Below are 72,089 nucleotides of genomic sequence, written 5' to 3' on the forward strand. Positions count from 1 at the left end.
TGTGTGCCCAACAGGTTTGCCATAAGAATGAAACAACTCAGGAGGTGTCAGAACCCATCCTAAGATGTGAAATGCTTATGTGAGGTGTCATTCATTCCATCTATGGAAACTTGACTCCTTTATCCCCTCAAGTTCAGGGTAACATTGTGCTAGACCAGAAAGTTTAAGACATGCTGCCAAGAGAGGGGTTACTTTGCCAAGGGTGCTGTCTGCAGGATGATCAACTTTCAACATGCAGCACTGCACTTGCTAACATAGCTCCAGGCGTTGGCAGAGGGGATGGACGTACCTTTCACCCATCAGGTCAAGGCTCTCTGTCGGGAGCATTTGGAGGAGAGGCAGTTTGGTGGAATGGTTAAGCACAAGAGGCATAAGATGGCTCTGGTTTCAGATTTCAGGTCTTACACCTGCCAGCTGTGTGACTTTGGGTAAATCACTTAACCTCTCTGAACCTCAGCTTCTTCCACACTTAAATGGGGGATAATCATTACTATCTCACAGTGTTATTAAGGATTAAAAGAGATAAAGCATATATTAAGTATTTTTCTCAATGCTTAGTACATAACAAGTGTTCAGTGATCAAATTCTAGCTCTTATTTATTTATTTTGGAGTCTGAGGGAAGGTTTGCCAAGTGATCTTTCAGGCACTGAGGCAGAGGGTGTATCAGTTAGAAGGGTGAGATGTGTTGCAAAGGCCCCCAGACTTGGGATCACCATGGCTGGGGTTGTCTGAGACCTACTGGGCTGTGTGACTTTAGATATGTCCCTTCCTCTAAATTTAAATTTTTCTCATTTGTAAAATGGGAAGCAGCCTTTATCTGTCTGCCTCACAGGATTGTAGTAAGGCTCAGATGAGTGAATTCATGAGAAAATGTCTTGTCAGTCTGAAAGTGCTGGGTGGCTGAAAAGAGGGAGATTTCGTGTGTGAGATCTGGGAACCGTCCCACCACCCTTGGCTGTTTCCTCTTTACCATACTGCAGCTCGCTGTGAGCCAGGCAGACTAGGCCAGATGGAATTTGGCTTGTCACAGCCCAAATACCACAGAAATAGACTGCCCTTGCCACCAAGTTCCACTGTTCTGGGACAGCATCACATGGGGCATCACCAACCACTGGCAATTCCTTAAAGCTCCTCCCACTGGCAGTTTATCTGAATAGCTGAGCCAAGACAGTCCAACATCTCAAGAACATATTACAATCTGACCTCTCCCCCTCCAAAAAAAAAAATCAGCCCCTCAATACTTAGAGCCCCATGAGGAAACAGAAAGGTGGGAGTTTGAAGGACATTTAATGAAAGGCTTACACACAGGAGAGTGGGTCAGGTTAGGGGGATGGATGAGGATGTTGAGACACCCAGAGACTTGCCTTAGCTGGAAGCAGTTACCCCTGGCTTGAATATACAAGGAGAGGAGTGTGGTTCCAGAACCTGGTAAGAGGTAGAGCCAGGGAGGGGGGCTAGAAGGAGCTGCAGTCATGGAAGAACATCTGGAACCATAACACTGAGTTGGGGAGTGGCTGGGAGAGGCAATGGGGAGAAGTACCTCCAACTCTTTCTTCTTGCTCTTTGACCTCTCCCAGTGCTTCCCTTTGACCAAACCTCCTGGGAAGCTAGAGGTCAGGGAGCCCACCGAAGCCATCCACATGGGTCACCCCCTGAGGCATAGAGCAGTGCAGAGAAGGGCAGAGTGGATCTGGCTGGGGGGGAGGGGGTAATCACAAGCGGAGATTAACCAGCCCACTTTCACATGCTCCTTCTTGGTTGCCCTGTTGGGCCCCAGACTCTTGGTGAAAGGCTTTATCTCCACTCCTCTGAAGCCATTTTCAGAGCAGCATTGTCTCCTGTGAGATCAGGACCCCTACCTAGAGGGCTGACACAGAAGGAAATGGAAAATTCTGAGGCAGGCCAGGATGTCAACGGCAAAATCTCAGAAGAGCTGGTGTCAGAATGGTTCAGCCATAGGCTGGGTGGTGAGCTCCATGAACAGTTCTTCCAGGAACAGTTCTTGCTTTCCTGTTTTCACGCAGCTGGAGGGGTAGCTGATTTTCTCAGCTACAGCCTAGCGGTTAGGAGCATGGATTTGGCACTAGACAGATCCGGCCTTTCCACTTCTGGCTGTTTAAGCTTGGACGTGTTTGTTAACCTCGCTGAGCTTCAGTTCTCTCATCCACAAAATAGGAATAAATCTACTTCATAGAGTTCATATGAATGAGAGGCTGAAAGCAAAGAATCTGACCAAGCAGGAGACTGTCAGGATAGGATAGCTAGAATATTCTCCTGTCACTGGCATATGTCCTTTCTCTGGTGGGGCTCCCATGGCTGGGGTGCGGCCCTTTCTCAGCCTCTGCCTCAGCATCCGTGCCTCCGTCAGATGCTCACTGCTGGCCATGAGCCCCAGGGAAGGGTCTGTCTGGCTCAGCCTGCACAGCGCCGGGCGGGAAAGGCTGGGGAATGCAAATGTGGCCTTATCTGAGTGTGTGCAGCTGCTCCCTTCCTTGAGTCCACCGCCAGGAACAAGGGCAGACTCTGGGCCCCCCAGGGTGCCCCAGGCTTCTTCTGGACCCTCTGAGTCTATCATATCAGCAACAATAATAATATCCAGCAATACCTCAGGCTTTCCTATTTGCAGTGCACTTTGATTTTTATGCTCTCATTGTACCCTCACTATGACTCAGATTACGATTACCCACCACATGGTACAGAAGGTGAAAACCAAGGCTTACAAGGGTCAGATTTGCCCAAGGTTACGTGGCTAATTGGCGGTGCAGTGGGGTATAGAACCCATGCAGTTTGACACCAAAATTTAAGGTTCATTGTATCAGTGGGGGTGCATCTGGCTGCAAGTAATAGAAAACTGTGACTTGATGTACTTAAGCAAGAAAGTCTTTTATAATGTCCCTAACAGGCATTTTGGAGGACATTTGGTTCTGTGGTTAGTCAGCATTTTGACAATGTCACCTAACCTGGATTCTTTTCATCTCTCAGCTCATGGGAATTGCCCTCAGCCTGGTTCCTCTCAGAGTCACAAAATGGCTGATGTGGTTCCGGGTATCACATCCGGATATAACATCCAGGGAAGATGAGAGGGCTTCTCTTGATGTGATGTCTCTTTTAGAGCTAGGAAACATTTCCCAGGAGCCATTGGCCACAAACTAAGCCTCATTCCCAAATGAATCTCTGGCAAGGGAGTAGGAATGGCTTAGACCAATTAGACTTTGCTTCTGAGTCAAGAGTGGGGAGAGAGAAGTGGCTATGATGGGCAACCATCTGTCTTCAGCCCTCATGCTTGTGATTACTATACTGTTAATTCTGGCCCTGTGGCTCATCCTTGGTCTATGCAAAGTAGGCTTCATGGTATAGAAGATATATCTGGCATTAGGATGCTAGGGTGTGGTCTCAGCCTGTCACTGACTTGGAGAATAACTCGAACAGGAAACTTTCCCTCTCTGGAGGATGTAAATTGTAGTGAGTGGGCACCCTATCTCTAGGGTCAGAAAGCTCTGGTTCCCAATTCTGGCCACTTGGCTCTGAGCAAGTTTTCCTGAGCTCCACCCTTTTTTACTAAAAGGTGCCTAAGAACGGTCTATGTCTCTAGACTATAGTGGGGATTATAGAGAAAACAGTGACAAAGCACCTGGCACAGTGCCTAGTACATAGTAGGTGCTCAATAAAGATGAGCTGGTATATGGAGATGTTAAGTTCCCTACCTCTTGAGAGTTAAGGAGTTTGTGAAATGTCCCTTTGAGACTCTACAGTCTATGAATCCTGTCTGACCCTGGGGACCCTGGCTTTGCATTTAACCCCTGTGGCCATCTTAGATCTCCTTGTTCCCCTGGAAGTGGAACTCCAGAGGGAAATTTTCCAGGTGGCCATAATGCTCAGCCCTGTCTCTACTAAACTATTCCACAGTCTATGAACCACGCAGAAAACCCAGCTGGCATTCCCTTCTGCCGGGTCAGTCTAGCTGAAGCTGGTGTCAAGGGGCCTGGGGACCACAGCCTTTCTCCACAGCAGCAGAGAGCTGGTGGCATTTCCTTTCCCCCTGAGGGGGCTGGGGACAGCAAGTGACACAGGAGTCAGCTGAGCTTGCCCTGTGGCTGGTGAGTGACTCATGTGGTTGTCATCCTGGAGCTGGCACAAAAGTGGCAGACTGGGAAGAGCATGTCATCAGCTGAAGCTTCCAGCACCACGGATCCAGGCAGGAAATGTCTGTGGCATGTCAGCTCCGCAAGGAAGCGCCATCGGTCAGCAGGCCAAAGTCCAGTTCACACCCCGGCTCTGAAGATTTGCCCTGCATGATCATACTCAGAACACCGTCTCACCCAGCCTCAGTCTTCCCACCTGGAGCAGTGGTTCAAAGTATGGGTTCTAGATGTCGCCACTAGAAATCACTCAAATCCCAGCCTTACCGCCTCCTGTGTGACCTTTGGCCTTAGACTTAACCCATCTGGGGGCTTCATCTTTAAAGCAGGGATGCAGACCCTGGGTAATCTCTCCAACTCCAAGGCCTTCACTTAATCATGCCCACAAAGTCCCTTTTGCCATACAAGGCGACACATCAGAGATCGTGGGGATTCGGACATGGGCATCTTGGCGGGGGGTGTCATTATTCTGCCTCTAATAATACTGTATGATTCCATTTATATGAACTTCCAAACTAGCTAATCTAACCTAATCAGGAAAGCGGTTGGCCTTGGACCGACATGTAGGGGGGCCTCTGATCTGGATGCTGGTCCCACAGCTGTGATCATGTTCCAAAAATTTGTCGACTTAGGCAGTTATAGGTGCACTTTTCTGAATATATGTTATACTTCAGTAAAATAATTTACTTAAAAGGAAAAAAATGCCTGCAATCCAAATGGTAACGATTTCATTAGGAGGTTGGGGGCTTAAATGTGGTATGATGTATTAAACGCTTCTTCTTAGGACAAGGGACGGAAGGCATAATAATATAATGATGAATATATTATATTACAATGACAAATGCTCATAAGGAACAGAGGGCATTATCAGCTGTGCAACTTGTTCATTCAGCATACGTGTGTGTGTGTGTGTGTGTGTGTGTGTGTGTGTGGAAAAATAGCTCATGCACAAAAAATTACATAGGATACATTTTCATAATTCAGAGCTTAACAGGCATTCAATTATTGAAGAAACTAAAGGGAAAAAAAGAAATTCTCTTCTTTAAAATGGTTTTATTTTATTTGTATATGTTTATATGGCAACAAAAGTGGTGAGAAACAGTTGAGTGAACATGTGGTTTTAAAAATGTTACATAATAAAAGAGAATACACACAGAAAAAGTAGAATAAGGCATGTGATGGAGGAAGTCCAGGTCCTTCAGTTATTTAAAGAAAATCCATAAATGTTGACACTCACGCAGTGAGGAATTGGGGCCAGTTATCATTGTGTGTTAAGTGACAGCACTTTACAAAACTACCTTCTCTGTCAGCTGTTATCTTCAAGACCGCCCTATAAGGGAGGGATTTTATTTTTTAAACATTTTTTTAATAATTAAAAAAAATGTTTATTTATTTATTTTGAGAGAGCAAGAGAGAGACCGAGAGACTGAGCATGAGTGGTTGGGGGGCACAGAGAGAGGGAGAGAGAGAGAATCCCAAGCAGGCTCCGTGCTGTCAGTGCAGAGCCAGACGTGGGGCTTGAACTCACAAACTGTGAGATCATGACCTGAGCCAAAATCAAGAGTCAGATGCCTAACCTACTGAGCCACCCAGAGGCCCCAGGGAGGGATTTTATTATGCCAGTTTTGCAGATGAGGAACTGGAGGTTCAGAGAGGTGAAGTCACTTACCTAAAGTCTTTCAGGTAAACACTCAGAGCACTGGTATTTGAATGTCTGGCTGACTCCCAAACCCCCTGCGCTTACCTGCCCTGCTGGCCTGGTCCTCTGAACTCTAGGTGTGCATCTCCCACACAGGCCTCCCACCTGGCTTCTGTTGTCAAGTAGAAATGTGGTAATTGGGAGTTGAAGGTGATTGAGAGTCTAAATTCTTCCCTTCTCAGCCCAGGCCGAGCTCCCACCAGATGCTCTTGATTTATCAAGGCTGCAGGCGTCCCCGCCTGTCTGGGCTGTGATTTCTCAGAATTTTGTGAGAACCTCTTGGGAGGGGCACCCGGGTGCCTGTCTGGGCTCAGCTGGCCGCTCTCTGTCCATGGAAAATCTGCTGTTTGACTTTCTGTTTGTGCTTGACAAGTAGGGGCAGACTCAGGTTCTCTCGTTTTTTTAAGCCAATGTGAGTGCTGGGAGTTTGGCAATGGGTTTCTGAGGTGTGGGGATCGGGTGCCGAGGGGCTTGTCGGGGAGAAGCCTCTCCTGCCTCCACAGCTGTTCAAAGGAGGGAGAACCTATGCTCATGGTAACCATGGCAGGTAACAGCTAGTATTCATCGCACCTTTCCCAAGTGCAGGTACTGAGGTCCAGAGTGTGGCTTTAGCATCAGGAATTTTAAAGCTTCCCAAGAAATCCTAATGGGCATCCAGAGTTGAAAACCACCGGTCTAGGGGAATGGCGCAAACAGGGGGCACATGCGGCCAGACAGAGGTGGGTGGGACCACAGAGTCTTATTCTGAAGGGGCTGGTTCCAAATTAGCCAGCTCCCTTCCCCTCCCTTTGTTAATTGCCATCAACATGAGGGTCATCTTCCTTCTCATTCTCATTGCAGCTCTGCCTTCATTTAGCACTTGCTGCACCCCACACGCGTGAGCTTTGAATGTATCATCTCATTTTATCCTCAAAAAGTCCCATGTTAGCCACTATTATCACCTCCCATTTTGTTGAAGAAAATAATTGAGTCTCAGAGAGGTTAAGTCGTGTGTCCAAGGTCACACAGCTGGTAGAGACAGGCTAAGAATTCAAATTCTGTCTTTCATTTCCCTTGTCCTTCCCAATTTTCTTTCTTATTTCCTTCAAGTTGCCTCCCTGCATTCCTTCTCATTTTCTTCCCTTCTTTCTCTCCTTCCCTTTGCTCTTCTCCTTTCCTGCCATTTTCTTTCCTGCATTCCCGTGAACTGCAAAAGCACAGTGGGAAGGACAAAGGAAATAAAGCCCATGTCCTCAAGACATTTTTAATCCTGCCGTGGAAGCCAGACCTTCATTTATTTGTTCCCTTATTCATTTATTCCACAGTTTTTATCCAGCCCTTACTATGTGGCAGACACTGTGCTACATGCTAGGGCACCAGGAATAAATAAACAGACAGAAATCACTGCCTCGCGGACCTCTCTAGCAGCATGTAGGCAGTCTTCTTGGGCTACCATAAAAAATACCATAGACTGTGTGGCTTAACCAACAGACTTTTCCTCAGTGTTCTGGAGGCTGGCAGTCTGAGATGAGGGTACCAGCAAGGTTGGTTTCTGGCTAAGGCTGTCTTCCTGGCTTGTGAATGACCACCATCTTGCTGGGTACTCACAGTGGGGTGGGGTAGAAAACCATCTCTACGGTCTCTATAAGGGACTTAATCCCATGTGGGCCCCACCCTCATGACCTCATCTGAACCTCCTAAAGGCCCCACCTCCAAATACCATCACATGGGGACGGTTAGGGCTTCAACATAGGAATTTTGGAGGGACCTAATTCAGTCCATAGCAACTATGTGGCAGTGGAAGACTGTATTACAAGAGCTGCCTCAGTACGACAGTGAGGACCAGACAAGGGCATACAGAGTTAACTGAAGGTGCTCAAAGAAAGGAAACCTGGGGAGAGAAGGGCTGTTGAGGCAGAGTGAAGTCAGACTGTTGAATAGGCTGTCTTTCTGCATTGTGGTCATGCATCTTTTTCTGTTCTTCACAATATCAGAAACTGGAGTCATGGCTACCATTGGGTACAAACTCTTAGATAGCCTACTACTTCCTTCTTCCTGGGGAGGGTTCTTGTGGTCATCAGAGTCAAATGTTCCTAGTCTTTTGAGGTCTAGGCCTGCATGGAAGACCTTGGACTTACTGGACCATTCAAGTTTTTTTTAAAATGTTTATTTTTCAGAGAGTGAGAGAGAGACAGAGTGTGAGCAGGGGAGGGGCAGAGAGAGAGGGAGACACAGAGCCTGAAGCAGGCTGCAGCCTCTGAGCTGTCAGCACAGAGCCTGACGCGGGACTCGAACCCACAAGCCGTGAGATCATGACCTGAGCCGAAGTTGGACACTGAACTGACTGAGAAGGCTGCAATGAGACCAAAAAGCATGCACCAGTGCCCATGTGTTCATTTTTGTGTGGGAGTATGTGGACATGTGAATATATCAATGGAGGAATGTACGAGTGATGTGGAACATTGTATGTGTGCCTTTGTGTGGTGATATCTTAGGGGAGTGTGTGTGTGTGTGTGTGTGCGCACTTATATATAAGTCCATGTGCGGATCTGTGTGTGAAAGTGTGTGTGGGCACACGTGTATATACAGATCGTGGAAGTGTTTGTGTCTGATGTCTGTGTCTAAATTTATGAGATGAAACATGAATGCCTATAGGTCCATGGGAACAAAAATCCCTGGCAATGAGAAAATATCTGAATTGTATTTATTCATATGAATTCATCAGCTGCTGCCACAATAATGCTGTGCAACAAACTACCCAAAACTCAATGCCTTACAACAACTTGCATCTATTCTAGGGATTGGAAAACTTTTTCAACGAGGGAAGGGACAGATGGTATATATTTTTGGCTTTGTTGACCACACAGTATCTGTTGCAACTGTTCAACTCTACCTTTGTAGGGCAAAAGCAGCATAGATAGTACATAAATGAATGAGTATGGCTGTGTTCTAATAAATCTTTATTTACAAAAACAGGCATAGGTCCAATCTGGTCCATGGGATAGTTTTCCAACCTCTAATACGGTCTGAGACTTATAGGTCTGTGGGTCAACCATGGTGTGGCTGATCTAGACTGGACTCAGCTGGGTAGCTCTATTTTAGGCTGTGGATCCAGCTGGGCTGAGCTACCAGTGCCTAAAGTTCATACCTGCTCCATGTTCATCCTAGGGCCAGGCTGGAGGGGCATGCTCTACTTCTGGCAGATCCCTGGGGATTCAGAGAGCAATCCAAGGGGCATGCTCTACTTCTGGCAGATCCCTGGAGATTCAGAGAACAATCCAAGGCTCACAAGCATATCTGAACCCTTCTGTGTCACATCTGCTAACATTCCATTGGCCAAAACAAATCATGTGGCCAAGTCCACCGTCGGTGGGTGGGGAAAGAAACTAAGTCCGTAGTAAGAGGAAGTTAAGCAACAGAGGGCATGGATGTTTGGTTTTAATACAAGGAGGGTGTGAAGAACTTCAAACACTGATTTAAGATACTGCAAAATGTATGAAGGCCATGTGTGAGACTGTGTGTGTGATGGTATGCATGTAGGAGGGTGTTTCATGTGTGAGGGGTCCTCGGGATGAATTTGTGGCTACATGTGTAAGAAATTATCTGGGGGGCATTTAGAAGATGGGATGTGTGTGAGAGATAGTGTATGTGCGTGAACCTTTATGGGTGTATGTATATGTGTGTGTCTAAGTGTATATGCTTGGCTGTGAAGGCATCTGTGGGTGCATATATGTGGGGTGGTGAGTATGTGTGTGGGTTATGTGTTGTGTGTGTGTCAGGGTGCATCTGGGTGTATGTGCATGGCTATGCAAAAAAATGTCTCTGCGTGTGTGTGGGCTGGTATGTGTGTGGGGTGTATGTGTTGGGGTGTGAGTGTGTCAGGGGTTCATGCGGGAGCATGCTGCCCAGGATGCATAGGCATACACTGGCTGAGGGGAGAGTAAAAGCAGAGAGCGGGGAGGGGAGGTGGTACACACTCCCTTTGCCCTGGCACAGACTCAAAACCATTCCCGTCTCTCAACGTGAGTTCTTTGTAGCTAAGATTAATTTTCTTATTTAGCATTTATGTGGCATTTTGGATCTGCAAAGTGCTTTACAATCAGTTTTATTAGTTGTGCTTGTGTGTTATATATAGCAGCAACCTCAGCTGCACCCAGAGAGTCTCTTCATAGATGTGAACCGAGCGAGGCAAACTTTACCCTCTTCCTCAAGCTTTGCCAATTTCCCAGGACAGTGTCTGCCCTCATGTGTTCAAGTGGGTGGTTGGTGATGCTGATGCTGTGGGGAGGGGCGCTCCTTTGGAGCTGCCTCCAAAGGCTTTCCCTTTTCCATGAGAAATCAGTGAATCTAATCACTAGGTACTTGCCTGGCTCAGCTCATTTATGTGCCTGGACCAGTGGAAGAGGACCTATTTGCAAGACTGGCTTAAACCTCCTTCCATTTCTTGCAATGCTCTTTGTGTTTGCTATCTGCACTTTGTCCCCTATGGCTACTGGCCCATCTTTATGTGAGTTTTCCTCCATCAAAGCAGACCTGAATCAAGGATACATGGGTGCAAACAACTTTTTAGGGAAGTAATCCCAGGAAGCATGTGTGAGAGAATGGACAAGTGAGGTGGGGAAGGGGGAAGAGCCAAGAAGTGTGTTATTGAGCAGATTAATGCTATGGGTCAGTGGAGCTTCATTCTACTGGGAAACCATGCTGCAGAACCACTCCCCCTGTGGAACTAAGGACTGGGATATTTATCCACTCCCACACTAGTTTGGTTAAGAGTTGCCCCTCTTCTCCCTGCGTGTTAACTCCCCTACACATCTGGGTTGAGACTACCTAAGGCCAAGCAAAGTCCTCTGCTGCTGGAGGAAATCTTCAAGTTGAGGACAGACAGACATAGATCCTCAAGGTAAGAAGCTTGTACATGGGAGAATACTTGGATATGGCTGCAGGTGAATTCAGGTGGGCCAATGGCGTATGGGACTGGGAATCGGGTGTCTGCTACACACCCCTGGACTCTTGTAAAACCTTTATTTCAAGGTCACTAGTGACCTTCAAGGTCATAAATTCCATTGGCAAGTTCTTGGCTTATTGTCCATATCTCCTCTACCAGTTGGCTGTCCTATGATTCTGCACTGTCCTGGTTTCTTTGTCTTCCCAACTCCTCACCTCTCTTCTGCTCCTTCTCTATTTCTCTTTTTCCTTCTCCCAAATGTGTACATCCCCCAGTATCTTTGTTGTTGTTTTTTTTCCTGGCCCATACTTAAGCTCACCCATGTCCTATGTGGCATGCCATATCAGAAGGCGTGGCCTCTACCTCTCTGTCCAAGTCCTGACCCTGTGTGTACAACCACCTCATCAAAATGTTCATTTGAGACTCACTTCAGCAACTCAAACTCAGCATTGCAAATCTAACTCATCATCTTTGACCTCCTGCTCAAATGAACTGCATTCTTTCTTCTCAAGCTCATTCCAGGACCAGCCACCTTGGTATCATCCTGGAGCTTGTGGATGCAAGAATCTCAAGTCCTGCCACAGACCAACTGAATCAGGATGTGCATTTTTAACAAGGCCCAGGTGACTTGTGTCACCATTAATGTTTGATAAGCATTGGTTTACACTATTGATTCTCTGGATTTCTATTAATGGGCCTAGCATTTTACCAATTACCCATCTGAAAACTGCAATTATTTGAATCCTAGGGATAAATATCCACTAGCTTTCTTGAAACCAGGATTTCTGTAGGACTGAGGTATCAGATAAACAAGTGATAATAATAATGTAACCTATATTAATACGTTCAGTTGAATAAGTCTGTGACAATACCATTACACATATAATTTCACTTCAATAAATATTTATGGAGCTCTGGCTCCATGGTAAACTGAAATGATGTAACATTGAACTACGTTTAGTCCTTATCCTCAAGGAGTTCATACCTCAGACAAAGGAGACAAAAATAGATGCCAAATGATAGAGGATGTCTTGGAAACCAAAAGAGGGGTCCTAACACAGCGTAGGGGTTGGAGAAGTCCTCTTGAAGAAGAAGGAAACTGATGGATGGGCAGACCCTTCCAGTGAAGGCAGGAAAAACAAATGAGGGAAATTCGGGTGTGTTTGGGGATTCTGCCCTATTCCTTGGTTTAGAAATTGGGGGATATTCACTTCATCTCTTCTGCCTCATTGTCCTCAACTTAAAAAATGGGAAAAACACATTCTGCCTTCTCAGAGTCATTATAAAAATTAAGTAAAAGTGAGCAGGCTCCACAACTGGTAACTACCTGGTCTTTATAAATATTGACTGAATATAAATTGTCAACAACCAGAGCTTGGACTTTAATTACAGAAAAAAAAAATAATCATAGTGTCTCCGGTAGAATGGTGTGGCACCCTCCACCCCAAAAGATATGTCCATGTCAAATTATTGGAACTGGTGAATATGACTTTCTTTGGAAAAAAGAGGGTCTGCAGGTGTAAATAAGGATCTTGAGACGAGATCATCCTGGATTTTCTGGGTGGGCTCTAGATCTAACCACAGGGTCCTTAGAAGCTACAGAATGGGGAAGACAGCCATGTGAAGATGGAGTGATACAGCCACAGCCAAGATCTGTTGCCACCAGGAGATGAAAGAGGCAAGGGAAGATTCTTCCCTAGAGCCTTTGGAGGATGGCCCTGTTTGCACCTTGATTCTGATTTCTGTGGCAATTTGTTACAACAATCATAGGCAACTAAAACGCATGGTTACCAATTTGTGAGCATTCTCTACATGCCAGGTGTGCATTCCTCCTCATCGATTCTTTGAAGTGATGCTATTATTCCTGTTTTCTGCGTAAGATGTTCTTTTTTCCCCCAATATATGAAATTTATTGTCAAATTGGTTTCCATACAACACCCAGTGCTCATCCCAAAAGGTGCCCTCCTCAGTACCCATCACCCACCCTCCTCTCCCTCCCACCCCCTATCAACCCTCAGTTTGTTCTCAGTTTTCAAGAGTCTCTTATTCTGCATAAGATGTTCTAAGGCTCATGCAGGTGAAGCAAGTCTTGCTAGCTCATTCCCTCACTAAACAGCGACTGACTTCTTAACTGCCCAGGCACTGTGGGCACTGGGAGCCAGAGTGGTGAGCAAAGTAAATGCCTTTGCTGAGGTCACAGGGCTTAATAACCATCTGCACTGGGTTGAATAGTTTCCCCTTCCCTCCCCAAATTCATGTTCACCTTGAACCTTGAAATGTGACCTTATTTGGAAATAGATTCTTTGCAGATAATCACCAAGTTATGATGAGGACATTCTGGATTAGGATGGGCCCTAATCCAATGACTATTGTCCTTGTGAGAGAAATTTGGACAGAGACACAGGGAGAATGCCATGTGACAGTGGACACAGAGATCAGAGTCTAGGAGCCAAGGAACAGCGAGGAGTGCTGGGAGACATCAGAAGCCAGGAAAAGGGAAGAATTCTCCCTAGAGCCTTTAGAGAGCATGGCCTTGCTGGCATCTTGATTTCAAACTCCTGGCCTCCAGAAGTGAGACAGTTTACTGTGAGACAGTAAATGTCTGTTGTTTGAAGCTGCCTGGTTTGTAGTACTTTGCTACAGCAGCCCTAGGAATTTCATATGCCACTCAGAAAATTATAATTGCATGCGTGGATGACACAACATAGGGAGCTGTGGTAGCCAGTGAAGAAGGTGGAGAAGGCTTCAACCCAAAAGAATGCTTGAGCTTGGCATCTGAAGGTGGGTTACGAGTTGAGTGTGCAAAGAGAAGGAAGATTTGGGCTAGAGGGAACAGAACATGTGCTGGTTCTGTGGCTTGAGGATGACCTAGGTAGGCACTGAAGGAGTGGACAGAAGGAAGGTCAGAGCTCAGAGGGGCACATAACCAGCAGTGGGGCAGTCGGGGCCACTGCCCTCCCCAGACTTCTGGCCTGAGACGTGTCTCCTAGGGGCTGTTGGGTCAGTATATCTTTCGGTCGATCTTCCCCACACTCCCCTCCCCTCTCCCCTTTACCACCACCCTGCTTGCTGGTGTCAGAGCATGAGTTTGGAGATCTCCATGTCCTTGAGTACAGCAGAGGATGGGGGTGGAGTGGGGAGGTGGGGAGGGGCACCCAGGAGGCACAAAGGCGCTTTGTGTGGTAGCTCCCAACAGCTTCAGGGTTCGGGAGCCGGCTGCGCAGTGAATGGGCTGCGGACAAAGGCATTGCTGCCTGAGTACCTGTAATTGGAGCATCCACGTGCAATGCAAGGGACAAAAGGGAGACGAATGGCCACGGCTTAGGCTGCCCGTTGCTATGGTTTCACCGCGGCTGCTGGGGAGGGCCGTTACCAGGCAACAGGAGAGGGACCAAGACAAAGGGAGCCAGTGTGAGGGAGAGGTTTGGGGCAGGTGTGAGTGTGTGGGGTGAGGTGGGGAGGAGACAGAGAGGAAGAGGGAGAGATGGGGGCAAACACTAGAGAAGGAGACTAGAGAGAGGATGAGACCAATAGAGATAAAAGAAAGACAAGATGGGGCGCCTGGGTGGCTCAGTCGGTTGAGCATCCAACTTCAGCTCAGGTCATAATCTCAGAGTTCGTGAGTTCAAGACCCGCATTGGGCTCTGTGCTGACAGGGTGGAGCCTGGAGCCTGCTTCGGATTCTGTGTCTCCCTCCCTCTCTGACCCTCCCCCCACTTGTGCTCTGTCTCTGTCTCAAAAATAAATAAATGTAAAAAAAAATTTTTAAAAAAGAGAGAGACAAGATGAAGTGGGGAAGGGAGAAACAGAGAGATGTAGCACAGAAAAAGAGACAGAGACATTAAAACAGAGGTAGAGACAGAGAAAAACAGAGATATTCATCCACCCATGAGCACCTGCTGTGTGCCAGGCCCTGTGCCCTCTGGAGATAGGACTGTTGGCAAGACAACCACCATCCTACCCTTAGAGCTCACAGATACAAAGGGAGAAATGGAAGCTTAAATGGAACCAGAGAGAGAGATGCTTCCTTCCCCCCTTGGAGTGGCTGGGGCTTATTCTCCAGCCTGGTGTTTCCTCAAAGCTGGTGACCTCTGGACAGGGCCATTGCACCCTTCATTCCCAGGAAGCTCCATTCCTAGGAGGCTGTTTGTACAAAGTGACTCGTGGTTGAATGACACTCAGTCTCTCCCTAGTAGCACTCCCTTTGATGTCCCATCATGATGCCCAAATCTTCTACCATTAGGATGACCTGGGACAAGTTATTTCACTTAATAATTATGTAGCTACGAAATGCTGTTACATACACTACTCCTTTGACCCTGTGTGGTAGACACCATCACTACTACCACTTACAGGAGAGGGAACAGAGGTCTGAAGGAATGAAATGCTTTTCTGGAAGTTTTGTGGTCACTCAGTGGCAAAGCCACTTAAGGTCTTCTGATTCCCAGCCCAATGTTCTTCCTTCTTCTTACATCTCCATCTGGACCAAGGCTTGTATGTTCACAAGGAACAGAAACCTACACAAAGGAACTCTAGTAAGGGGAGATTAATTGAATGGACAGTAAAGGTACTCCCGAGACCCAAAGGCAGAACTCAGAGCTGGTTCTCACAAGAGAATTCATCCAGGCACTGAACAGAGATCAGAAACCAAGAAGGCCATTCTTTTTCTTTCTCTATTTCTGAAACCATCTAGTAGCCCCCCTCTCTGATTTTCTCTGCACAGTCTCAATTTACAATTAAAAAGTGGCAAAAAAAAAAAGCTCAAGGAAATTCTTTCTTTTTCAATTAAAATTCTCAAGAGACAACCTTATTGGGTCACTTAAATCCCGTGTACATCCCTGGTGCAGACAACTGTGGGCAGCGGGGAGCTTCTAGCATATAACATGACTGGCTACTTGTGGATAACTTGTTCACAAGGGCTATCAAAACAAGGGGTATGGATAAAACAGGCACCCTTAATTATCTGCATAAACATACTCATTTCCATCACAGGGATACCAAGATTAACCTTGCCTGCCTTCTAGGGCCGTTGTACTTATGGAAGGAGTTTGAAAACTATCAAGTGTGGCAAAAGGGACAGTTGTTATTTAAGTTAAAGGGGGTATCTTTGAGGCAAAATACCCACCCCTCACCTCCTTGGCCAAGATCACAGCGCTGACCCAATGAGCAGCATGCAAAAAATTTTTATTGATTAGGGAGCAAAGGAGAATAGGAAGAATTCAGAGGATGGGTGGGCCAAGATGTGTACCATGGTGGAGTGAGGATGAGGAGTGAGATGCCATTCATTCATTAACTTATTCACTCACTTCTTTAATAAGCCCTGTAAGCCTACAGTGTGCCAGGTGGTGTGGGCTCAGTGGTGAAAATGTCATAGCCTCTGTTTTCCAAGGATGCACAGGAGGGTTGGGTGATGGGTACATAACCTACCAGTTACTAAATATCTTGAAATGTGCTGGAAGAGACAATGGGATCAGAAGGGGTGACTTAACTCAGCCAGAAGCACCAAGAAAGGCTAAGTACAGGTGAATCCAGAAGCGTGTTTGAAGTATGAGTAGGAGTCTGGAGAGGCCACCAGGGATAGTGTTAGAGTGGGTGGTAGGTAGAGACATTCTGGAAGAAATGTAGATGCATGAGTGAACATGGAGAAGGTTAAGAGTTTCCCATGTTAGGGGTGCACGGAGTGTGGTGGGGGTTGTAGGAACAATGACAAATAAAGCTGGAGATCATTAATGAGCTGAAATCGTTGGACTCTATTCTAAGGACACTGGGAAACCATTGGAAAATTTTAAGAGGACTGCCACTTCAGATTTGTTTTCCAGAAAGATCTTTCTGGCTGTTTGCAGAGTAGATTGAATGGGGAAGATGGAGGCAGGGAGGCCCCAAAGGAGGGTGTTTTCTATGAGGGGGTGGGGTGTTGGGCAATGCCTCTCAAATTTTAATGTTGTAGCATACTTCTCAGGGAATTTGGCTAAAAATACTGACTATGGAAGCCTGCCCACCAGAGATCAATGTAATCCGAGATGGGGCCCATGAATCTGCATTTCTAAACAGTACGCTGGGTGATAGTTAAAAATGATTCCCAAACCACTCTTTAAGACACTTTGGTCTCAGGAGCAGGAGGGTACAGACATGAATCAGGAAGTACCTTAGAAATGTCTTCCCAGTTACCACTTTAAAACCAAAGACCATTTTATGGCTGTCATGGATTTTCACAAGAGTGGTTATAATTGGTTCATCTTTATCATTTTAAATGGATATCATGCTGCCCACTCAACTACCAACATCTATTGCTTGTAAGCAGGGACAGCAGGATGAAACTTTGATGGTTCTTCATTCTCCCCATTTCTTCTATGCCTTCCCATAGCCTGGATGTGGTGGGGGTGGTGGGGGGAAAGCTCACTTATTGAATACTTGCTGAAATTTTGCAGTGTCATGGAACTGGCCTGACACTCCAGGTCCCCCTCTTAGAAGCTGTGTGAATTTGGGTGAGAGTCTTTACCTCTCTGAGCCTCAATTTCTTTTGTGACAAAGAGGCCAATTAGATCTTCCTTCATTGGGTATTAAAGTGAGGATTAAATGAAAGAACTGAATTAGTTGTTTTTACCATTACAAATTCATAGATCTTTAACATATGTGGTGTACTTAGCTCCATTACATTATTATTATTGATACTCAAATTATCTCATCTGTGGCTAGTGGGAGACTTGAGTCCTTTGGAAATGACCTTGATATATCAATAGCGTTCCTACACTCTGGTATGATAATACTGTCTGGTTCATCTCATATATTTTCTGCCCAAGGCCAGGAGTCAGCCATTTCTCCAAAGAGTTTGGATTTCTTTGAATAGGAAAATGGTATGTGAGACCATAGTCTAGGTGCTAGAAGTGCTCATTGCTCCTGGATTACTGTTTCTAGGCATTTTAAGAGGACAGTTAGGAAATGCATATTTTTGGAGGAAGAAACTACATCATGAATTCATACTGATATTTCTTTTTTTTTTTAATTTTTTTAATGTTTATTTTTTAGAGAGAGGGAGACAGAGTGTGGTGGGGAGGGGCAGAGAGAAAGGGAGACACAGAATCCAAAGCAGGCTCTAGGCTCTGAGCTGTCAGCACAGAGCCCAACATGGGGCTTGAACTCATGAACTGGGAGATCATGACCTGGGCCAAAGTCAGACACTTAACCAACTGAGCGATCCAGGTGCCCCCATACTTATATTTCTAATTCAAACTGGGGGCACACTGTTTTTTATTTTGTGTTTATATTTGTATCTCTTTTAAACTGAAAACGTTGATTCCTAATGACAAGAAGTTAGCTGTTAATTTGCTTTATTTTATAACACAAATATATTGTTTCAGAATTACAATAACAAGCCATGAGTATTCAAAAACTTTTATTTTGAGAAAATTACCAGGTAACATTTATTTGGGTGCTCACTCTTTGCCAGGCACTTAATCTCAAAATGAACCAGAGAGAGAGGTGTGATTATTATCCCCCCCTTTTTTTGATGAAATTGAGGCTCAAGAGGTCATAGAGTCAGAAGTCAGTAGGTGACGAAGGCAGTACTTGAACCCGCCATGTCTCTGGTTCCATCCTCTCCATTGCTTTGGGTTTCAGTTTTTTCCTTGCCTTTTGGAATGAATGATTTATCTACTCTCCAATTGCATTGGCCACTTGGGTATTTAATAGTCCTAAAGATGAGTTGACATTCATTATTTGGAAATGTACAGATGAGAGAGAGAGAGAGAAGCAAGCAGTTTACTAGTCCAATGTTATTGCTAGAATAGAAAGCTTCTTGACAAGCATGTTGGTTCATACTTTCAAAGTGACAGGTTATTGCTTCCAGTTTTATTAGCTGATGGGTTCTATTAAAAAGTGTTGGTAATTTCTCTTCTGCTGCCAGATCATTTTAAGTGGGGCAAACAAAGGGAGGGGTCATCAGGGCACCAGTCTCATCTGTAAAATGGTTGTACTGGGTCATGTTGTGTCCCCTCAAAATTCATGTCTACTTGGAAACCTCAGAATCTGACCATATCTGGAAATAGGGTCTTTGCAGATGTAATTAGCTCAGTAAGGTCATACCAGTGTAGATTGGGCCCTAAGTCCAGTGATTGGTGTCCTTAGAAGAAGAGGAGAGGAGATACGGTGAAGAAGACCAGTTGAATACAGAGCAGATGTTGGCGTGATGTGGCCACAAACCAAGGACTGCCAAGGAACACCTGGAACACCAGAAGATGGGAGAGACAAGTGAGGAATCTCCCCCAGTAGTTTTGAGGGAGTGTGGCCCTGCTGATGCCTTGATTTCAGATTTCCAGCCTTCAGAGCTGTGAAAGAATACATTTCTGTTTTGATCCACTGGTGTGTGGTAATTGGATTACAGCAGTCCTAGGTAATTGGGTACATACGGCACCTAACTCCCCACTGGGGAGGCAAGCAAGAGCTGGGAAGCCTGAGGAGGATCTGGAAGGTTGTTTAGGGTCATCCTGGTGAAACTGGAGGATGGGAGGGGACAAAGGAGATTCCTAGGCAGAGGGACAGCTGGGCAAGTCTAGGAGAAGAGAAGCAGCCTGCGGTAGGCAGGGAGTTGCATACTAGAACAGCATTTCTTGAATGATTCAAAGACAGCTGTGATAAGAGCTGGGAAGGTGGGAGGTCCCTCAGGGTCTTGCAGGCCACCAAAAATGTCAAGGGAGCCATTTGAGGCCTAAGAAGAGGAGAGACGCTGCAGTAACAAATTGTCAGCCTGAACAGGTCTGGAGGTTTTAGAGGGTGGACTGACTTCTCCCCAAAACTGGAATCCAGTCCAGCACCTTCAGGAGACATGACATTTCATCCCTGAGTGAGGCCCTGCCTCTGGGCCACCCCCAGGCAGGCCTTGCACGAAGGGCAGGGAGACGTTAATGGAGGCGAGAGTACCTCCAGCTCTTGGCCTGACTCTCTCAGACTCTGCCTGGAAGTCCATCTAGCCTGCAGCCTCTGACCTTTATTTTGTCATTTCAGAAGGTTCTGCTTTAATAAATCTTTCTAGCCAAGGAAGCCAAGGAGGGGCCTCCCCAGCAGAGGTCCCCACTGCTGCCCTGTTAGGAGGGATGGAGGGAGGCGTGGAGCTGGAGATAGTTGCCCAGTCTCCAAGGAGACCAAGGGATCTTCCTGAGTCTGCTTTAATTGGCATTTCCAAGACCTGCAAGACACAGCTGGGATAGTCCTGGAATTCCTTCTTCTCTGAGGAGGAGGAGAGAGACAGAGAGGGGACAGAGAGAGGGAGGGCTGGTCCAGTCCATTGGTCTGGCTTTCTGTCCATCACTTTTAGCTCTAACATTGCCCCTCCCTCAGCCATCTTCCCTTTTCTTTCCAGCTCCTTAGTGGTTGCCCCCCACCCATCTCCCTCTCAGGACTACCCAGACATTGGTCAAAGGAAATGAAAGGACCTGGAATTTTCATGACAGGTGACAAAGCTTCCCTCTTTGACCAAACTCTGTTCAAGCTCCTCTGAACTCTCTTCTCAGCTAGGCCCTGGATTTTAGACTTCTGTGTTCCTCTTCACATTTGGCAAGAATCCTGCTCTGTCAGGTTAGTCATCCTTGGTATTGGATCAGATCACCCTGACTGCCTCATCGGGTTCCTCATCCTCCACCATCCCCCAAGTGGTGTCTCATCATCCTGGCCTGCCTCCAGCAAGAATTCCGATTGGTCTGTCTAGCCAGAATTCCCCCTCTTAGTAGTTTTCCCTCCAGTGAGCTGCTCCTTGGCTAGGAAGTCCCACTTTTCCTTGTATTGACCCCAGTCTCTCTTCCCTACTGTAAAATCCCACTGCAGCAGTCCCTATACCTATGGCAATAGTTCCCCTGAATAAGGTCTGCTTTACCATTCTTTGGCAAATGTCAGGAGTAATTATTTCTTTAACACAGGTCAGGGATATTTGTTGAATAGATATTCTATAGTTCAATGGAACTTAGGCCAAGGAGGCTCTGGAGTCAGGATAGTTGGGTTTATATCCCAGCTCTGCCACTTTCTAGCTGTGTGGCCTTGGACGTGTGGCCAACCTCTCTGTGCCTCAGTGTTCTACTCTGTCAAGTGGGGATAAGTATTCACCTCCTGCAGCTGTTGTGATAAGAAAATGCCTGGGAAGTGCTTAGTGTCTTGCATATCTTAAATGCCAAATACATGTTAATTAGCCTTAACGAGGGCAACTATTTTTCTTTCTGGGAATAAAGATAAACAGACCTAGTCTTGAATTCCCACTCTGCTGCTTACTTGCTCAGTGACCCAGCCGTTAGCTAATTTGACTCTTCAAGCCTCAGTTTCTCATCTTTAAAATGGAAACAAGCATACCTGTCCAAGCTGTGCAGGTGAGGATGAGAGAAGATGTGTATAAATGCCTGGGTACTTACCAGGAGCTCAATGACTGGTTGGCCCCACCACTTACTGTGATTTGGGCAAATGCTTCCTCTCCTGCCTTAGTTTCCTCATCTAGAAAACGAGACAATAATAGTACCTATTTCATAAGCTCACTGTGAGGGTTATAGGATTTATTTTAAGCAAAACTCTCAGAATAGCATCTGGCACTGTTAAATATTATAATAATTATTTATTATTCTTCTTCCCTGTAGTAACAAAAGTTAACGGCTACCATTTACTAAGCACTTACTATGTGCCAGGCATTGTGCATGACTGCCCTATGACCTAGGAGCTCCTACCAGCCCCTCTTCACCAAAGAACAAACTAAGGCTTAGAGAGGTAAGATCACTTGCCCAAGGTCACCCCATCCCTGTAAGTGGCAGAGTTATTGTCACTATCATCCCAAGCACGAATACAGTGGTCTTGGATATGTGGGAACAGCCACCAGAAACCAACAGAATAGTCATCCTTATGGTTCTGTGCTCCACAGCCCCTCTGCCCACCCAACACCCCTGGGGAAAACTGGACTGCGGGTGAAGTCTGGTAGGGGTGATGGATGAGCAGAGACAGCTCCTGCTGCGGTGTAAACACACAGAAATATAGGTCAGTTCCGGCAGCCAAGCCCCCCTGCGTGTTTTACCCCAAAGCCAATCTTGTCAACTTGATCTTCTGCCCTGAACTTCAGCTGTCCTCGGGATGTTCTTGTGTTTCATGAATTATGCAGGCTTAACAAAATGTGTGCTCCACAGATTAAAGACTCTGTTCTCCTGACTGGAAGGCCTTTCTTTCCTCCATCAGAGTTTTTTTCCTTCCTCTTACTCTCACAGCCTGGTTTTTTTTTTTTTTTTTTTGGTTTTTTTTTTTTTTTTTTTTTTTTTTTTAGCTATCCTGTAGAGCACCTTCTGTCTTCTTGCCCTTAACAGTTCAACTTGTGATGCCCTGCTTTGTGCTAGTCTCACTACAGATTCTCTGTTATCAACTAGGAACACTTTTGGGAATCCCAAGGGGTCCTGGGTAAGTTTAGTGGATTAGAACTCAGCATGGCTGGCTCTGATAATATGGATCCAATCTTGTGGTAAATTGGCTCGTCTGTCAAAAAGAAAAGCCCTGATTTGTAGCATTTGCCAATTTCCATGGTGTAAATCCTCCCAACTGTGGTGGATTTCAAGGTAACCAGTGTAACCTCACTGGAAATGAATGTGGGAAGAGATGCCCAGAATCAGCTCTCACAAGATGGTGCAGGTAGGATCTGGCACACTGCTGGTTCAGTTCCCATGAATGGTGGAGGCAATTATTTGTGGTCTAGGTTTGGGTCCTGATCATGCCCCTTATGAGCTATATTAAGTTGGGCAATGCACTTAACTTACTTCTTGGAGCCCCAGGTTCCTCATCTGTGAATGGGTATGCTAATAGGAGTTTTGTCTGGAGTTGTGATGGGGGTAAATGGGTTGAAGTAGATAATAAAGTGGTTATAGTACTTCATCTGACACACAGAGTTCAGTGAATGGTACCTACAGTACATCAGATTGGGAAGGGCCTGTGTCAGTCAAGATAGGCTAGGTGTTGCCATAGTAACAGATAACCCCAAATGCCAGAGTCTTTTTTTTTTTATATGAAATTTATTGTCAGATTGGTTTCCATACACATACAGCAGTTCATACATATCAGATTGGTTTCCACACCCACTGCTCATCCCAAAAGGTGCCCTCCTCAATACCCATCACCCACCTTCCCCTCCCTCCCACCCCCCATCAACCCTCAGTTTGTTCTCAGTTTGCCAGAGTCTTAACATAGCCAAACTTTATTTCTCATTCATGTAGTGTGACAAAAGCATATTGGCCCAGAAGTCTTTGTTTATCCTAATTTTTCAGAAAAGCAGGTTAATGGAGGCCCATGTTGATATGTGCTCATGGGAACCACAGCGTGAAGAAGAAAAACATACTGAATTGCCTGCTCTCTTTTAAACCTCTTGCCCAGAAGTGGCACACATCACTTCCACTCATTTTATTAGCTGAAGCAAACAAATACTTAAATTCAAGAGAGTGGAGAAAAGTAATCCTACTATGGGCCTGGAAAGAGAACCCAAAGTTCTTGGTAAGTGGCCTTAAAGATTTGCATAATCTCCTAAATAATGATTTTCTCTAGTGGCTCTTACTTTTTTTTCTCCATTAAACAGCCAGTGTTAAAACTGAGCAGAGAATGTGTGGAAAGCCCAGTCCTCACGATTTACCAGATGGGTGACATTGGGCAAGTTACTGAACCTCTCTGGCTCCGGTAGCCTCATCTGTCAAGTGGGGAGAATAGATCCTTCATCTCTGAGAGTTGTAGGGAGGATTGCCTGTGTTAATATACACAGTCACTGTAAGCACTGTGTCAGGTAGAAACCGCCATTATTATTAATCTACCACAATCCTATCAGGTTGGTGCAATGATCACCTTTTTTTGCAGATGAAGACACCAAGTCTCCAAGGAGTGATTTCACTTATCCAGGGTCACACAGTTGGGAGTTAACAGCATCAGGGTTGGAGTTTATACCTGTCTGATCCCCAAAAGTGCACTTTTGAGGGTCCTGGCACTTTTCTGAGAGGGAGCCAGCAGCCCCTCCCCTACCTGTTGTATCTAGACCCAGAGGGATGTGGCTGGCTTGGTCTTGGGGTTCTTCTGCAGATCAGGACTGTGGTAGCTGAACAAAGCAAAAAAGGAAACCTCATTACAATGCCAACACATACACGTGGGGTTCCTGCCTCGCTTAAAGTAAATGTCTCAATTAACACAGAAGACCTTTTCCTTTCCATAGCTGCAGGCGAGTTCATCTTTTGGATCAATTAAATTGTTGACAGTCAGCATAGGAGGCCACATACAAATCAACAGCCAAGGTGCCTTTGGGTGCAGGTTTGCCTGTGCTGTGTGAGCCCGGCATGGGATGGAGTCAGGTTCGAATATTTTGATGCCATCCTCAGTAAGAAATACATTTTGTATCACACCCAGCACATGGCACATATGCACATACACATGCCCATGCGTGCACGCATGCTCGCACCCACAGAACTATGGTACTGGGATATTTTCCACTCTATTTCAACTCCAGAAAAAATTCTGGTTTCCCAACCTACTAAATTAATTTTATGGCACGATGAATAGGATGTAGCCCACATTTTGAAAAACGTTGAACTACACTGTGGTCACCCAAGTCGTGTGTTGGGACCCTTGGATGGTGCCCTTGATGTGTTGCCATGGGGTTGAGGACAGGTCTGTCCACAGGAGTGAGAGAGACCCCAGCACTAAATATCCATGTCATCCTATAGCAGTTCACAAGCTCTGCCTTCCTCTTTGACCCTCTCCCACCATTGCTCTCCTTACTAACCTCATGAGAGCTACATTGACCTCTTTGCTCTTTGTGCTACATCTAGCACATCTCCATCTCGAAGTCTTGGGACTCGGCTGATCCTACTTCTCTGAACTTCTCCCTCCTGGGCCTACCTTCTTTCAGCTCTATCAGAAAAACTTTCCCTGACCCACCCCCTGGAAATGGCAGCCCTCCACATTTTCCACTTTGTTTTTCTTATTAACACTTAATCGCCACTCAGTGTATATGTATTTATTGTCTACTTCTCTCCCTTCAAAAGTAAGTTGCATAAAGGCAGGGAATTTGTTTAGTTCACTGTTGTATCTCAGAGTCTAGAGAAGTGTCTGCTGCATAGTAAGTACTTTATAAGCTTTTTCCAAATAGCGCAATGCCCAGCACAAAACAAACACTTGGGAAATATTGGAGGTTATTTTATCTTCTAGGCTTCATTTTTTTGTATATCCCTCAAAAAAAAATTTAATAACAGCTATGTCGAGAAGTCACATAGCATACAAACTCACCCATCTAAAGTGTACAATTAAATAGTTACTAGTATATTCGGGGATGTGTGCAACCATACCACAGTCAATTGTAGAACATTTTTATCACCTCAAGAAATCTCACACTCTTTAACTATCACCTCCCCAACCTCCAACCTCCCCAGCCATGAGAAACCACTGTTCGGCTTTTTATCTCTATAGATTTGCCTATTCTGTTCATTTTATGTAAAAGGAATCATCTTTTCATGTGTCTGTGGGCCATCTGGATGTCTTTTTTGTAGAAATGTCTGTTCATGCCTTCTGACCATTTTTTAATTGGATTATTTATTTTTGGGGTGCTGAGATGTATCAGTTCTATGTTTTGGATACTAACCCTTTACCAGATATGTCATTTGTGAATATCTTCTCCCATTCCATAGGTTGCCTTTTAGTTTTGTTGATTGTCTCCTTCATTGTGCAGAAACTTTTTATTTGAGGTAGTCCCAATAGTTTATTTTTGCTTTTGTTTCTCCTGCCTCTGGAGACATATCTAGGAAGAAGTCGCTATGGCTGATGTCAAAGAGATTACTGCCTGTGCTGTCTTCTAGAATTTTTATAGTTTCAAATCTTACATTTAGGTCTTTAATCCATTTTGACTTTATTTTTGTGTATGGTATAAGAAAGGGATCCAGTTTCATTCTTTTGCATGTTGCTGTCCAGTTTTCCCAGCACCATTTGCTGAAGAGACTTTTTTCCTGTTGGATATTCTTTCCTGCTTTGTCAAAGACTAATTGACCATACAGTTGTGGGTTTGTTTCTGGGTTTTCTTTTCTGTTCTATTGATCTATGTGTCTGTTTTTCGTGCCAGTACCATCCTGTTTTGATCACTAAAGCTTTGTAATAGAACTTGAAATACGGAATTGTGATGCCTCCAGCTTTGCTTTTCTTTTTCAAGATTGCTGTGGCTATTCAGGGCTTTTTGTGGTTCCATACGAATTTTAGGATTGTTTGCTCTGTGTTTTTATATAAAAGTTTGTTTTCAGGTATATTATTTGATTTTTTTTTCCCATCGATTCTGTGATTTGTGACAGTCACTTAAACCACTGAGCCACCCACATGCCCCCAAGGTTTTGAATTTTGACGAAGTTCTATTTATTTAGTTTTTTGTTGTTGCTGCTTGTGCTTCTGACATCATATCTAAAAGTCCATTGCCAAATCCAAGGTTATAAAGATTTACTCTCTTTTCTTCTAAGAGTCTTATAGTTTTAGCTCTTAAATGATCCATCTTGAGTTAATTTTTTTAAATGTCTATTTATTGTTTAGAGAGAGAGAGAGAGAGAGAGAGAGAGAGACCAAGTAAGCATGAGCAGGAGAGGGGTAGAGAGAGAGAGGAAGACACAGAATCTGAAGCAGGCTCCAGGCTCCGAGCTGTCAGCACAGAGCCCGACACGGGGCTCGAACTCACAAATTGAGAGATCACGACCTGAGCCGAAGTCGGATGCTTAACCGACTGAGCCACCCAGACACCCCTTGAGTTAATTTCTGTGTATGGTGTGAGGTAACTCACATCTCATTCTTTTGCATGTGGCTACCTAGTCATCCAAGCACATTTGTTGTTTGCTTGTTTACCTGTTCAGTGACTGGCTGGATTATTTAACGAAGTCTATTCCCCTCCCTGTTGCAGTGCGAAGTCTCTGATCTTGATTCTCCGAGACGGCAGCCTGGAATAAGCCCAGAGTCACACTTGAATGACAGGGCTTTTGGCAGAACTCTCTTTGGTTGTTTCTTTCCCTGACCACACTAAATATTAAACTACCTCAGTCGTTCCATTTAAGGAATCTTCAACAGTGCCCTAGGGCATAAATTTCTTCACAAACTGATACAATAAAATCTGGGCTCTTTGGAAGAGATGCTTCCCGAGGACAGTGTTTGAGGTTTGTGATGACAAAATCCTCCCACTCGTCTTTTCCTTTTCTGTCTCTGGCAAACTAGCTGGCCTACAGTAGGTTAGCCTATATCTCCAATGAATCCATCAATAGCCCATTGAAGCCCAGCAGCCCTTCACCATCTGTACTGTTTCTTGAAAACACTCTTAGGCTTGAACTTCACACTCTGTTGTAAATGGACTTGGTTGCTTTGGGAAGGGATGAAGAGCCCCATTAGCTCTGGTCTACTTCTCTCCCCCAGATAAAACCTCTGAGACTGTAACTGTGATACTGGGGGTAGGCAATGGCATACTTCTCTCTGGGTGACACTCCTGCTTTAGGAGAGAGGGGTGCTCTGGAGGTCCCAGGTCTCCTTGGTTTGCCTCTCCCACTGTGGAACCCCCTCCCTCACCTCATGAGCTCGGGCAGGGGCTCTCAGGATGTCAGTATTCTCAGTAGTGCTATGCTCAAGGTGGAGCCTCTGTGGGGCTGGGCAGAAGGGATCCCCCACCTCTCAGCTGTACTTCATTAGAATCTAGCATCAGCAACGTGTAGCTGGGGACCAGAGGAGAAATGCTGATGTCCTGCTCCTTCCAGGACGATAGCCCTCTAACTGGGAGTTGGGGAGAAAAGGAAGCCTGTGTTCTTGACTATAGCAGTCTAGAGAGGAATTTCCATTTTGAGTCTAAGTTCAAATACCACTGACTGTCCTTTTTGTTTCCTACTTTTGGTAGAATTTCTTGAATAACTAGGGGTGCCTGGGTGGCTCAGTCAGTTAAGTGTCCGACTTCAGCTCAGGTCATGATCTCGCAGTTTGTGAGTTCGAGCCCCACTTCGGGCTCTGTGCTGATAGCCCAGAGCCTGGAGCTTGCTTCAGATTCTGTGTCTCCCCCTCTCTCTGCCCCTCCCATGCTCATGCTCTGTCTTTCTCTGTCTCTCAATAATAAATAAACGTTAAAAAAAAAGAATTTCTTGAATAACTATTTCTTTTTTTTTTAATGTTTATTTATTTTTGAGAGCCAGAAAGGGACAGAGTGTGAGTGGGTAAGGGGCAGAGAGAGAGGGAAACACAGAATCTGAAACAGTCTCTGGTCTCTGACAGCACAGAGTCCAATGTGGGACTCAAACTCATGAACTGTGAGTTCATGACCTGAGCTGAACTGACGCTTAACCAACTGAGCCACCCAGGTGCCCCTGAATAACTGTTTCTTTATTTGGTGTATGGCCCGTTTCCAGAAGCTTAATTTTTTTAAATAAATAATTTCCACCAATCTTTCAGGGAAGTGGGTCCACAGAGCTGCTCACACGGTCATGCTAGTATTGGAATCCTCTAGGTTAAACTTAAACCTTGCTTCATTCTGCCTAAAATTCTCTCCTTCTCCAACCAACTAGAAAACTCTCATCATTTTTCAAGTCTCAGTTTAATATTTCCTTCTCCCTCCCACCCTCCTCTTCCCTACATAGGGCTCTATCATTCTTCCCATTGTGTTATTTTTACATCTGTCCACCATATTATCTTGCAGTTGCTTGCCTCATATGTGACTTCTCCACTAGACTCTTTGCTCCTCAAGGGCATGTATTGGTAATCACTGCACAGCCATTCCTAGCATGGGGGTTCGCGTGCACTATGTACCCAACTAATGAATCTTAAACAAATTTCATATCGTTTTTGTGTTGGCCACTTTCTTTGCATCTCATTTGTGTATATGCATGTTTATGTGTATCTGTGTGCTTCTGCATCTATGGTCCATGAGAAGAGCATCATTAATAAAAAATAGCTGTCATTTATATGTAGCAGGTCCTGTTTAAGCATTCTTTACGTGTATTACTCCATAGTGTAATCCTCACAGTAACCCCATTATACATCATTTATTGTGCTTAACCCTATTATGCCTCATTTACACTGAGAAAATTGAGACGCAGGTTTTAAGTCATTTACCCAAGGTTACATACTAATAAGCTGTAGGGTCAGTATTTAAGCCCAAGAAATCTGACCCCAAAACTGTTCTGCTAAATTGTCTAAGGTGTATTGTATACCAGGTGCATAGTAAGTAGTCCCTAATAGAAATTAGTAAACACAGGCATCAGTGAACCCAGCCTCCAATTAAAGAAAAGAGTTTATCTTGTATTTCATTTTCTTGCTTATGAACGAGTCTACCTGTGATCATTGCCTTCCTCCTTAAATGAGGTCTGAGACAACACCTTAAAGTATTATCTGCCTGCTACCTGGCTGATCACCTTCCTCCTAAGAAGACAGGTACCAGGCCTATCCAGACTCATTTTGCCACCAGGAAACCCAAAATGCAGAGCCCTTCCAAGGTCAATAACCACCCTGTTTTATTGGCACTTGCACCCTTCTTTTTTTTAAAGGTAGTTTCATTTTTATTGCTCTGTCATCTTTATGGAGAGCACTCACTCTGTCATGGCTTTGCATTCATTTCCTATGGACATATTTGCATATATATCGAATCCTTTCACAGGTGGGCTCCAGTAAGGTCCCACTTCCTTTAATGAGGGTGGTGGGTTCTTCTCATTTAGGAAACCACTGTTATCTTGGTGAGCTAGTTGATTTCTGAAGCCTCACACCTTCCTGGCAAAGTCACAAGCGCTATTGTCATTTCTCAACTGCAGAATGGCCAACTGCAGGATGGCCACCTTCATGCACAATGATCGAAATCATGACCCACAGGCCATCCCAGTATTTTGGTATTTATTTTCTATGATGCTAAATCACTGATATTTTATTTTTTTAAATGTGAGGCAGAGTTGCCATGATTTTTATAATTTTTTTAAATTGAGGGATAACATAATTAGAGTGTACAGGTCTTAAACATATATTCACTCTCCGATGAAGATAAAGAACATTCGCAGCACCCTGGAAGACCCCTTCATGACTCTTTCCAGTTGATGCTCAACTCAGAGGTGATCACGTCTTTGGACTTCTATCACTACAGATTTATTTTCCCTGTTTTTGAACTGCATATCAAATGGAATCATACTGTATGTATTCTATTGTATCTGTCTTCTCTTGGACATTATGTCAGTGAGAGTCACCCATTTGGTTAATGGAACAGCAATCTATTCCTTCTTATTACTGTATCATGTCCTATTGTATGGATGTACACAGTTTATTTACCTGTTCATCTACTAATAGACACTTGGGCCATTCCCAACTTTTGGTTATTATAAATAAAATATGTGTGGTAAATAAAGTCTTTGTGCGGGGCGCCTGGGTGGCTCAGTTGGTTGAGCGTCCGACTTCGGCTCAGGTCATGATCTCGCCGTCCGTGAGTTCGAGCCCCGCGTCGGGCTCTGTGCTGACAGCTCAGCCTGGAGCCTGTTTCGGATTCTGTGTCTCCCTCTCTCTCTGACCCTCCCCCATTCATGCTCTGTCTCTCTCTGTCTCAAAAATAAATAAATGTTAAAAAAAATTAAAAAAAAAATAAAGTCTTTATGCAAATATATGTTTTCATTTTGGGGGTAAGTTGCTAAAAATTGGTTTCCTTGAATTAAGGAGTACATGTATGTGTAATTTTATAAAACACTTATAGCTTTTTCTTCAAAATGGTTGTATATTTTTTCCTGTCTCCTTTCAAAATGTTTGAAACTGTTGGTTGTTCTACATCCTAGCTGAAATTTTATGTTGGCTAGATTTTTAGAAACCATTCTGATGGCCATATAGTGTTTTGTCAATCTGGTTTTAGTTTGCATTTCCCTGATGGCTAGTAGCATTGGTACATTTTCACATACTCATTAGTTATTTGTGTATCTTCCTTTGTGGAGGGTCTCTTCAAGATTTCTGACCATTTTTACTAGACTGTTTTTCTTTTTATTATTGAGATGTAAGAGTTTCTTTTATATTCTGGAAGCAAGTACTTTATCAGATATATGTATTATGACTATTTTCTTCCAGTTTATGGCTTCCCTATTAATTTCCTTAATGGTGTCTTTTGAATGAACAAAAGTTTTAAATTTTTATGGCATCCAATTTATAAATTAAAAAATAATTTATGGTTAGTGCTTTCTGTGCCTTAAGAAAGTTGGCTTATTACAACATATTCTTCCATGTTTCCTTCTAGGAGCTTTATAGTTTTAACTCTTATGTTTAGGTCTATGAGTCATCTTGAGTTAATTTTTTGACATGTGGGATATAGGGATTGAGATTCTTTTTTTTTTTTAATCTGAGTATCTAGTTATTCCAGCACCATTTGTCAAAAGACTCCTTTTTCCATAGAATTGCTTTGCTGCTTTTGTAGAGAACCAATTGACTATAACATGTGGGTCTGTTTCTAGAGTCTTTATTCTGTCCCAGTTATGTGTTTTATCTGTTTTTATATCACTCTAGCACACTATCTTCATTACTGTTATTTTATAGTAATCAGGTAATGTGAGATCTTCTTTAAAATTGTCTTGGCTTTGCTAGGTTGTCATGTCTCAAAATTTGTATGTTGAAGTACCTCAGAATGTGACTTTATTTGGAGATGGGGTCTTTATAGAAGTTTTCAAGTTGAAATGAGTTCTGTAGGTACATCCTAAATTATCGTGACTTGTGTCCTTTTAAAAAGGGGACGTTTAGGGGCGCCTGGGAGGCTCAGTCAGTTAAGCGTCCGACTTTGGCTCAGGTCATGATATCACCATTCATGAGTTCAAGCCCTGTGTCGGGCTCTGTGCTGACAGCCCAGAGCCTGGAGCCTGTTTCAGATTCTGTGTGTCTCTCTCTGTCTGCCCCTCCCCCACTCATGCTTTCTCCCTCTCTCTCTCTCCTTCTCTCTCTCTCTCTCTCTCTCTCTCTCTCTCTCTCAAAAATAAATAAACATAAACAAATTAAAATTGTAAAAAAGGGAAACTTGGACACAGAGATGCACACAGGGAGAACCTACGAATATGAAGGCAGAGATCAGAGTGATGCTTCTACAAACCAAGGAACATCAAGGATTTCTAGCAAACTACTAGAAGCTAGGGAAGACATATGGAACAGAGTTTTTTCACAGCTCTCACAAGGAACCAGTCCTGGCAACATCTCAGTCTTGGACTTCTAGCCTCTAGAACCTTGAGACAATAAATTTTAAGCCACATAGTGTTTGTTATGGCAGCCCTAGCAAAGTATTCATAGGTCTTTTGCTTTTTCCTGAACTTTTAGAATTAGCTTCTTAGCTCTTTCAGTCTGATTTTGATTGGGATTGCATTCAGTTTGGGGGAGAATGGGCATCTTCACATTAAGTCTTCTGATCCATGAACATGGTATATCATTCCATTTATTCAGGCCTTTAATTTCTTTTAGCATTCTTCTTTGGTTTTCAGTAAACTGATCTTATACATTTTTTCATTAAATTTATTCCTAATTATTGTATCTTTGATGATACTTTTGTAAATTCTATTGGTTTCCTAACTTTGTTTTTTAAATTGTTGCCAGTAAAAATGAAACTTATTTAAATTACATATTGACTTGTATTTTATGATTTTGCTAAATTCACTTATTCTAGTAGATGTGTGCGTGTGTGCATGCGTGTGTGTGTGTGTGTGTGTATGAATTCATTAGGACTTTCTACATACATAAGCCTGTTGTCAGTCAGGCTTATGTAATTTGTTTAAAGTAATTTGCAGTACGATATAGCAGTGACTCTTTCTATGACCTTGGTCAGGCATTTAATTTCTCTGAACTTTTAGTGGTTCTTCTTATAGAGAGAGACTGTTATATAGACTTGTCTTTGAGATTCCTTTCAGATCTAAGATGGTAAGAGATCCGGCTCTGTTATTTGCTTATTTTGTGACCCTGGGCAAAATATTCCATCTCTCTGAGTCTCTATTTGTTCATTTGTAAAATGGACATAATGTTCATTTGTTCATAATGTTCATGATGTTCATTTGTAAATGGAATAATAATAATGATAATAATAATGTATTCATGTCATAAAGTTGTTATGATGAATCAATGCAATAAAGCATGTGAAGTATTTATCAGGGCACTTAGAAGATTGTAGGCACTCAGTAGCTGTTATATGTTGTGGTATAATAAAATATATATTTGGTCTTTGTCCCTGGTTTCTGGTACAGAACTTCTAAAACCCTTGGAATTTCCAGAATGATAGGAATGCCTTTTGTTATTCATAACTTTCTACTCCTTTCTAGACACTTGAGTTTATGACAGTTAGTTGACTCAGGGTGGAGCCCCTAGATAGCCTCAGGATGGGTCTGGTCACTTTCAGCTTCCCCTATCTCTGGAAAGGGGAAGAGAGCTGGAGAGTAGGTTATAAACACTCTTGAGCAAGATTTGGAGAGCTTCCAAGTTGGTGAACACATCTACATGCAGCAAGGGTGGGACATCCCAGCCTCATGGACACAGAGGTTTCTGTGCTCCTTCTGGACCTCACCCTAGGTACTTCTTCATCTGGATGTTTGTCTCTTTTATAATAAACTGTGGCCATAAGTATAGCACTTTCCTGAGTTCTATGAGCCATTCTAGAAAATTATCAAATCCAAGGAGGGAGTCACAGGAGCCCTTGAATTTATAGTTGGGTTGGCTGGACAGAAGAAGTGTGGGTACCCTGGGCACCCCATTTGTGGCTGTTGTCTAAAGTGGGGGCAGTTTGTGGGCTGAGCCCTTAATTTTTAGAATCTGCACTAACTCTGAATAGTGTCAGAGTTGAATTGTTGGATATTCGGTTGGTATCAAAGAATTGGGGAATTGGTTGTCGATGTTGGAAAAAGACATCGCACCTATTAATAATTGTGATGCTGTTAATAATAATAATAAATGATAGCACTGTAATGCTTTCTAGCTCACAAAGCAGATTTACATTTTATATCTCATTTGATTACCACAAGGGCCTGTTGGCTAGGCAGAGCTGAGATTATTAACCTAACTGTATTGATGAGTAATGAAAAGCTCAGAGAAGTTAAACAACATGTCTAGAGCCATTCAGCATGTAGGAGACAGTACTGTGACCTGGTTTTCTGACCTTGAATCTTGCCATTTCCACAAATAAGGATGGGTTGGGCAAGGGAAGTTTTATAAAGACCAGCCCTAGTACCTAGGGACACTGTAGGGACACTGTCACCAAACATACTCTGAGGGGGGTGTGTATGTGTGTGTGTGTGTGTGTGTGTGTGTGTGGTTTCCCTAAAGCCACCAGATCAGGACATTTATCAAACTGAATTATGCCTCAGAATCCCCAGAGAAGCATACAAAAGTACAGGTTCCTAGGCTCCACACTCATAGGTTTGATTCAGAGCTCTGGAAGGGCTCAAGAGCCAAGGATTTGTTTTTAATGTTTATTTATTTTGGGAGAGAGAGAGCCAGAGAGAGAGAGAGGGAGGGGCAGAGAGAGAGGGGCAGAGGAAGATGGAGAGAGAGAATCCCAGGCAGGCTCTGAGCTGTGACTGCAGAGTCCAACGCGGGGCTCAAATCCATGAACCATGAGATCCTGACTTGAACCTAAATCAAGAGTTTGACACTTAACCAACTGAGCCACCCAGATGCCCCTAAGAGCCAAGGATATTTTTTAGCAAACACCCCAAATAACTCTGATACAGTTCTTCTACTGACCAAAAACCTTGCCTTAAGCAGTGGTTCTCAATCCAGGCTGCGCATGAGAGTCACCCAGGAAGCTTTTAAAACTTAAGGTGCCCAGGCTCTCCCCAGGGCTACAGAATCAAAATCTCTAGCAAGTACAAAGAGCTGTTCCAGATGAGCTGACCCACAGGGTTACCTGCTCATCCTGTCCCTCTGTTCCTTACCTTTCCTCCACTCTTCACCTTGTGTACCTCTTGTTTGGTGTCCCTGATTTATTTTGTTTTAATCTCCTAGGTTTCTCTCCATCTCTGTCTTTCTGTGTTTGTCCTTCTTTAGTCCATCTGTGTCTCTCTGAGACACTCTCTCATCTCTGTCATCTGTCTCTCTATTTTGTGTTGTCTCATTGGGTGAATATCTCCGAGACTCTACCTCCCTGTGTTTCTCTTCTGTATTTCCTTTTCCTGGGTCTGTGGCTACGTGTCTTTCTGTGAGTTCCTGCCTCTGATTCTTTCCAGTCCTGGCTCTTGCTTTGACTCTGGGTCTTTTGTTTCTCCTGTCCTGCCCACTGTGCATCTCTCTGTGCATCTGAGCCCGTGTGTGTGTGCGTGTGTGTGTGTGTGTGTCTCCATTACTCTCTTTCCATCTCTGGTCTTTTTCTTCTTCTCTCTCCCTGCTACCTCCCAGCCTCTCAGCTCTGCAACTTTATGTGAAATCCAAAGAGACTCTTCTATAGAGAAGTCTGAAATGCCCTGGGCCAGACCCCAGACCCCTGCAAACCTCAGAATGTTCACCTCTAATCAGGAGCCCCATCTGGGACTGTCCCACTCACCTGCAGGGCTTATCTGGAGCCCTCAGCTCCCTGTGCTGCCAGAGATAAGGTGCCCTTTGTGGCAATTGCCTTGGGCACAACCCTCAAAAAGACTAGATAATAGATAAGTAGCCTGGCCTTTGGGATCCTGGAGCACCTTCCACTTCTCTCCAGGCTGAAAACTGACCTTCCTACCACTGACCCTAAGTATCCCAGAATACTCTCAGGGGCTTTATGGCTGATCCAAACTGCCCTTAGGAAAATCAGACTAACTTTTATCTCTGAGCTAATATTGTTAATTCCTCATTGTTAAACACTGTGTACCAAATTCTGTGCTGAAGGCATAGCAGTGAAGGTAACAGGTATAATATTGCCAGTCTCAGCCCTCCTAACTATTGTAGCATGGATTGAGCATCTATTGTGTTCCAGGAGTTTCCTTTATATTAAAAAGTTCATACTAGAATTCCCTGATGCAAGAGAACAGCCACTTTTAGTGCAAAATACTTTAATTATCTGCTCGTAATCTTTATAGATATTAATTAATTGTAGCTGTTAATGCACTGGGCATTTAAGTCTTCTGTATTCAGGGGTGATATTTAAAATGTTTAACAAATGACCAGTTAACCAATGAATGCATTTGCCCCACTCCTCATTTCTATTGCAGTTAGTTGCATAAACATGAAATCTTCTGTCATTCATCCATCCATTCATTCATGTTTTCACTCACATTCATTTATTCTTTCTTTCAGCATATTGTTAAGGACCCTCTGGGTATCATGCACTGTGTTAGGACTTGGGGATGCAACAAGTAACAGGACACCATAAGGGACTCAGAAGAAGGGGATAGATAAAGACATTAGCCAAGTTCATAGAATGGGACAAAGGAAAATTTCGGGAGTGTAGACTTAGAAGTCTAACCTAGTTAGAGCAATTAGGGAGGGCTTTGTGGAGGGAGAGATTTTAATACTAAGACTTTAAATAGTGAACAAGGGTTAGCCAGATGAGGTCTCTTTCTCGACAGTTTTTTATGTTCCATAGGACAGAACATGGTGCCCTGAGCATAGTAGGGTTCCACCAAATCAATAGGTAAATAAAACACGATGACTCTGAAAGCAGTTTTCTGGCCAGGTGATAATTAGCTAGGGAAGCCATAATGAAGATGCATCATCTTTTCCAGAAACACTGACTGTTAGCACATCTTTTGTCATTACATGCACCCAGCTCCTGGCCAAGCATCAAAGGCAGTTTTCTCCACTCACAATTCATGGTGACATCAGAGCTTTCAACAGACTCTTTTCCTGCTCACTCTCCCAGACCAAGAAGACAAATTAAGAGCCCAGGGAAGTAGGCCTTGGAAACAAAACTTGATGAGAGAGAACATTATCAGGTACTAGTTCTCAAACTCCTGCCTATAGGGGCCATGTTTCTAGAGCTGTGGTCTGGGTTTCTAGAGTTTCTTCTATTCTTTTAGAAGAAACCAGAAATCTGAATTTTCATGTGAAACCTTCTGATTTTTATGTTGGAATCTAATTTAAAACTTAAAAAAAAAGTCATTGCATGTAGCAAACCAAACATTGATGTGCTGCTGTCTCAGTCTGTTCTGGCTGCTATAACAAAAGTTCCATAGACTGTGTGGCTTAAACAACAAACATTTGTCACAGTTCCAGAGGCTGGGAAGTCCTGGGAAGTGAGACCTACTTCTTGGTTCATAGATGACTGACTTCTCTCTATGTTGTCACGTGATGGAAGGAGTGAGGGAGCTCTTTGGGGTCCCTTTTATAAGAGCAGTAATCCTATTCATGAGGGCTCTACCCTCCAAAGGCCTCACCTCCTAATACCATTACATTGGGGGTTAGGATTTCAAAGCATATGAATTTTGGAGTGACAAACAGCTCATAACAGCTGCCATTCCTAATTTAGAAGCTATTTCCTCAGACTGAGAAGGACTGAGAGGGACTTCTATTTACCATGCAGCGTGTTGTTATGAACATTGTACTACATGTTCTATGGATCTTCATTGTGAATATTCATTGCATGAATATCTCTATTATCTTATTTAATCTTTGTAACAACCTCATGGGGCTGGTATTATCATCTCTTTTGAGGAAGATTGCCAAATTAAGTCTGCAGGGACCCAATATTAACCATAAGGAAGCTTAATATTCAAACAGAATTGGATATGAACTAAGAAGAGGAGAAAGTTGTTGAATCAGGGACCTGATTTTGTAAGACATTCCCTCCCCCAGGTGCTAAGAGCCTTGAATAACCAGCTGTTTGTCTAAAAACTGTCATTTTGTTGGTTGGATGTCTTCACTAATTGCTCTAAATACTGCTGCTCTTTTCTGCAACTTTCTTGCGTAGAGAGTTTTAACATGTTGGTATGGGAACCCAGCTCCCTGTTATGTAAAATATATGTAGCCTACAAAGTGATTCACCATTAATTAATATCATGTCTGTGGTATTTGAGATCCACCCAGCTAAGCAACACTGTTAGACTTTCAGGTTCTGATTTTTCACGCCTCTGAAATAGTTCAATCCTTTCATATGATAGGAGTTGCATCTTAGAAAAGACAATCAGAAAACATTTCCTTTTACCTGGGCTTCTGGAATTTTTTCCTTCGATGGGAGCATCCTGTAACCCTAGAGTATTAGGGCCCCTGTACCAGAGAGGATTTTGCTAGATGAACTCCCAAGACCCCTCTAGGTATCTCCAAGTGGGATTTAGCAAGGTCATGGATCTTCAAACCAGCCCTGTGGACAGATTGTCTGTTCCAAGATGTGAACCCCATGAACAATCAGATAAAAGGGCTTATCTGTCTCAGAGTCATTGGGAAGTCAGACACTGAATGGAGTAGCTGTGTTGCTTAGCAGAGTGGGTCTTAAATTCTGGCATGCATGAAGCCATCAGTTTGCTTGTTTGTAGATTCTTGACCCCCCAGCTTCCATTCTGATTCACTGGATTTGTCATGGCAGAAGGCTAAGGTGTTGTAGCAAAAGGCCCAATAATAACATGGCTTAGAGAACACCGAACTTATTTCTCCCACACACATTACAATCCAAAGTGAGTGTTCCTGATTGGCGGATATCTTTGTTTCATGAGATGTAGCAGGTTAAGGATGGCCATGTATTATTTGACATTCCTCTCATTGAGAAATGAGGTTGATGTCCCCTCCTCTTGCTTTGACCAACAGAATGTTTTAGAAGTGACCCTATACTAGTGTCTGGGCACAGCCCTTAAGAGACTATAGGATTCCACTTTTTTCTCTTGGAACACTCACTCTTTGAACCCAGCTACCATGCTATGTGGGAGCCCAAAAGCCTGTGAGGAGGCACATGTGGAAGAAGAAGAGGGACACGTGGTAGTCAGCCCCAGTTAAGCTTTCAGCTGAGAAGAGCTAGAATCAACTTTCCCACCATGGGCATGAATTACTATGGAAGTGGACCCTCTGGTCCAGTGGAACCTTCCCACCTGGTGCCATCCCCATCCCCATCCCCTTCCCTCCAGGGATCCCCTGGTGCCTGCCCAAATCATAGATTCATGTGCCTGATAAATGACTGATAATTTGAAGTGACTAAGATTAGGATGGTTGCAGAGACCCAGGTTTCTTCCATCATGAGGCTCCTCTACCTTCTATAAACTTGTCATCATCTGCTCAGTCAAGATTGAGTTCCTACCATGTCTAGATTCTAGTCAGTGGGAGTGGCTGGAGAAGATGCATCTATTTCTTACTCACCTTGGCTTCGAGCTGGCACCTGTTACTTCTGCTCACATTGCACTGGCAAGAACTGGTCACACAACTGCATCTAATTACAAAGCAGACAGGGAAATCAGGTCTCTGGCTATGCAGCCATATTCTCAGCCACAAGAAGAAAGATCAAAATGGGTTCTGTTGGAAGTCTGGACTGGGGCACAGAGATCTGCATTTCTGCAATTGCCACCCTCAGGTGATTTTGACGTTGGTGGTCCACATATAGCAGTGAAGAGTATGAGTTTCAAACTCAGTGAGATATGAGTTTAAAACTAAATTCTACCATTTACCAGCTGGGTGACACCTCTGAGTTCCAGTTTCCTTGTGTATATAAAAATGCAGAAAATAGTAATTCTAACCTCAGGGGGTGGTTGTGCAGATTTGATAATGGCCTGCATGAAAAGTGCGAGCATAGAACTTGGTGCACAGCAAGCTCTAAAAAGAAAAAAGAGAAAATTTGTATTGTTAACTGAAGCAAATGGTCCATTCCATCTTTTAACACCAGCACATCAATGCACTCAGTCATTATACTTAAAATATCCCTTTTACCCTCCAACTGACCCTAGTCTTAGCCCCATTTTACAGACAAGGAAACTGAGACTCAGACAAGTAGACCAAAACCACTGAATTCGTAAGTGCTGGTGTCAGAATTTGAGCCAAGATTTATTTCTAATGGAATTTGATTACAAATACTATATAAATACTTTCTAATGTTTATTTTTGAGAGATAGAGTGAGCAGGGGAAGTGCACAGAGAGAGGGAGACAGGGGATCCGAAGTGGACTCTGTGCTGACAGCGCAGAGCCCGATGTGGGGCTTGAATTCACGAACCATGAAATTACAACGGAGCTAAAGTCAGATGCTCAATGGACTGAGCCACCCAGGAGCCCCTAAATACTATATTTTTTAAAAAGTAAAGACCTGTTGATGGTCTGGGGCAAGGAAGTTACATATCACAGCTCTGTTGTAGACAGATAAATCTGAAAGTGTTGCCATGATCTGTGTGAAATCAGGGAAAACTGGAGACCAGGAGGACCAATTTAGGAATCAGGGAGCAGATTCTCAACTAGGCTAATTGGAATGAAGGCTGAGCATGCTCCTGCCCTCATCCTCTGCAATTACTTCTTTTTCTTTTAAAACGTTTTAAATATTTATTTAACTTTGAGAGAGAGGGAGAGAGAGCAAGCGCGCGAGAGTACACAAGTGGGGGAGGGGTAGAGAGAGACACACACACACAAATCCAAAATAGGCTCCAGGCTCTGAGCTCCAGGCTCCAAGCTGTCAGCAGAGCCCAACACGGGGCTCGAACTCATGAACTGTGAGATGGTGACCTGAGCCGAATTCAGACACTTAACTGACTGAGCCTCTCAGGCACCCTGCATTTACTTACTTCTAAGGAAGAAATCTCAAATATATTAATACCATTCTTCACTTGAGCATGCCTCTACAAAACCAAATAGCTAACTCTTCCACTCATGCTGGATGTGGCTTATAATGTTTAGCATGGGTTCCAGCCCCTGATAGGAGCTTTTTGCATTCCTCACCTTATCCGTTTGGAAAATGGGAATTACAATGCCAGGCATAGCTATTTCATAGAAATTCTATAAGGAAATGCATGGGAATATATTTTGTAAAGTTTAAGTTATCAAATTGTTGTTAAATTTTACTGTAAATTAAACAAAACAATACAGCGGGAAACATTCACTTCAACATTTCTTGATTGATTCTTTGTGTCTTAATTTTGTAAATTAAAAAATTTAGATATTAAAGGATGAAGTAGTAGAGAGAGATTAGAAGGTAGATTTTCTTGTGTTGTGGTTTCCATGGTGACAGATTTGCAGGCATCAACCACTGGCTGAAATAGAGATAAATAAGAGAATGATGCAAAGTGTTTTGCACAGTGCCTGGCACAGAGTCAACAATCACTATATATGATATCAGAGTCACTGCCTCTATAAAAGTAGCCTAGACATAGATGCTTCCCATGTAGAGCACCATGGGAAATTCCCTCCTACTCTGGAATGCTTCAGCCTGAACATTCTGAGATTTTTAAAAGGTTCTAAGGCAGTGAAACTTTAAAGGAGAAAACTTAGACAAGGACTTTGATTTGTGGGTTTTCTTATTCTGAACCACCTGCACAACGAGGCTTCACCTTTTGCAGTTCCTTTGTGTCCTGTTTAAGATATCTTTGCCTACCTCAAGCTCAAGATATTTTCCTATATTGTCTTCTAGAAGGTTTATCATTTTTCCCTTTCACATTTAGATCTACAATCCACTGGAATTGATTTTTGTGTGTAGTATGAGATAGAGGTAAAGATTCAGATTTTTCCTTATGGATGGCCAATTGACCTAGCACCGTTTATTGAAAAAGCCATTGTTTCTCCATTCCTCTTCAGTGGCACCTTTATTATAAATCAAGTGTCTTTACATGTGTGGATTTGTTTCTGAGTTCTCAATGCTATTTTACTGGTCTATTTATCTTTCTTGTATCGAAGCATGCTCCCTTAATTACTCTGGCTTTATAATAACCCCTGATATCTAGTAGTGAAAATCATCTGACTTTGTTCTTCTCTGTGATAATCTTGGGTCTTTGATTTTCCATGCATATTTAAAATTACCGTATAAATTTCCACCCAAACAAAAACTTGCTGGGATTTTGATCAGGATTACAGTCTCTAGATCGATTTGAGGAGAGAGGACATCCTTACAATATTGATTTATTTTTTCGCAATAACTCTAGAGGTAGGTTCTATTGTTATCAGATGCACCCTCCCTTTTGTAGGTGGTGCCCCTATAGAAATGTGAATTAATCCAGTAGCCTACCTAGGAGGAGGGATGGGCATAGTCTGCCCCATCCAGAGGTGTATTGTATCATGGACATCGTTTGAAATTACTGGTTCATGGTAATAATTAAAACAGAGTGATTGAAGTCAGTTTTATTATTATTTATTGCTTTTAAATTCTCTGTTAATCCTGCACTCTCTTGCTCTTTACACCAAGGGCAGACCCCTCCCACTGCCCTTGGCATGCCTCTGACTTAATCCCACCAATCTGATTCACCTATGCAAAAATTCGATGGTAAAAAATTTGATGGTAAGTGATGCTGGCTGGCAGGTACAGGTGGAATCCATTTTTGAATGAGCATGATGGCAGACACACCACCCAACCTTTTAGGGGTAACAGTGGCAGAGGGTGATGTTTCAAACCCAGAGTTACTAATAGTAGCTGAGGTGTCTGTGACAAATAGGGGTAGCAGTCGTCTTTGCCGAAGGGATATAATTCAGGTTTCATTCCTAGAAATATACTCCCTGATCAAGCTTCTTTGACCCTCATTGGGGATTCCAGGAACTTCCTGATATTATTAAAAATTTTTCTTCTGTTAAACTTGGTAGAGGTACTTTGGTGATTTGCAACTAAAGGTCCTGATGGATAGCGTTATTATTATTATTATTATTATTATTATTATTAGTCGTGCCTCTTCTGCCCAGTTCATAAACTGCCATCTTTCTACACGGCATGCTATCCCAGACTTCCAGAACACCAGATCTTTCCTACTCCATGCAGGCAAGACACCTGCTTGTCCAAAGCCAAGGATTAGACAAATACCAATTAGGACTTATGTTGTCAAGCTGGAGGGTAATGAATGGTGTCTCTGTTTGCCGTGGACCCATATTAGGAACGACTCCACGTGTTGGGGAACCCTCCAACTCCCCTCCATTTGGCAAGAATTAAATGACATCATGCAGAAGGAGCCAGCATGCTGCTGGCTGGAGGACCAATAAATCATGCTGTGGATGTAGGGAAATAGTTAGGCCTTCCCCGGAAAGGCTTCCTCGTCCAAGGTACCATTAGTAATGCCACTATTCGCAATCATAATAAAAATAAAAGTAATAGGAAAACCACATTGAGGCAATTCCACTGCCTACTGGATTTTTAATTTTCTTGAGGATGCCAGAGGCAATCTTGAGCCCATTATGTCTAAATGAGGCACATTATAAAAGGCTTACAAAGTCCAAACTGCTTTTACAGCCATTAATTAGCCAGACTTCTAAAGAGGCCCATAAGATTAAGCTTGGGTATGGTCTCTGGTTTCTGGAATAGGGTTGGAGTAGGCAGAGAAGTCAAATACCATTGGTCCAGTCATGGCTCTCCTGACCTCCTCTCTTGTCTCAGCTCTAACAGATGTTGCCTTTGGGGGGAGGTGGAAAGGGAGGGTACTATATAACCAAGCACCTGATGAGAATGCTCTGAACTCTGTGAGGCTGTGGACAACTCGAGCGCAGAGACTACTGGTGTCTTTAGTTTCTATACCCACAGCACCTTGTGCACAGCAGATGTAATGAGGCAGCCTTCTTGGTGACAAGACCCAGAAACCTGGCTCTGGCTTTCTTCCACTAAAAGAGAATATATTAGAAGGATATGGGGGGGGGCACGTGGAATGAATAACGGGCTAGAGGAGCAGGCTTGTAAGGGAATGAGCACCAGGAATTATAGCAAACATCCAACAGCAGAAATTGGTTCATAACTTCAACCATCTCTATGTCCTTCAGTCACAAGCTCAAGATTCCAAGTTCCCAAGAAGGCATGTGGCTAGAGGGACCTGAGTTATTCTCCCCTTACACCTTCCATAGTAGCTAGGGGCACTCATTTTAGAACCACTCTCAATGGGAATTTGATGGGAAAAAATGAAAATCAGTGTGCCAACAGGAAGAGATGTAGTGTACCAGATAGCTCCCGGTGGCAAATGTCTGTAATGTGGTCAGTGAATATTACATGTTGAACTGAATTTGCTACCCTTCCTCTTTGGGGTAGACTAAGACACCTCCCCAAGAAGGAAGAAATAGGAAAATGTGATCACCCCCGAAAAAGCATGGACCAGACAGAATCTTAATGATGTAACAGAACTATGCGAAACATTGCCCATACATTATCCTCATAACCTGTGAGGTAGGAACTATTAATATCCCCATTTTACAGATGAGGAAAACAAGGCTCAAAAAAGTGAAATCACTTGCCCAAGCACTCACAGTTGGAGCACAGATTCAAGCCAAGGTTTCTTAGATTTCAGAATCCATTCTCTGAACCATTCCATGTAGTTTCTCCTCCCACTTCTGGTTTTGGGCGGGGCACATCCTAAAAGGACAAAAGGGCCTCCGGGACTACAAACTTGATCAAGACCTGGCAGTGTATGAACATATCTAAACATAATAAAGTGCTATCCTAGGGGAACAATGGCCTGGGAAACAGAGGAAGGGGTGGGTGAGAGGCAGGTGTTGGTCAAGTCCATTCAATACAGTTCAGAGAATGGGAGACCATGGGGCACAAAGCTGAGCCTCTGGCTGGCAGGTGCACATTGGATGTATCGTTCTGCAACTTGCTTTTTTGAATTCAAAGGAAAACAATATGTTTTTAAAATTCCTTGGAAAGCAGTGTGACTTTTGGAGCTGGATGGCCTGAGTTTAAATACCTTGTGTATTTGTGTGATCCTAGGCACGTTATTTAATGTCTTGCCGCTTTAGTTACCCTGTGAGAACAGTTAGAGAATCTTCTCAAGGACTATTATAAGGATTCAAAGGGTCAAAGTGTTGAGGCACTTGGAAGAGTTTCTGGAACGTCTTAACTGCTGGGCAGGTGAGTGTGGATATTGTTGTCTGTCCTGCTTAGGGCATAGCCTCTTTGCACAGTCTTCCACAGTGTGACGTTTCCCCTATAGATGAGTATTAGATCATTTTCCACCTTTTGGTTATTGCATGCAACTCTGTTGAAAATCTCTGTGTATCCTTTCTTGTGCACATTATATCCATTTGCGTCTTTCTCTAGGATAGATGCTAAGAAGAGGTATATCTGTGTCCTAGTGCACGTGCATGTTTTAGTTTTAATAAGTATTGCCAAATAGCCCTCTCCAAAGTGGCTGAACCGAGGTGCACCCATCAGCAGTGTGTGATGATCTACTTCTTACCAGGTTGAATCTGCCTTTTTAGAGAAACCCAACCTGTCTCTTGCTCATTAAGTCACGTCTATTTTCAGAGCTCAGCTGACATCTCTGGCTGCTCCCCTCTTGGTGATTCCAGCTTTGAGTCCTCCAGCAGTTCCTTGCTATTGTTGTCCTTCCTGACTCTTATTTAATGCAGCCAAGTGCTTTTGGAATCCTGGGTAATAATGGCAGACAAAGCGCTGAATGGAATGTGGAATTGGAGGTGCTGAATGTGGCTTTTGTAAGGACACCTTGGCGTGATTTCAGCCTGAAATGGAGCACTTTGCACTCAGCCTAAATTGCCTCAATCCTACCTGGCGTGCAGGGTGTGTAGCCCAGACAGGCTGTTTCACAGGAAGATACAGACTGCCTTCCCTGGCTTTGGAAACAGGACACCAGCTCACTACGGGGGAATGGATTTAAACCTAGCATTGCGCTTCAAACACTTTCCTCTCAGATCTGAAGGATTTCCAAATGGCCTTTTCTAGTAACCTCAGGGAGGTAACTTCTCAACATAAAGAAAAGAGGCATGTATCTGATCACTTGGGACCTAAACTGACCATCATAAAATCCATTTTATTTATTTACTATTATTGTTTTGGTGGTGTAATATTTGAAAAGCACAGCTTGAAAGATCCCCTAAAAATACAAATAAACATCTTAACAGCTCCCCAGAGATGATGGATTTAAAGCTACCTTATACTTTCCCATTGCTTCTGAAAGTTTGTCCCCCACCCATCTTCACGATTTTTTTTCATTTGGTCAACTATCTGCCAGGGCAACTACTTGCTCAATTTGCTTCTCTGCCTGGGGAAAGAAAAGATTTTGAAATAAATGTCTGCAGTGGTGCTGTGCACCAGTGCTAATGAGATGGTGAGGCCGAGTGTTGGACACTAAGTGTTTGCATTAAAATGGAAATATGTAATCGATTTTTCAAAGAGGGTCTCCCGTTCACTTTTAAAATACACTTCACAGGACGAAAACAAAATGAAAAACATCACTGTCTTTAAGTAATATTGGCTGAGACAGCAACTTCTGGGGAGCTAAGTGTAGAGATAATTGTTTCCAATAATGCATTGGTACGCCATTGTCTTTGTTATAATAAACAGAGAGGATTTATTTCTTAGCAAGGTGTGACGTTATTATCATTTCAGATACTTTTTCTCATGGTGGCAATTCCTCAGTAAAGTAATGCTTCCTCTTCAGGTGACAAAGTTCTTAAGAGCTGGTGTTTCAAAATGAATAAAGTTGAAGTTCTATTCATTATTCGCTTGGTCATTGCTAGATGGTTTGAGAAAAAGTGGATGACACACTGGTGTTTTGGGGTCTGAGAGATGTGAGTTGGCATCCAAGCTCTGCCATTTACTAGCTGTATGGCTTAGGGGCCCTTTGAATCTCCAAGTCCACATCAAAAGTGCTGCCCAGGCTGAAAGAAGGGCTGAGTTACCAGAAAATGTGGAGAAAAAACCCATTTCAGGTAATAATTCCAAGTATCTTCCTATTATGGGGATAACTATTAATAATAAGATCAACTCATATTTCTTGAGTGCTTATTACGTGCCAAGCACTGTTTAAGATTTGCATTGGAGTGCCTGGGTGGCTCAGTCAGTTAAGCATCCAACTTGGGCTCAGGTCATGATCTCACAGTTCATGAGTTTGAGCCCCGCATTGGGCTCTATGCTGACAGCTCAGAGCCTGGAGCCTGCTTCGGATTCTGTGTCTCTCTCTCTGCCCTTTCCCTGCTCATTCTCTCTATCTCTGTCTCTGTCTGTCTCTCTCAAAAATGAATAGACATTAAAAATTAAAAAAAAAATCTTTATTTGCATCAACAATGTTATTCTCCTAATAACTTTATTAGATAAGTACTATTATTAAGTAGGTGCTAGTATTCTCATAGTTTTAAAGATATTAGTTAATTCATTCAACAAAAATTTACTGAATGTGTTTGTGTTTCTCGGTAAAATGGGGTTAGTTGATTTATCCATGATATATTTATTGGTTAACTACTGTGTACCAGGCAATGTGCTACCTTCCAGAGCTGCATTGGTGAGTGGAATAGCCATGGTCCTTGCATTCATGGGAGTTAAGAGCCCACAGGGAGGCAGACCACCATCAAATAATCTCAGAACTTGGTAAATTGTTACAAAGTGAAGAAAATGTAGAGGACAGGACGTGCTCCAATGAGCACATCCAGCAAAGCAATCTACTCTAGACTTGGGGAAGTGACCTGTGCTGTAATCTGAAGGAGGTGTTGGAATTAAGTGAGGCAAGAGAGGGATTGGGTGTGCTTCATACAGAGGGAACAACCCTTGCAAAGGCCAGGTAGTAGGAGGAACATGTCATATGAGTGAGCCTCCCCTTTACCCATTTCCATCTGTCTCTGTGGTCCTGGAAAGTGATAAGGATCAGGGCATTTTTCCAGCACTTGGCCAAGTTTTTAATTAAGTGGGTTGCTGTGCTTTGTGGGGAAGAGGAAAGGTTTGCTATATAGCTGGGATCAAGACCATAAAAACCCTTGCTCTTGTTAGAAGACTTTTTCTTGGGGGCCTTGCCAATCTTTCTATGCATCTCTAGAAACTGTGACACCTAAGTTAGAATGAAGAAACGAAACAACTGTGGATAAAGCCTAGAGAACCAATATGGCAGCCCATTGGCCACTGGTGACACAGAAAGCCTTGAAAGGAGTTGTTGTCCCAACCTTTGTGGAACAGTGATGACACTGTTCAGGAATGCTTGAGACAGGACCACGTGACCGTCTGACAGATGCCCTGGGATCTTATTGCGCCGTATCAGACGTGGGCGGGAGTACCTCATAATTGCTGTTCCTCTCACAGGTGGTGAGTATGTATGCCCATGCTAATGAATTAAAGTCTGCCAAGCGTTTTAAACCTCCTGAAACAAAAATGGAACAGAAGTGTGAGATTCTGTAATTGTGATTGTTGCTGATACTCTGCTTCTCAGCAGAGCTGGAGAATATTCTTGTTAAAATGCCGTGTTCTGACAGTAAGATGAGGACTTGTGTTAGATGTTGCCAGTCACAGAGGCTTTCTCAGCAGTGTATGCTCTGTGTTGTGTGCGTGTGCATGTGCACATGCACTTGTGCATACATAAGGGTAAACATTAGGCATAGGAACAAGGGAGAATTGATGTAATTTGTAGAAAGATCCTAGAAACTTCCCCTGGAGCCTATTTGAGAGGTCTCCTTTCACTGAGGAATAAACATGAAATTGCTTTACTTGTCCAAGTTATTACAATGAGCCAGTCTCTGTTACACCTCCCACACCCACCTCCCACCTTCCTGCTACCTGGTAAGTCAGTTGGATTCCATAACTTTTCAGTCTCCTGGGGCCATTAAAAGAGCCTAGACACCAGGCCATTTTTCAATTCCAGTCTTAGGTTTCATTCAGAGCTTCCCTTTCTGTTTCCTGGCCTTGGCTGTATGTGGGCATGCTCTCCCACTCCCCTGCACTCCACTCTTTCTTCTTCCTTTTTCTGCTGGTGGAAATGAGAAGGAGAGAGAAGAGGACATTTGTTTTGTTTTGTTTTGTTTTGTTTTGTTTTGTTTAATAGGCTTTATTTTTTAGAGCATTTTTAAGTTTATAGGAAAATGAAGCAGAAAGTAAAGAGAGTCTCCATATTACTCCTGTCTCCATACCTGTGCATCCTCCCCCGCTATCCACATCCCTGGCCAGAGTGATATATTTGTTATAATCAATGAACCTACATTGACACATCATTATAAACCAAAGTCCATGGTTTACATTAGGGTGCACTCTTGGTGTTATACATGCTTTGGGCTTGGACAAATGTATAACAACCTGTATCCACCATTTCAGTATCACAAGGACAGTTTCCCTGCCCTAAATATCCCCTCGTGCTCTGCCTATTCATCCCTCCCCCAACTCAACCCCTGGAAACTACTGCTCTTCTTACTGTCTCCACAGTTTTGCCTTTTCCATAATGTCATACAGTTGAAATCATACAGCACGTAGCCTGGTCAAGTTGCCTTCTTTTACACTCTTAGTAACCATCAAGGTTCCTCTATGTCTTTTCATGGATCGATAGCTCAGTTCTATTTACCACTGAATAAATATTCCATCGTGTGGATGAACCACAGTTTATTTTCCCATCCCCTACTGGAGGGCATCTTGGTTGCTTCTGGGTTTTTGCAGTTAATAAATAAAAGCTGCTGTAAACATCTGTGTGCAGTTTCTGTGTGGACATAAGTGTTCGACTCATTTTGGTAACTATCAAGGAGCGTGTTTGTTGCATTGTATGACAAGAGTACATTTAGCTTCCTAAGAAGCTGCCAAACTGCTTCCCAAAGTGGCTGTGCTATTTTGCATCCCCACCAACAATGAATGAGAGTTCCTGTTGCGCATCTTCCCTGGCGTTTGGTGTTGTCAGTCTTTTGGATTTTTGCTCTTCTGATAGGTGTGTAATGATACTTCATTGTTGGGGCATTTTTTGAGACGTGTTCTTGGTGAGCTCACTGTCCTCGCCTCTGTTCATTCTAACTGCTGTATCCACATAGAAGCATCCCCACCCTAGGGACTGGGGCTAGCCTCTTTCTGTTGGTCATCTCCATTTGTTTGGCTCATGGTCCGTGGACTCCGTGCAGATGGATGGAAGCCCCAGCAGACCTTCCTGGCGACAGATTCCATGTTTATTTATATGGTATTTTTGCTTTTGTTCCTCCTGGGCCTCGAGAGCTTCGAAATCCAGATTTATATTTATGTTAATTTCTTGGCTGAGAATTTCTGTGTCACGTGGGAAGTATAAAACCCAGACACTCATGCCATGGTGCATGGATGCTTGGGTTTGCAATTTCTTACCAGAGACGTTTTCCCCGTTGTAGTAGATGCCCCGCCCTGTATCCCTTTTATCCGCCAGAGTTTTTCTTTACTTGCAGACATTCCCTAGCGCACTGCTGGCAGGTTTTTATCCCAATTGCCTTTCTTCTTCTCTGCCTAAGACCTTGTCTGGCTGGGCTCTAGAATAACCTATAAGCACAAGAGAGGTTAACGTTCTCAGAGTATAACCTCAATGATTGGGGGACATGAGTTGGTGGACAAGTGTGTCATCCCCTATTCTCTGTGGGATAATTTCTGACATGTCTTCTACAGTCTTTCAGAGGTCTCCAGCTGGACCAAGCCTCAGTTTCCCCCAGTAGTAATGTGCTTCTTATGCAACTGTTACTGGCTTTTCTCCTTTTTCTATCTTACTTTTACTACTTCTTTTATGCTTTCTGGGATCACCTCTTCAATAAACTGCCTGATCCCAAGTTCTTGTTTCAGGATCTGCTTTGGAGGAGCTCAGGCTAAGAGGCCATCAAGAGCCCAGGCAGATAGCACATTTGTCTATAGGGTTCCTGGGCTGCTGGGAAGGTTCTCTGCTGTCTTTGAGAGTATGTCTTTATGGTGGAGTCTCACACCCAGCTCTCCTCCTTGCAGAGGCCCCAGACCATGTCTCCTGTTACCCTAGTGACACTAGAATGCCAGCCCTCACCTCTCAGGGCCTGTGTTCTGAGTCTGATACCTCCTGGTGGCCCTACTCTCATCTGGAGCTTACTCCTAGAGTATCTAGTTTTCACTTCTGACCTCTTGGGATGTCTTTTATTTAATTTTGAGTCTGGCTCTGTATGATTTTTTTCCCCCTAATACTATGTTTGTGGCACAGGGGTTGTCTACACCAGTCAATACACCATGTTGCTGGAAGTCGTAATCTTTCAATCAACAACACGGTCAGACACTTCTATTCATTGGGGTTATGACAGTGAAAAAGCAGAAGTCTCTGCCCTCTTGGGGCTCACATTCCAATGGAGGGAGACAAATTATAAATCGTTAAATACGGTCAGGTGGTGGTTGGTGTTACAGGGAAAAATAAAACAGAGCAAGGTGGGATGGAGTGGTAGGAGAAGATGGGGATTGGTGAAGGGCTGCCGTCTTACATAGGGTGGCCAGTGGAGTCCTCACTCATAGGTATGATGGAGCAGTAGGAGAAGATAGGGATTGGTAAGGGGATGCCGCCTACATAGGGTGGCCAGTGGAGCCCTCAATAGAAGAAGGAATTACCTGGCTTTCTGGAGGAAGAGCATTCCAGGCAGGGGCAATACCAAGTACACAGACTATAAGGCAGGAGTAGGGGGCCCTGGGTGGCTCAGTATGGTTGAGCACCCAACTTCAACTCAGGTCATGTTCTCACAGTTCATGGGTTTGAGCCCCGCATTGGGCTCTATGCTAACAGCTCAGAGCCTAGAGCCTATGTCTTCCTCTCTCTCTTCTCCTCCACCTGCTCGCACTCTGTATCTCTTTCTCTCTCAAAAATAAATAAACATTAAAAAACTAAAAAAAAAAAAAAAAAGCAGGAGTACGTGTGGCATGTTCCAGGTCAGTAGGGAGGCCAGAGTGGCTGGATGGAATGAGGGATGGGGAACTTCAGGAAGTGAGGACAGAAGGTAACTGGGGTCAGATCCTGTCAGAATGTGGTGGGGCACCTGGGTGGCTCAGTCGAGTAAGCATCTGACTCTTGATTTTGATATCAGGGCTGTGAGATCAAACTCCATGTTGGGCTCAGCACTGACAGCATAGAGCCTGCTTGGGATTCTCTCTCTCTCTCTCTCTCTCTCTCTGCCCCTTCCCTACTTGCCTGCACATGCCATCTCTCTCTCTCTCTCTCTCTCCCTCAAAATAAATAAATATAAAAAAAAAAGAATGTGGGGAGGACTTTGGTTTGTGAGTCAGATGGGGGGATATAAGCAGATGTTTCTTTTAAGAAGATTCCTCTGGCTTCTGTATTAGAAATAGAATTTAGAGAAGCAAAGGTAGATCAGTGAGGCCAGTTGGGAGCCCGTTGCAATAATCTGGGTGAGGGGTGGTGGTGGCTCAGGTCTACTCAACACTGAGGTGTTGGGAAGTGCCAGACTCTGTAAAAATCTTGAAAGGTAAATTGATGATGGATAAGATGTGGGATGTGACGAAAAGAGAGGAGTTAGGGTTGCCTCCAAGGTTTCTGGTATGAGCAATTAAATGGATAAAGTTGGCATTTGTTGAGGTGGAAGGGCCGGTTTGGGAGAGGGAATTGGGGGTTCATTACTGGACGTGTTAAATCTGACGTGTTCATGGGCATACAAGTGAAGATGACAAGTAGGCAGTTGGTCATATGACTGTGGAACTCAGAGGAGAAGCCATGTAGCTCACAGATTAGTGGGGGATACTGACAGGTAGATAGGCAGTCTGTTCCAAAGCAACATGTAAGTGTGGTCATATAGTGAGTACAGTGGACTGTAGTTGTCCAAAGAAGGAGTTCAGATTGGTGGTGTTGGGCCATGCTATTGGAGTGCTTGATTTTTAAGCTGTGACCTGAAGATTAAGTAGAACAAGCCAAGTGAAAATAGGGGGAGAACATATTTTAGGCAAAGGGAACAAACAACCTATGCAAATGCCCTGAGGGATGAGGGAGCATGTTGCCACCTTGGAACTGAAAGTAGGTCCATCTCGCTCAAAGAAGATGGTGGTCATGGGGAAGGGTGGAGACAGACACATGGAATAGTCAGATCATGCTGGACCTTAGAAGCCATATGAAGGAGTTTGAACTACTTCATGAGCATCCAAGGGTCTCATTGAAAATTTTCATACAGGGTGCTGATGTGGTCAGGTTTAACAGATGCTTCTCCCCTAGAGAGACCTTCCCCCAGAAACATTTTGAGCTAAGTTCTGCAAGAACATCTCCCTTAGGCCACCCAACATGCCTTCTTGTCCATCCCCATCAGCTTCATTCCCACTGTCATCAGGCATGACATATTTAAATAGGTCAGGTCAGGCAGAGAAGCTTCATAGGGACTTTGTCTTCTAATGACCGAGCCCAGACTCAGGGGGAAATAATCTGCATGGACAGCCTGACTTCTTGCACTGAACAGAGAGCACCCAGGGGAAAGGCAGGCTGGGTGCTTCCCAGGGCAATATGAACAGAGTGGGTTTCTTTCTATTGTGACCCATGAGTTTTCTCAAAAAAACTCAGGCATTGATGGGTAAGACTGATAAAAATCTGAGGGTCCAGTTTGATGCTGATGAAGGTGATTTTTACCCTGGACAGCTCTTTTTCCCTAAGTCCCTAGTTTATGCCAAATACTGGAGCATTTGGGCATTTAAAATGCATGTGTATGCCATTTTTGGAAAGATCCTTGGACAGTGTCCCTGAGGCCTTTGAAGTAGGATAAATCCATATGCTATAGATTGGGAGCAATTGACTGAGCCTCTGAAGACCTGAGTTCCTATCTAAGCTTTAATTTCTTTACCTTTTAAGTGAATGGGTTGAGTATGACAACTCAGATGAAATGTATAAATTCCTTGAAGAATATAACATATCAAAATGAACAGGAGTAGAAATAGAAAATCAAAATAGCCCTGTATCTATTTAAGAAATTGAACTCACAATTTCAGTTGTGACCTTGACTTCCCTCTCCTACAGCTACAGGCCCATTTTATCAAATATTTAAGGATGACATAGTGCTAAGACTATACAAACTCTTTAAGAGAATAAAGAAGAGAATTTGTTTCCCACTTGTATCATTAGGCCAGCATAACTCTGATAAGAAAATCTGATGACATTATAAAGAAAGAAAATAATAGACCAATATCTTTCATGAACATAGACACAAAATTCTTTAGCAAAATATTATCAAATAGAATTCGGTAGTGCATAAAAAGGAAGACTTGAGATCAGAACCATGGGCATGTTGCATTCCACTCTCCCATATCAAATCCTTGGCAAACATCACTAATTGATCTCTTTTCCAGTTGAATCATTCTGACCCTACCTCTTCATGCAGCTACTACCAATCAGTTAAAGTTGGCATGTGAGAAGAAATCTATTTTACATCAGTGAATTTAATGGATCCTACAAATATAAGGCTGAGATACTATAGTTTTGTTATCATCTTAAAATTTTGAGGTTTTTTAAAAAATGTTTATTTTGTGAGAGAGAGAGGTGGGGGAGGGGTAGAGAGAGAGGGAGACATAGAATCCAAAGGAAGCTTCAGGATCTGAGCTGTCAGCACAGAGCCCAAAGTGGGGCTCAAACTCACGAACCGTGAGATCATGACCTGAGCCGAAGTCAGTCGTTTAACCAACTGAGCCACTCAGGCATCCCTGATTTTGAGGTTGTTTTACAGGCATTTTCCTCAGTGCGGGATGATATACTCCAAACTGGACATGAACGAACAAGGGTCAGTTGTTTTGAGCAATCCATACAAAGGAAGAAGTCATAAAATATTAAATGCCTGGAAGGACAATAACCTTGTTTGTTCTCATTTACTGCTGTATCATCAGCCCCCAAGGACAAAGTCTAGTATACAATAACATCCAAGACTGTTTGTTGAATGAATGAATGAATGGATGGATGGATGGATGGATGGATGAATGAATTCTGAGGGAAACAGCTAAGTGGTTTTATCTTCGTAGAGTTGTTATGGCTACCGCCATTGAATCAAGGATAACCAGTCAGAAATGATGAGATCTAAAGCTGTTGAATGAATGATCGAATTCTGAGGGAAGCAGACAAGTGGTTCTACTTTTATAGAGTTGTTATGGTTACTGCCATTTAGTCAAGGATAAGAAGCCACAAATGATGAAGCCAAGGATTGGGGTCCAAGTCAAAGGCTGCAATGTAAGGGTTGAATGTATGTATTCTGATGATTCTTATATGGATAACTTCAGCCTCGTCTCTCCTCTGAGTCACGGACATGTATATCCAGCTACCTTCTTGATATGTTTACCTGGCTGCTTCAAAGACAACTTAAGCTAATGTTCTGTTATAGAGTGTATTGTCTTCCTGCTCCCCTTCCCTTAAACCTAGTTCTTCTCCAGTGTTTCCTATTTCAGTGAACACCATGACCATCCATCTGGTTATACAGGCTAGAAATTTAGAAGACAATCTGAATACCTTTCCCTCCTTCATATCTCACATCCTAATTAGCTCTCAGATATATTCATTTTTTTCTCTGTCTTCTCCACCATCCCCTTTGTGGATCCCTCACCATCTCTCACTTGGACGATGATAACAGTCAGCTTACAGGTCTACCTGGGTCACATCTATGCCCCGTCAATGCCATCCTCTACATTGCAGTTTGAGTGAACTATTCAAAATGCAAAGTGGATAATTCATTCCCTGCTGAAAACCTGTTGGTGGCTTCTCACTGCTCATAAGAGAAAAACAAAATTCTCTAAACTGGTCTACATACAAAGCCCTGGATAATCTGGTCTCTGATGTCCTTGTAAGCTATATCATACACCACTCACCCCTTACATTCTGTGTGTTCATCCCACTGACCTTTCAGTTCCTCCAACAAAATGCTCCTTTCTGTGTCTATGCCTAGAACTCCCTCACCCTCTTTATCTAGTTAACTCCTACACATCCTTCAGAATTCTTGTCACTTTGTGGGAAAGACTCCCCTAATCTCTCTCATAGAATAAACTCTCAGAGAATCTGTTCCATTCTATCATTTATCTTAGTTTGTCATGAAACACTCATTAGTGTGATTATTTGATTAATGTCTGCCTCTCCAAGTGGACTATACAATCCATTTGAGCAGGAATTGTATTTATGTTTACTTCTATTTTATCCCCAGGGACTAGCACAGTATCTGACACTCAATAGATGTTCAATAAATCTCTGATGAAGATGAATGAATGAATGAGTGAATGAATGAATAGAAGAGCCTAGTTGCCTCTTGTGGTAGATTAGGGTTTATCAATCTCAGCACTATTGACAGTTGGGGTGGGATAATTCTTTGTTCTGGGGGACTTTCCTATGCACTGTGGAATGTGTAACAACATTCTTGGCCTCTGTGAACTAAATGCCAGTAGCATCTTCTCTATTGTGATGCCAAAAATGCCCCCAGGCATCGTCAAATGTTCCCTGGGGAACAACATTGAGAACTATGGTGTTAGATTACATTAAGCATTTAAAATATTTGCTTGGCACTTGGGGCTATATAATTCTTTGTTGTCCTGTGCATTGTAAGATGTTTGGCAATATCTCTGGCCACTACCCACGAGATGCTAGAATCCTTCTCTAGTTGATAGACCTATCCCTACATCCCTTTCGTGTGGTCCTTCCAGTGGGATGAGTACCCTCCCTGCCCTACTGATGTCATACATGGCTGTGTGACTTTCTTTGGCCAATGGAATTTCAGCAGACGTGAATGCCATGCCTGAGAAGAAATTTTTAGATCCAATAGTAATTCCACTTGCTCTTTTCCTTCTAACTCATGACTGAGGATGGGACTGCCATTCATTTGGGTCTGGAATAAAGAAGATATTGGCAGAGCTAAAACCAATTTGCAGATGACGTATATATCAGCAACAAATGAATGTCTGTTATTGTAAGCCATTTTGGAATTGTTTGTGATGACAGCATTACTTAGTGAAAGCTGGATGTTAAAACTCTGAAGTGATTTGGCCAAAAGGGCTCATTATTGGATGGTAATTGATCCAGTTATGTTCTCTGTTTTAGGATATATGAAGGGTAGGTGAATAAAAGAAAGATCACTTAGGTTCAGACTTTTGATGTGTTTATTCAGGTTCCTAATGAGGCTTCAGGAGTTCTGGACCCAGGATAATTGCTGAGATAATTTTATCTTATTTTGCACATCTTTGTGTATCCTTTCAATAATCTCTGCTACCAGACCTAACTCATGCTCTTTTTCTCTGCAACCCGAAGCAGCACCCTAAAGGAAGAGTGTAAGCACTATTTTGGCAGGGACAAAATCTGTTTTATTCACGGAGATATAACCCCAACATCAGTATACTGTTGACTGGAATAGGTACTCCTTCAGTGTTGGTTGAGTGACTGAATGACCAGTAGGGACTGCAAATACTCCATGTGTTCTCCTATATTTCCCACCCTTCCTTCCTTGCAGTTAGGCTGTGGCCAATGGCCTATGAACATAAGCAACATGTCCCTTCTGGTCTGAGAAAGTTAAGAAGGGGTGTAGGTTCTCCATTCTCAATCTCTTTCATTTGCAGGGCAGGAGGCAAAGAACTTTGAGAAGGCAGAGTTGTAGATGCAAACATTTCAGGACCTTGCTGCACCACTGCAGGGGAACTTCTCAGGGAGAGCTCATGACCCATATTCAAATTCTCATGAATGAGAAATAAACTTTGTTGTCTTAATCCAGCCGTTCTCAACCAGGAGTGCTTTTGTCCCTAAGCGTACATTTGACAATTTCTGGAAATAGTAGGGAAATGCTACTGGGATCTAGTGGGTGGGGACCAGAGATGCTGCTGAACATCCTATAATGCACCGGATAACTAAGAATTATTTAGCTCAAAGTATCAATATGCCACTGAGATCTTGGATTTATTGTTAGTGTAGCATAGAAGCTCCTTTCTTCACTAATAAAAGGAATAATTGAAATATTTTATACGTCTTGCTTCTTAAACTAGCAGGATCTCAGTATTTTCCTTAGAGCTGGTGCCTTCAAGAACTCAATGAAGGAATTGTAAGTGAGTTGAATAAATTAAATAACTCCATGAAGAGCCAGGACATTTTCTATGTGGAAGCAGATGAGTGGGGGAAACCACAAAGTCCAAATGTAGAGAGTTAGTGCCATATGACTGTTAAGAGTAGAGCTTGTCCAGGGGCGCCTGGGTGGCTCAGTCGGTTGAGCATCCAACTTCGGCTCAGGTCATGATCTTACAGTTTGTGAGTTTGAGCCCGGCATCGGGCTCTGTGCTGACAGCTCAGGGCCAGGAGCCTACTTCAGATTCTGTGTCTCTCCATCTCTCGGCCCCTCCCCTGCTCATGCTCCGTGTCTCTCTGTGTCTCAATAATAAATAAACATTAAAATAAGGGTTTTTTTTTAATAAAACTAAGAGTAGAGCTTGTCCATCAACCAAATCTGGCCCTCTGCCTATTTGTGTAAATAAAGTTTTATTGGAACACAGCCTTGTACATTTGTTTATGCAGTATCTATGACTGCTTTTGCACTGCAAGGACACAGGTGAGTAATTGCAATGGGGATGGTATGGTCTACAAAACCTACACTGTTTACTATTTGGTCCTTTACAGATAAAGTTTTGCTGATTCCTGTTAAGAGCAGGGGTTTGAGTCTGAGCTCCAGTACTTACTAGCTGTGTGAACTTGAGAAAGTCATGTCACCTCTCTGAGTTTTAAGTTTTCATCAGTCAGATGGAGAGAGTAATAAGACCTGTCTCATATGGTTGTTTAAGGACTTAATGAGCTCAGATGCTTTGCACATTTCCTGGCACATGGAATATGCTTAATCAATGATAGCTGTTATTAATGAGTTAGTACTATGAACAGTGAACAATAATACTAAAACAAAACCACCTTTTGTGCCTTGGGCAGAAGTAGATACTTCCCTCAGGCCTGGCAGTAAGTTTTCTTCCTTCATCACAGACGTTCTGGCAGCCCATAAGGAAACGTGTTTATCTTGAAAGCACCTGGCAGAGACAGCACGGATGGAGCTGAGCTGGTGGAAAGACCCCATTTCTCAAACCCAGCTTTCTACATGGAATTATTCAAAGGGAACCCTTATCAAGCAGCCTTCCAGCTCCGGTGCCATCCATCTTCTAAAGGTAATTCAATAGCCCTTGGTAGCTGATGATTTATGGGGCGGGTGGCTGCGGGGAGGTTGCTTTTTGTATTACAGCCTGTTTTTTATCAATGACCAGCAACCCGCTGTCTGGGGCCAGAAGCAACAGGCTCTTTGTTTAATCCTATTAATAAGGTCTTGGTTACAGCCAGCTCTGGGCCAGCAGAGGGCCACTGGCCACTGGGCAGATGAAGGATTTGGATCATTCTGAATTGAAAACACCAATTGTTAAAGTAAGACTACTGTGCCTTAACTGTAGTAGAGCTCTGTCTCCTCTACAAAGCTACTTCAAGCCTCCAAACCTCATTTGATTAATGCTACAGTCCTGGGAGGGAGAGATTGTCATTCTTGCTTTACAGATGAGATGTTGAAACTGGGAGGTGGTTAGTCATCTTGTGCCTGGATTAAGTGCCACTATCCTAACAGGATGCATGTGTCCCTGATGAGGAAGCCTGGGGTATGAGCTGACCCCAATGTACCAGTCCTAGTGTTTCTGTCATTGCCGCCTGATTCTGAACATGAGAGTAGAAATTCTCATTCATAATTTCATTCTGAGGACCTGGTACCAAACCTGGCACATAGTAAGTGCTTAATAAATATATTTAAACACTGGAATGGTGGCCAGGCCTTTGCATGTATGTTTCCTCTTCCTGAAACACTCTCCTCATCCTCTTTGCCAATGAACTCCCACTTGTCTTTAAGGTCACATCTTATATCTCATCCTGTGCCAGTTGGTGTCAAATCAAGACAAAGAAATTATATTCATTAATGTTACTGAGAGAATTTAATAGGAAGTTGGTTAACTACTTACTGAAACAGAGAAAAAGTAAAAAGGGTACCTTGTGTATAACCAAAGTGCATTAGTTAGTCACTGCCACATAACAGAGTAGCCCACAACTTAGTAACTGAAAACAACCGTTCGTTATCTCCTCTTTTCTGTGAGTCAGGAATCTAGGCATGGCTGAGCTTCATCTCCTGCCTCAAGGTTTCTCCCAAGACACCAGTAAATGTGGCAGCTCAGGCTGAGGTCTCATCCAAAGGCATGGCTGGAAATATGTGTTCATGGTTGTTGGCAGGATTCAGTTCCTCGTGGACTATTGGGCCGATGCCTTCAGCTTATCTGTGCCTCTTGGCTGGAGACCTCCCTCAGTTTCTTGCCACGTGGGCCTCTCCGTAGGGAAGCTCACAACTTGGCAGCTGGCTTCATCAGAACAAGTGAACAAGACAGAACACTCACGTTGGAGGTCACAATCTCATTATTTAATCTGTCAAGTGACATTCCATCACCTCTGCTGTTTTTTTAAAATTAATTTATTTATTTTGAGAGAGAGAGAGAGGGAGAGAGAGAGAGAGGGAAGGAGAGAGGCAGAGAGAGAGAATATAGGGGAGGGGCAGAGAGAGAGGAAGAAAGAGAGAATCCCAAGCAGGCCCCTCACTGTCAGCATGGAGCCCAATGTGGGGGTCGAACTCACAAACCGTGAGATCATGACCTGAGCCAAAGTTGGACTCTTAACCAAATGAACCACCCAGGTGCCCCCAGCTGCTTCTATTTTCTCATATAAGTGAGCCACTGAGTCCATCCTGCACTCCTGGGGAAGGGATCACACAACAATATGAATACCAGAAGCAGTGCCACAGGCTGCCCGTCACGGGCTCAGACCCACAGGGCTGGAGGGACAAAGGGAAGAGGTTGGGGCTTTAGAATCTAGATATTTGGAGGAGGGTCCCCCATGGGGTCTGAGAGGGTGGCCCTGTCCAGCTGATTCTGGTGACTCTGATGGGACACAGTGAAGCTGTTTCCAGGAGTGCAAGAAAAAAAAAAGGAAATGAGAGCTAGCTGCTGTTTCTGGAACCAACCAATACTATAGGCTGGATGGATGGAAGGAACGGTCCCTGTTTCCTCTGTAATGGGTCGAATCCCCGCCCCCTCCCATTCCTATGATGAAATCCTAGCCTCTGGGACCACAGACCATGACCTTATTTGGAAATAGGGTCATTGCAGACATAATTAGTTAAGATGAGGTCATACTGAAGTAGGATGGGCCCTTCATCCAAAATGGCGGGTATCCTTATAAAAAGAGGCAATTTGAACACAGATACAGTCACACAGTCCACGAGAACACAAAGGCAGAGATTCCTTCTACAAGCCAAGGAATGGCAATGATTGCCAGCAAACCACCAGAAGCTAGGAGAGAGGCATGGAGCAGATTTTCCTTCACAGCCTTCAGAAGGGACCACCCCTGCTGACATCTTGATCTTGGACTTGTAGCAACCACACGCGTGAGACGATGTTTGTATGCTGGTCAAGCTGCCTGTGGTACTTTCATGGTACTTGGTTCCGAGTAGCCCTTGGAAACTACCACAGCTGCCTTCAGCCTTGCTGTCTCCTCTGGCACCGTCCATCTTGCAGGGCCCACTAAGGATGCAGGTGGAAAGCTGGGTTGTAGTTGCAGCCCACGTGGCTGATGGAAGGCGGGGTGTGAAGCTGGGTGATGGGAACGGCCAGCACACACCTCTTTGGCAGGGCGAGCTTTCAGTGACCCCACCACACAAGCTCCAGCTGGTGTCCCGCCCTCCGTGTGTCCCCTCGGTCCTCCGTACTACCTTCTGTCATAGAACTTACCACTCGCTTGTGGGAACTATTTGTCTGTATTCTCCTCTAGACCATGAACTTCGTAAGGGCAGGCACTCTGTTCTGTGTTCTCCACCATTTCACCTGTGCCACGATGGACAGCTATCCTATCATACATATAATCTCATTTAATCCTGAAAATAACCTGGAAGTGCAGATATTTTCATCCCTACTTTGCTTCTGAGAACACCAGAGATCAAAGAGCTAAAATGGCAAAGCCAGGGCTTGATTCTCCTTTATACTCTCCTACTTCACTCCCCTCTACCCAGAGTTTTAAAGCTACTACGTGTTAAAGATTTACAGTGTACCAGGAACTGGGTTAAATGCTCTCTGCATATCTTCCTCTGTCTCCATATTTATATTAGCTACATTACCATTTAATCCTCATTTCATAGAGTAAGTAGTGCTGATGGAGAGCTAGAAACCAAACAGAATATTCCAGTTAAACTCATTTCCACTGTGCAGCCAGACAGCTGAAAATCAACCAGTGTCCCTCCACTAAGAGCAGATTAATAGGTTGTTGATACATCTAATGGTTTGTTTAATTGATGGCTTTTGCCATTATTAGGGGAGAGTTTAGAGGGGTTTTTATGATTATAAGACCCACATCAATTAGCCCTGGAAACAAGAATGTAAATATAAAATGTTATTTGTTCTGTTGCCAAGCAAAATAAGCACCTATACTGGGAGCCAGAGATTTAAGAATTTATTCAGCAAATATTGGAGCATGTATTATGTGTTTGGCACTGTTCTTGCAGCTGTGTAGGATATAACAGTGTAAGATGCATTTCCTGTCCCCAGGGACCTTGCCATGTAGTTAAGGAAAGGAGATATGCACACATCAGATGTTAATTAACAAAACAAGGCCGTAGGGGTAAAGAGCAAATTAATGGAATGGACAATAGGAAAACAGTGCTTATGGAAATTCAGAGGAGGGAGTGATAATGATAATGGTGATGAAGAAACTTGCCACCATTTTCTTGAGCATCCATTGCATTCCAGGCACAGTGCGAAGTGTTTGTGTACATTAGCATTTTACAGGTGAGGAAGCGGAGGCTTGAAGAAGTTGAATGACTTGCACGAGGTCACACAGCCAGTGAGGGATGCGATGAGAATTTGATCTTGGGTTATCTTACACAGGAAGGAGCTGTTAACTATATTGAGAGAGTGGATCTTACTCTGTATGTCCACAGAAAGCAGTTACTTCATGAAGGGCTGGGGAATTTTATGCAAATCTTAAAGAGTTGGTGACTTTTAAACTGGGTTTTGAAGCATGAATAAGAGTTCAGTAGTTGGAGAAAGAGAGAAGACATTCCAGGCAGAAGGAACAACTTATGCAGAATAAGTAGATATGTTCCTTATTTTATTGCCTCTGCCTCTAACTATGCTTGCCACACTTTTTTTTTTTTTTTTTTTTTTTTTTTTTTTTTTTTTTTTTGGCAGTGGCCACTATAAGTCATGCTCAGTTTCTAATGCCTCTTCCTTCTGGGAAGGGTTTGGAGTTTCAGAACACTTATCCTTTGACTCTGCTGGCACTGAGGCTTGGTTCTTTGGGAGAGAGAAGCTTCTGTGATTCTACAGCAGATCCAGATCTCATCAGTTATTTGGAGCACTTGGAAGAAAAGGTGGTGGGACATCCTTTCTCTTCTCAGCACACATACCTATTAGAAACGTTAGGAACATGTTGAGTGAACAATCCTTGGGAGGGCTCAAGTGCTTATTGCCAATTTTAAAAAGGCATTCTGAGAGAAAACTAACACAGATGGAAATAAATTGAATTTTCTGCCCTAGGAGATCTTGAGCAATGAAACCCATGTAATTGACCACCGGTTTTCAGAGGAGGGTGGATCTGAGAAGTGCAAAGGTAGGGGGAGGGAAGAGGAGGAGTTCAGAAAAACATTTAAAAATGTAGGAAAAGATCGTTTTGTAGAGTGAGGGGTGCAATCCCCTGGAAGGTCTGTGTTCCTTCCATCAGGCCAGAAGAAATGTGTTTAGGATGCCACACATAATAATGTCTGAGGGCTTCAGTTTTCTCATCTGTTAAATGGAAGTAATGGCACTGAACCTTTGAAATCTTACAAGGCAAGGTACAGAAAGGGCTTCCCGCATTGTCTGGCACATCGTAGGAGCTCAACAAGTTAGTTATTATTAATGATAGTATTGTGCTAGGGAGTGAAGTGTAAGGTTGATATCTTAGGATGGGTTCTCTAGAAGCAGAATATGACACAGGGGTTCTCATGCATGTGATCTACTGAGCTCTCAGAAGCAAGGGAGTGGGAAGGAAGGAAAGGATAGGAGGAGGATGTGGTTCTATTTGGAGACTAGCTACAGTCTGATCCCACAGAAAGCTCTCAGGTATGAACTATGCTGCAGAATTGATCCCATCTCAAGGCAAAGGGGGTGAGCTTTTTTTGACCACTGTGTCAGGTACTCATTGTTTATAGGATGACCTGGGGGAGGGAATGTACCTAAAGTGGGCTTTCTGGGTGAGGTGGCTCCTGTCTGAGAGAAGATCCTCCCTAGGGCATCTATGAGCATGGCGGCCAATACAGCCTCTGGGGATGGATGATGCATTTAGCTAGTAAAGGGCATCAGGGTTGGGTGCCCCCAGTGGTCTCCATTTCAGTTGTCAGGGTGAAGGATGTGGAATGGAAACTCTGGATAAAGTGGGTATGTCAAGAATCTTTTTATGTAGTGTGAGGGCAAACCTCTGGATACAAAGATGCAAGGCAGACCCAACTTGATGTAACCCCAGGTATTTCCAACTGATTCCTCATGGAGATCAACACAATTTCTAGAATCCCGGCTTTGCACCAGCGCCTATCTTAATTATGCTGCTGTTCAAAGATAGGGTGCTTGCTCTTCTCATCTGTGAGCCTTCAGAGTCAACTGAGGAGATGATGATGTCTCCAGGACAGAAATTATGTTTGTATCCCCCATGGTGCCAAGTATGGTGCTTTGTATACAGTTGATACTCAGAAAGTAAAGTTGATCGAAGAGCATCTCTCCCAGGCATTCTTGGGGATCCCAAGCTGCTGACTTTTTTGGGGGTGATTAAAAAAAGTGCCTCCAGTTACAAAAGTCCAGACTTCTTGTTTTGGCATTTACGGCTCCCACACCTTCTTGATCTGGCCTTCATGATTATTGCCAATGACCCTCTCACCTACCTTCATAAGCCTCATGCTGTTGTCCAATCATTTCCAACCTCTTCTTATTTCCTCATGCAATGGTATCATCATCTACCCAGTGGTCCAGGCTGAAATCCTAGGAGCAGTTTTTTATTCCTTTTTCCCTGATCCCTAACCATCAAATCTATGAGCATGTCTCGTTTATTCTTTCAAAATAAGCCCCAGTCTGGCCACTGCTCATCCTTTCCTTTGCTGCCATCCTTGTCCAGTCTCTGCATCATCCCTCACCCAGGTTACAACGTCTTACTCATTGGTCTTTCTCCCTGTCCTGAGTCTTGCTTACCAAAGCAAATTGTGTCTAGCATAGTACCTAGCACATAGTGGGCTTTCAATAAATATTTGTTGAATGAATGAAAGGAGAGGGAATCATGAGGTTCCCTTTTGACATGAAAATTTTTTTTCAAAGGGGAGCCTGGGTGGCTCAGTTGGTTGAGCGTCCAACTTGGGATCAGGTCATGATCTCGCGGTCCGTGAGTTCGAGCCCCACGTCAGGCTCTGTGCTGACAGCTCAGAGCCTGGAGCCTGCTTCAGATTCTGTGTCTCCCTCTCTCTCTGCCCCTTCCCCGCTCATGCTCTGTCTCTCTCTGTTTCTCAAAAATGAATAAACGTTAAAAAAATTTTTTTAATAAAATAAAAAATTAAATTAAAAAAATTTTTTTTCATGGATTCCCAAAATAACAGTTGCTATTTTAGCATATTTTGCTTGAGAAATCATTTGTTGACCAGGTGCATCTATGAATTCAGTAATACTTTTGAATAAATAGATCTAAAGACTTAAAAAGTAGTTGTACTAGGAGTGAGACATTGGCAAATGGGCTTGAAAATTGGCAGATACCTTGCAATACCTCTAGAGCCCTCTAGGAGGCAGTGGCTTACAGGTTGGAATTTACTGTGTACTCTGGTAAAAGTAGGTCTTTGCTTATTTCTACAGCATGACTTATTCTGGGATTCTGTTCCCACCCCTATGCCTCTGTTCTTGCTGTGTCCTCCACTTGGATTGCCCTTTTGAATCTACCTCAAACTCTAAGTTTACAAAACCCATCCATCTTTAAAGTCTCAGCCCAAATGTCAACTCCTTTGAAGCTTTTCTTGATTTCACCCAAGTGAGAAGGTATCTTGCCCTCCTTGCCGAGCTCCCATTGAGCTTTATCTGTATTGCCTTTATTTATAGCCATGGGTGCCTGATTTAGAGATTTCATGAACGAATAATATTTTTTAAAGGGAGGGGGTAGGAACTGCCATGGATTTGACAACTATTAACTTCAAATTTTATCAACACCATCATTTCATAAAAGAAACTTTTTAAATACAAAAAGAGAAGAATGTAAGGAAAGAAGAGAGGGAGAGAAGGAGGGCATTATTTCAAAATAAGGAAGCATTTTCACAATGAAATAAATTTTATTCTATAAAAAATTCATACAAGGATGGCTTTTATTTTTGTCTTGTTTCTGAGTCCTGTAAAGAATTCATCACAAATAAGCCCTGGACTAGACAGGGGTGTTTAAAAACTGTCTTCTAATTCTTCATATCCCTACCCCATTACCACTTCTAGCCTTAGCTTTTCATGGGCAGAGAATGTGTCTGATTCAACACTATCTCCCCAACAAAGCCTGACTCACAGTGACTGATGTAAGGCTGGTTGATTGAGCATCATAAAGGGCAGAGACCCTGATCCTTCTCTAAGATAGTTTTGGCTCCTGATCCTTTGGCCCTGTACCACTGATGGTTAAATAAAACCCTTGCAGTAGAATTATCCTTTCTGGAAAGCAAGGGCAATGTAGAACCCCTTGGATTTTTGTCTGCTAACTCAGCACTGAAAGTATTCATTTAGCCTCCCAGGAAGGCATTGCCCATGCAATGTCGGGAGAAGAGGCCATGATGTTCTTGATTTGCAGTGTCATAGTAGGTGCTCAATAGGTATATACTTGCCAGATCTCTGCGGATCTTGAACTCTATGATGGTGATTCTCTTTTGGTCCTGGGACCTTTTCCAACAGAAAACATGAGTCCTGCCATGCTTGGCTTTATCTTCCAAAGTACAGTGCTCCTTTAAACAATGACAAGATGTAATGAAGACCAAAGGTGGCTGGATTCTGGGTTCCTTCCAGTCACAGAACAGAGGGAGGTCTTGGGGCTTACTCTGTGCTGGTTTTGATCATCATTCTTTTGAAAACCCTTGGGAGAACTGGGCCAATGACAAACAGCATCTTCCTGGGTCAAGGCACTAACCATAGACACCCCAGGAATTTAGGGGACAGAGCTATCCCAAGGAGGCTGAATGCCTAGTACCCAGACTCTCTGTCTGTGGAATAATGAATTCTCTTTTGATCATCTGCTGTGTAAATCACTGACGATGGGGAGTTAATCATGCATAGGAAATGAATCTTTTCTCTGAGTTAATGAGCAGAGAGCTCAGAGCAACATCTGCTTATTCCCCCTACTTTCAAATCTCTGGCAGTTTGAACAATTAATTGTACCCAATAATGTCTCTTTGTTTTTAGGCATTAGGGGAAAAAAAACTCAGTTCTCCCCAAAACACATATACTACCAGGTAGTGGGTAAAGAGGCATCTAGGCAGCTTCTTTACCCGCTTAAAAGTGACGTTCTAAGAACCAAAGCATATATATATAAGTGTAGCGGGGAGGGGAGAAGGGAAGGAAGGAGTAGAGGGGAGGGAAGGGGATGGGAAAGGAGAGGTGAAGACAGGAGGGAACCAGGAGGAAGGAATAATTTTGGCTATTTTTACAAGCGCTGCATAATGTACCAGTCAGTGTACCACTTATAGGATCATCATATTGTAATTGCAGGCAGAGGTATTATTATTCCCATTTTATAGAGGAGAAGTGCAAGGTTCAGAGAGGTTGTCACTTGCGCATGCTACCCAGCCAGGAAGTGGCTCGGGAGGGACTGACACTCAGATTGTCTAGGCTCTAAGGCTCAAGCCCTAACTGCTCCACTACACTACACTTGCCCTTTCCTTTCAGTGGAAAACCTCACTCACCTTCAAGCCCTGAGCCTAATGCCCCTCTCTGATTCCTCCTGAATAGCCCATAGGCAGAGGCTCTGAGGCTGAGCTCTCTAGGTATCCATCTTGGCTCTTGCCTCTTTGCAGTGATGGGCAAGTGACTTCACTTATCAGAGCTTGAATTTCCTTATCTGTCAACTGAGAATAATTACAGTGGCTTCACCTATGTTTTTGCAAGGATTAAATGAAATGATATACAGAGAGAGAGCACAGAGCCCTGTATCAGTTATGTTTGTATTACTGTCCTTTATGGGGCACTTTCTATGTGTCAGGAGACATGTTATATACCATGTGCATCTCCAAGTCTCACATTCAACACAGAAAGTACATATTAATAATCAATCCATCATGTAGCAAATATTTACTGAACATCTATTACATGCAGTCATGTCTTGATGCTGGAGATGGAACCTAGTTGGGAAGAGAAACACTGAGCAGCAATTATGCAATTAAATGATGACGGGATTTACTGAGAGGAAGTATATGGTGCTAAAGAATGCCTAATGAGGGTCAAGGACATGACCAACATTTAGAGAAGGTGGTCTCAGAGATGTCTTTTTGGAGAAAGTGACATTTCAGCTAAGCCCAGAAGGTTGACTAAGAGGAAGTCAGTCAAGGAAAAAGATGAGGGGAGAACATTTGGAGCAGAGGATGAGATTGTACTATTCTTAATTATCTAGGATCTTTCATGTTTTAGTCCAAAAGAGTGATCAGGCATGGGCTCTTTTCAGATCTGTTGCAGACTCTTGGAGCTGGGGGGATGGGGGAAGTTGAGACAGGGGTATGTCCTATTCAGATTATTTGGAACATTTCCATGCAAATGATTATTGATGTCCTCGGTTGATTTCATTGAGTGAATATTCTACTCTTACCAGACCCTAGACGGTCCAAGCTGGAAGGAAACTTTGAGGTCATCTGGGGCTCAGAGATTGAAAATTGCAAAAAGATTGTACTTATGGGATGTGGGGGCAGCTATTATTCACTGGGAATGTCTGCTTACAGTTCTCTGCTGGGAAGAGACCTGATTAGTGGCAAATAGTGGTTAGATTGATTAGTGATATCTGTTTCAGGAATAGCATTAGGAAGTTATGGCAGGTATGTGGGTAGGGTCAGAAAAGCTATACACATTTGGCATCAGAACTCCTCTTAGAGAGAAAACTGTCTTTGTCTTAGAACGTATTTTTTATCAGCTGTTTTAGGTATTGAAGATGGGACCCAAAGGACATAAACTGTAAGAAAACAGCAAAACAAAGACAGAACTAAGTTGTCCTGCATAAGTTATATGAATTCAGGGTTGTGAATGAGCAAGATGGGGGTGAGGAGCTTGTAGGAGACGGGAGGCTGAGCCACATGATGGGTAGCTGAGCCCAAAAGGCCAGAGAAGACAGCATGGGGACCTCCTGAAGTTAGAATGGCTCAAAATTTCAAATATTGGGATACCTCATTTCCAATTTTAAGTAGTTTGCTTCACTCCAATGCACAGTTTGTCAACGCAAACTGACAATAAACATCTGTTTCATGTACTAAGACTTGTGCTGGTGACATTTGGGCGGGAGTAGAGGAATAGTGGCAGTGTCCAGGATGTGATGATATAAAAGAAGAAAAGAAGAGAACATGGGGAAGTCTGAATAGATGACCCATAAACTGAACCAACTCAGGAAAATAAAGAAGCCAGAGACAGAGAAATGCATGCCCCATGTCTTCCCTCAAACATTCCTGGACCAAGAAGAAAGCAGAGTCTGTTATTGTACATGGGATAAAGGTCTGGGATCATTTCTTTTGGGTTTTGGAGAATGAGATATGTGTGAGATATATACCTATCTTCTTCCCTGGTTTAGTCTAACCTCCTAATTTTACAGATGGAGAAACTGAGGCCCCTGTAGGGGGAAGGAACCTAATGGTGGTCTCATTCAGTGGCTGCCCAATGAGCCTTCTTTTCTGAGACTGTGGTAGGAGACACTAGGCAAGGGTAATGAGCCAGTGCCTGATGTCTGCCATCATTCTGGTCTGCAGCACTCAGCTCAGTTTGGGCAAACGATCACAGACTGTCAGATGCACTTTTATTTTTAAAGGGAAAATTATCAGAACTTAAATGAAGGCTGCCTAGTCACATGCATGTGTGCCTGTGTTGGGGTGTTTGGGCAGGTTATGGGGTGCAGTTGGGAATTTGGACCTGACATGAAGATGACAGGGAAAGGAAAAGGGTTTCCCTTGGCTCCATATCCTGCTTTGAGGCCCTGCTATACCTCTCCGCCTTGGAGGGGTCATTTCAAGAGAAAGCCGTGAAACTCAGGTCTTGCACATAAGCAGTGGGTGGTCACTTAGCTAATAATGGTAATCCACCGGAGCCAGAAGGGATGCCTGATGAAAAGCTGGTTTCTCCCTTTGTCTCCCTACCATGCCCAATATTTCCACCATTAATTACCCCTTTGGGGTGAAGCATGGATATGTCGATATCTTTGCCAAGAAGGGAGCCAATTTTGTAATCCCCACCAATGCCCTAGAAAGGATCCACCAGTGATAATCCCTCAAAATGTACTACTGTTTTCCAAATCTTTGCATGTAGACATTGTCACTTGTGTCTCATCACACTTTGGTATGCCCTCATTTTTCAGAAGAATAGACTGAGAGATTTTGACTTGGCTGACCAACTGAGGAGGAGAGGTGAGAATTCAGGTCTCCACATAACGACTCTCAGCATCTTAGGTGATTAGTTGTTTTACCTCCAAATAGGAGTACATTAAAAGTTTTTTAAATTAGATTTTGATTGTACAGGGATAAATTTTCATTATGTAAAAAATTAGAAAATGGAGAAAAGCCAAAGAAGAAACGAAACTGTAGCCGTAACCCCATGAGGCAAAGGTGATCTCATTTTCAATTTGGGGCATATTCTTCTTTTCCATTAGTGTTATGGATTTTTAACAAAAATAGGGTAAGAATATGTAGAATTCTGTGACATGCGTGTATCATTATTTATTTAACAAGCTCTATGATAGTAAGCATTTATTGAGCTTATTTGTTAAAAAGCAAAATGACACAATAATGAATAAAGCATGGTTCTTATAATCTGGATTAATATACTACCGAGCAAGGTAGGGGCATACAATTCACCTATTTGCTCAACAACTACATTGAGTTCCTACTATGTCCTAGGCACTGACTATGGCATAATGGATACAGCTGAAATCAGGATAGAAAAGGTTTCATGAAACTTAGGAACAGATAATCAAAAAATACATTTGAGTAGGGGTGTGTGTGTGTGTATCTATAATATAATGAGACAGTGAAGGAGGTATGAAGGACAAGACAAGACTGGGTCGGTACAGAGAGTAGGAATCATGAGAAACTATTTAAAATACCCTCTGAAGGAGTAACATTTGAGCAAAGACCTGAAGTAGGTAGTGAACTATGTGAATGTCTGAGTGAAGAATGGACCAGCAACAAGTTCAATGACAGGGAGGTAGGAAGGAACTTAGTGTTGGAGACAGAAACACTTGACAGCATTGTGAGCAGGGAGAATGTGAGGAAACGCAGTTGGAGAGGTCACTGGGGACCAAATCATGTAGACCCTTGAAGGCCACAGGAGTGTCTGGATGGTGGGTGGTGAGCTTTGTGAGGTCTCCAATAGGCGAATGACACCAGCTGATGTGTATTTCCAAAGCCTCACTTTGGCCTTTGTATGGAGGCTGACTATGGTAGGGGGCAAGAAGCAAAGTCAGAAGATCAGTTTGGAGGATTCTTTAATTATGCAGGAGAGAGTTGATGGTGGCTTGGACTGTGGTAGCAGCAGAGGGGCTGTAAGAAAGGGTCAGTTTTAAGATATATTGTGAAGGTTGAGCTTTCTGGACTTCCTGTAGAATTGGCTCTGGGAGTAACAGAAGGGACGTGGTCAGGCATGCCTGGGCAACTGGGCAAATGGTGGTAACACAACTGAGGTGGGGGGCAGCGGGGGGACAGTAGAGGAGAGTTAGAGCTTTGGTTTTAGGTATATTAAATTGAAGATTCCTGTTAGAGTCCCAAGTGGAGATCCTAACCACACAGGTGTATATGCAAGCCTGGAGGTCAGGGGATGAGTTGAAATGGAAGATATAAATTTCAGAATCATCAGTGCATTGGTGTGTGAAAGTTATGTGACTGGATAAGAAAACGGCTATTTGGTGAGGGGTTGAGAGAAAGGTAGCTTGAGTTCCAGTGGGGCTGGAGGCTGATGGGAATCTGAGGACCACCTTCATTTAATTCATGGTCGCACTGAAGACTGGATCTGTGGTCCTAATGGTGGCAGGATGGGTCTTAATGAGAAAGTGGTCCCAAATTTACCTTTAAGGAAGGGAGGAAGTGGGGAGCACAGAACCTTGAAAAGAGGTTCTAAGACCCTGGGGAATAAGACAGAAAGGAAGACAGGAAATTGAGATAAAGAGAAGGTAGGTCAGGAAGGAGAGTGGGAGAAGAAGAGACTCAAGTTTATGGGTAAATACCAAGCTCTAGGAGCCCCCGCCTTGATCCCTCCTTCCTTTCTTCCTTCCTCCTTGCATGTATGCAAGCATGCATCTATCCATCCACCATCCATTTCTCAATTCATTTAGTGAGTCAATAACTCTTATTAAGCCCTTGCTTTTTGGCAGGTATTGGACTTTGGTGTCAAGGACATAAAATAAGAAGCAGTTACTTCGTGG

The 72,089-nt window shown here is 43.5% G+C and overlaps 1 long non-coding RNA gene across 1 annotated transcript; it reads right to left on the reverse strand.

Annotated features, from left to right (window-relative positions):
- Positions 1 to 18,183: 18,183 nt before the first annotated feature.
- LOC122232433 lies at positions 18,184 to 45,262 on the reverse strand. Its single transcript, XR_006209772.1, has 7 exons — positions 44,940 to 45,262; positions 39,341 to 39,416; positions 38,967 to 39,036; positions 23,772 to 23,844; positions 21,155 to 21,233; positions 18,846 to 18,982; positions 18,184 to 18,454 (listed from the first exon to the last, which is right to left on the reverse strand). It is a non-coding gene; the product is annotated as an uncharacterized LOC122232433 (long non-coding RNA).
- Between the last annotated feature and the right edge of the window lie 26,827 nt (positions 45,263 to 72,089).

This window comes from Panthera tigris, chromosome D3 (assembly GCF_018350195.1).
Source record: "Panthera tigris isolate Pti1 chromosome D3, P.tigris_Pti1_mat1.1, whole genome shotgun sequence".
Classification (NCBI taxonomy): Eukaryota; Metazoa; Chordata; class Mammalia; order Carnivora; family Felidae; genus Panthera; species Panthera tigris.